The sequence below is a fragment of the Ochotona princeps genome, chromosome 9, assembly GCF_030435755.1.
Source record: "Ochotona princeps isolate mOchPri1 chromosome 9, mOchPri1.hap1, whole genome shotgun sequence".
NCBI lineage: Eukaryota > Metazoa > Chordata > Mammalia > Lagomorpha > Ochotonidae > Ochotona > Ochotona princeps.
The window spans coordinates 28,951,327-29,023,415 of NC_080840.1; positions in this window are offsets into that span (position 1 = coordinate 28,951,327).

A 72,089-nucleotide genomic window follows, 5' to 3' on the forward strand; every position below is an offset into this window, starting at 1 on the left:
AAAGTGTTCATTTTAATGCTTTCCCTGATTCAAGTCATTGAGAACCTAGCTGAAATCAAAAAGCTTTTGGAGAAGCAGCACAATACATTCATCATCGACAGAATCCTGAATGAAACAGGTTGGCTTAACCTCCTGCATTGGGTAAAAGAACTCAGCGAGAGCAACAGAAAACACAGAAAACTCCCAGGTCAACTGATTGAGCAAGTGTTGGTGCTTGAATCTGTCAATGTAACTCATAATCACTCTAACTCATTAAAATGAAGCAGAGCACGTAAAAACTGACTTCAATGACTTTTGCATCATTACAGTTGCTGAAACACCTAATCTTAGGTATTTTGGTGTAATGGCTTCAGAATTTTATCAATGCACATCTTTAACGTTTTAATATCAGATATGTCATTCTCAGTTGCTTTTTATTACTAAAATATGTTTTAAACAGCAGAATAAATACAAATCGGTATAATTACCACAATGTTTACATAATTTCTCTAGATTCATTTGCATATAGATTACAGCTAGCATATGAATCTCCATAATTTTGCCCTTTATTCCTTGTTAATATGTTTGTGGCTTTTGATTTTACACTACTCTAAATAAAACTGGGATCAACTTCCTTCCATAGACATATATTCATACTGTGTGATCACTCCTGTTGGATAAATTCGTGGAAGTTTTCATTCAACAGGAAATAATTTATAAATTGGGCGATTTGTAGTCCCACCAGCTTCCTACATCAGCTGGATGTCACCATTCTTATTTTTATCAATCATCATAAAATGGTAGCCGTTGTTTTCACTCGTCATTACGGATGATTTATAGATGTTCCAGTAGGATCTACTGTCACTTTTCCACCTGATTGGCTCTAGCAAACTGCGTCTCTAAGAGTGCTCCTACACACTTTCTCCCCAGGTTCTGGCTGCAATGCCTTCATGCAGATTTCCACTTGATGGCAATGCTAGTGATGTTACCTCCAGACAAGGTGGCCTCATCTGCCCCAGGCTTTGGCCACTCTCAAATACTTCTTGCAGTGCCCCTGCCCTATGCATGAAGGTGTTAAGACTTTGGAGCTGAAAAGCAAAAGGCTTCCCCTGTTGGGAGAAGTGATTTCCAGCCAACACAGGAAAGAAATGAGCTGGCCTATCAAGTTTCCGGAAGTACCCAACCTTCACCTCGGCACCCTGTGTTAACTGTCTGAATATTGCTTCACAAACTAAGCGATTTCTGTTTAATTTGAATGTCACTTTTTGTTTTTGTTTTTGGACTTTGTACCCCATTTAGAGGTAGAAGCTTATTCAGCCCAAACCACTCCAGATCTGCACTAAGAGAACGGCAGTAGACTCTTCCTCAGTGGTCAAGCCTGAGAAGAGGGTACATGAGTGTTGCCGCCCAGCAGAGACACTAAAAGCGACGAGGCATACTCTGGGGTCTGGGAAAAGCCGGAACCGCAACCAGACCCCTCACTGCCAAAAGCGGCTGCGTTTAAATCCTTCTCTCTGCTGCTCCTGTCCCTATTGGTCTAAGCTTTCCTTCCTGCTTCTCCAGCCCTCTTTCCGCCACCCTTCTTCCCATTCTTCTTCCCGTTCTTCTTCCCGTACTTTATTCTTCATTTCTCCGTTCATGTCCCTGTCTCTCCGTCCTGCTTTTACTGCTTCTGTCTGTATCCCTCTTTTCCAGCTCTCTCTCCACCACCCTTCTTCCCGCCTGTCCTTCTTCTCCCTTGTCCAGTCTTTCTCCGTCTGCCCGACCGTCTGTCCTCCCTTGTCTGTCGTCCGTGCCTAGCTTTTACCGGCTACTTTTATATCGTTCTCCACCAATCACTTCTCCCTGTGGGTCCACTTGGTGCTACGTGATAGGCCAGTAATCACAACGAGGGCATTAGCCTATCCCTGTGACTTCCTGTTTACCTGCTGGCGAGACCAACTCCGCCTCCTGGTCCTGGGCTAACTGCCATCTTGCGACAGCCCCTCCTATTCCGGCTTTCCTATTCTGGGGAGCGGCTTCAGCACCCTGCTCCCCACAAATGAGGTCTCACCCTCCTCCTCCACCTACACTGGTATTTGCTTCTCTAGTTACTGGGCCACGTAGTGTAAAGCTGTGTCCTCAAGGTTTCACACTGCAATTAGGATGTCTTGACTAGGTAGCTCTGTCCAGCAAACTCCTCCCCCATAGTTAGAAGTTCAGGGATGGCTTAGGACCACTTTTAGGCCTGGAGCATCAAGGCATTGCTCCCAAGATGAAGTGGAAACACAGAGAACTCTTGAGTTTTGCCTCTTATGTATGCCCAGCCTTGAGGACTGAGAACAGCAATTCTGCCTCACCAATTGTCCCAAATAGATGGGGATTTCATTCACACACTCAGCTCCTGGACTCAGCTTCTCAACAGCCGCCTCCTTAGTGAGCCACCCATGAAAACCTCTGGCCGCCTGGCTCTCCTCTGCTTTCTTCACCTCTCAGCCCTATGAGACATTTTGTGGGCAATTGCTCCTGAGTCTGCCTAGTGCCTGGTGGGTGTGGCTTTGAGCTCACCTCCCCATGATCTGAGACACAGCTTCGGTCAAGGAGAATACATGCGGATCATGACCCGAAGGTCAAGGGAAATGGATGTGTCATATAGCCAATCCCAGTGTCTTTGGCGGGTGGGGATGGTGTCTGCTGGAAGACGCCTTCCTGCCCTCCCCTTTCTTATCCTTCATAAGCAGTAACCTGTGCATTAAAAAGTGAACATTCCTCACCAACTTCTGGTACTTCTTATAGCCAAACAACACCGTTGCCTCACCCTCGGTGATCTCAGAAACTGCTGGCAGAATTAAACCCCAAGATTTTTTTTTTTTAATTTAAAACCATCTAATTGTCTAAATGTCTTGGTTTTTCCCAGGGCTCAACTTTTGAAATAAAACCCAAACTTTGGCCATCTAAACTAGCAATAAAAGATAATCAGCTTAGGGTCAGAACAACCCCTGGTACACATGGACTTGCAGGATCTATGACTGGTAACAGGCCTGGTTGGGGAGAAAAGAGGACACTGTGGCTGGGTTGGGGTTCCCACTGATGAGTGTGGGACCTGGAGTGGGAGCTGTGTTCTGGTCTGGATATAGCTGCAGTGTCCCTCTGCACAAGTGTGAACTGGGCTGGGTGCACCGAACTGGGTTAGACTCCAGCACCAACTGATGCTCATGAGGACCACAGCAGGTGTAGGATAGGCTAGGCTAGGTCTCTGATGCTGCTGAGCCATTTGTGAGATGTGTCTGGATGTGGACCAGCTTAGCTGGGCTGAAACATACAACAGTAAGAACAGGAATGGGCTGAAGGCCAGTCAGGAAAGACCACTGTTCCTGCCAGGACAGGAGGTGGACTAAGTAGGGCTGGCCCATGGATCCCCTGTGTGTGTAAGATCTGGCATTGGAAGAGGTTCTGATAGAGGAGCTTGGGAAACTCCTCTGTTGGGACACAGCCCCTGCAAGTGAGACCAAGAAAAACTACAGGGAGCAGCCCAGACCAGACCAGGGAATGGTACCCAGTGGCATTACATATGGCGCAAGTCGGGGGCAGAATTCTAGCTGGGCCAGTTAACATCACCCACTGGTGAATCTGAGCACCAGAATAGAGTGTGGATCGGGCTGGGTTCAGTCGCAATGCTTACTGGGCTGGGACTGGGTACAAGCTGGACTGGGCTAGGCTGCAGCTCCCACCAGCATCAGCTGGAATAGGGGATTGCCTGGTCTGGGCCAGGCTACAATACCTATTGGCAAATGCTAAGGCAAGGCAGGCCTTGCCAGACTGGACTGCAGCACCCAACCAGCACTCATGAGAACCAGGCAGGGAAGGGGCAAAGCTAGTAGGGGCAATGTGGAGGGCTCCCCTGCTGGACCACCACTTATGGAGAATATGAGTTGAGATGGGTGCAGACAAGACCAGTCAGGGCTGCAACACCTGTTGACCTCATGTGAGCTAGATCAGGGAAAAGCCAGGCTTGCTTAACTGTTCCTACTTATGCAAACATAAGTCAGAGTGGGTATGGATTGGTTGGGCTTTGCTTCAGCAACAGCTGGCAGAGGCTGGCACTGGGGGCTAATTCTGTCAAGTTAAACTACAGAAGTACCTGGAGAGTTGGAGTGAGCCCAATAGGGACATAGTGGGCACCTCCCTCTTGGATTACCACTTCCACTGGTGAGCATGAGAACCAGAACTGAGGCAGCAGTGGCTAGACAGAATGGCATCCACCAGCATGTGTGTGGGCTGGATAGTGGAGCTGGTTGGGTTGAAGTAGGCTTCAATGCCTATTGACATGTATGAGAGCTGAATAGGATGTTCAACAAACTGGACCAGTCTGCCATACATACTGGCAAGCACGGGAACCAGGGCTGGGAGTGGGACTGCTGGGGGTTATTGTCGGCCACTCCAACTAGGCTGCAGCTCCCACTGGTTTGTGTGAGGGACGAGTGTGTGGTGGGCAGAATCAGGCTGGACGGCAACAAACACTGGTTTGTGTAGAAGACAGGAATGGAAACAGAACCGACCCAGCAATTGCAACCACCAGCATGTGCATAAGCTGATTGTAGCGACGGACTGTACTGGACCCTGTACTGGCAAGCACACACAAGAATCAGATCTGGGATCACCTCAGAAGAAGTGTCTTTGGGGATCCCCTGAACATGAATTGCTGAACTCAGAACCCCAACCATGAAGAGAAGTGCAGGTTTCATGGTGTGACCATGGAATGCATGTGTCAAAACTGAGCCTCCTCAGAGGCTCAGACAGAGCAGTGGACAACATATCCAGGTGCACATGGAGGATATGGCAGTTCATAGGAACCTGTAGAGGACACTTGATACTACAACAAAGGATGGAGGACAGAACAAATTGATCAACTACCCCAGCCATGTGTTGGCAGTGAAAATCTTGGCAAGCAGAGACTCTAAGATATGTCAGCCAGTAGTTTCTGGAGAGATTTCTTGGAATGGTGAGATTGGCAGCAATTCAGAACTGTTGAACTATCAAAACCACTTGAGCAGTGCCCTCAGAGCATGACCCACATCAGGGACCCTGGGATAATTGGGAAGTTGGGTGGACTTTTCCCTTTATCTCCCCAATTGCCCCAGATACAGAAACAGAGAGAGACAGAGAGAGAATGTGAAAACAATGGTCTTATCCACTTTCCTGTAGCCCTTGATCTTTTGTGCCCTAATCAACTATGTAAAGATCATCAAAATAAAATAATAAAAAAGTCAGCTTAACTACTGAATATTGAGGCAGAGAAAAAATAAAGATGACAGGAAACATAGGAAATGATGCATCTGCTGTTTAACTGGAAGGAAGGGGCAGATGAAAGCAACCAGCACAGGTACGAAGACAAAACGTGCTGATGTCCACTACCTGGTCATGTTAAATGGGCAGCCTCAGAAGTCGTCTGGAGGAAGGAAAGTTACATTGCTTAAGTTGGGAGTAGAATTTGCATAACACTATTTAGTAAATATAGTTATACAGGACAAGCTCTGCGACCTTACCACAACTGACACAGTCGTTCCATTTAGACTGATCACAAGACGGTTTTTGTTTTACTATGTACAGCAAAGCAGAGCATGGCTGAGAGAGGACCCAGCCTTCGAGCTCTGACAATCCTAGGTTTGAGTCAGATGCTACTGTTTATTGTCTGTTGTATTAGGTTCAGTTTGCTTATCAGCACAATGGGCATAATCATACTTGTTCTGTCAGTCAGTTCATGCAAGTTACAGGAGAGTGTGTATAACACACTTAGCAGTTAGAAGATTTTCCCCTCCCTCTCCCTGATTTTAGCCCCAACCCTTAGACTAATTCACAATATGCCTCCTGCGTAAACAAATAAATGTACTGCTAACATTGTTTGGGTTACTAAAAGTTTTTGATTACTCCATGGATATGCATGAATCTTATGCATAAATTTGCATTCTGGTGAATCACATGTGTTTTATATCTTGTTTTAATGGTTTTTTTATTTTTTTTATTGGAAAATCAGATATATAGAGGAGGAGAGACAGAGAGGAAGAACTTCTGTCCATTGATTCACTCCCAAACTGATTCAACATCTGGAGTTGTGCCAATCCAAAGCCAGGAGCCCAGAGCCTCTTCCAGGTCTCCCACGCGGGTGCAGGGTCTCAAGGCTTTGGGCCATCCTCCACTGCTTTCCCAGGCTGCAGACAGGGAGCCGGTTGGGACACGGGGCTGCTGGGACATGAACCAGCATCCATATGGGATCTGGGCCATGCAAGGCAAGAACTTTGTGCAATAGGCTACCATGCAGGCCCGTGTTTCACATCATTTACAAGGAACACTGTTATGCTTTTTTTTCCCAGTGGGATTCATAGGAAATGTTCACACATTTTTTTTCTGCTTGGCTAAGGTTTTTTTATTTTGTTCTCTTCATTTTTTATTTGCAAAGTAGAAAGACAAAGTATAACATAGGCAGAGAGAGATCTATCATCATTGATTGGCTGTTTACTTATCCTATCGTACGATAAATCTAAGATCTTCCATCACTGATTGGCTACCAAAACTTTCACAACAACCAGGGCTTGGCCAAATGAATGCCAGGAACCAGGAACTCTGTTCAGGTCTCAGACATGCATAGTAGGGACCCAACTACTTGTGCCATCACCTGCAGCCTCCCAGGAGCTGAAATCAGAAATGAAATAGAACTTGAACTTAAACATTCCAATGTTTAACATCTTAACCATTGTGAAAAACACTTACCCCACAAACCCTTTATAAACTGGAAATTCCAACTTTGCTATGTGGGATCCTTGATTCTCAGAATGGCTCACCATTTTCAAATCCAATCCTCACCTCATCACAGTCTTGTGAAGTCAGTGCTATTGTGTGTTCCATATCGATAAGGAAACTAGTCAGCTCGTGTAACTCACCTGGGATCACAAAAGTAGGAAACTGTGAAGCTAGATTGTAACCTAAATAGTTTGACAATCACAGGACCAAGCAGCCAGACCCAACCCATCAGAACCAGACCCCAACCACAAAGACACTTACACACTCCCTTCTCCAAGCTCCCACAAGAATTCCTAAGTGTGCTGAAGAGTTATTTAAGGGTGCAGAACCCCATGCTCCTAGAAATCTCTTATCTTTTTCAGCAATGGAACATGTGACCATTGAATCTCACCATTCTCAGAGACCTTGGCTTGATTTAAAACATAGGGGCACCATGGGGCAGATGTTAAGAGCCTCTCCTGGGAGAAGAATATCAAAACTTCTCTTCTTCTGCTTTCTTGTCTCTATGAAGGGCAGATGTCCACATATACCATCACCATGATAGAAACAAACTGGAAGTCATCTTGCAGGGATTTCTGTTAGGCACATGTGGTTTCCCAAAAGGTTTGATGCTCATGGTTGACTCTCTCCTGGCCTATGAAGCAAATGACGATTGGTCCTATCCATCCCTTAGCACTTTATGAGGAACTTCAATAAACTATCCTTGACATATCTCTGGTGATACAACAAGACATGCAGGGGACACGGAGTTATCTTACCCCTTAGGAGTCCTTGGTGTTGCCTGGGTCTTAAAATCAATGAGGCTTTTTGATTTCTCTCTACTTCCACTCACACAACAGCAGCCATGGCTGAAGCCTTACAAATTTAGAAGATGTAAATTACTAGCAGCAGTTGAATCTATGATCTTTCTTATTCTGGTCCAACAAGAGGAGGAAAGTGTCTTTACCCAAGTCATCAAACAAATAGGTTTGGATCATTGTAGAAATGATGTCTATTTCCACACCAGAGCAAAATCATGCTCTAATAGTCTTGGGTCTTACACATTTTGCTATCAATGACCTAGAAATTCTTCCTAGGAAGTGGATTTTCTAAAAAGAATTCAGATCTCTTCCTGTAGGGGGATTAGGTAAGTCCTATCAAACAGTCTTTTCTGTTAGAACTCAAGACCACAAACAGGATTGCTCATGAACAGCAGAATGTATTGCTTATAGTTCTAGATGTTGAGAAGTCCAAGATAAAGCTGTCAGAAGATACGGTGCTGGTGAAGATTTATTTGGTGGCTCTTAGATAGCTACTTCTTGCTGCAAATCTGCATGATAGCCTCTTTGAGGCTTCTTTTTAAGAAAGCTCTTCTCATTCATGGGTGTATAGTCTTCATGGTCCAACCACCCCTCAAATATTCCATCTTTTAATTTAATCACACTGGGAATTATATTTCAATGCCCAAATCTCAAAAAGATACAAACATTCAGACTATAACACAAAACATGTTATAGCAGATGGGGTGTTCGTACTCCAGATGCTCTACTCATTCAGCAGGAGAAAGGAAAGGTGTCAGTAATTGATAGAAGATGGATAAACTTCAACTAAAATATATAATGATCTGAAAAAAAGACAGGAGCCAGGAGTTGTATAGTGGCAGGAATATAAAGTAATTTCTTGATTATGTAAGCATGTCATTCTTATGTAACTGGTTGAAACTACAAAGTCATTTTAAAAGCAATTTAAAATACATAGCTTTTTTTTCAGGCTTAGAACCAAGTGAATAAATACTGGGAAAAAAAGAAAATCATTTAAAATGGCATGCTATGGGGAGGCAGCAAATATCACATTCGAATACTGAAAAGAGAATGTATTTCTTAATGTTTTGCCAGTTGACCAGTTGGGATGAAGACATACTAACCAAGAGATAAAAATGGAATCATTCAAAGACCTCTAAAGAAAAACCTCAATATGATATTGTTACGGAATTCTGAATCCCTGCCCAGCATGTTGGGCAGACATTTAATTGACTAAAGGAAAGATAATGTGTGATCATTAGTTAACCAATATTTGTTAAACTGCGCATGTGATTGTATTTAATAATCACAACAGTGCTCTGAGGTTGTCTCCTTATTTCCATGGGAGGAATTGTCCTTGATGCCTTGCCTGCACTTCTTTTATATGGAGAGAAAAGATAGGAGGGAATAAAAAATGGGGACTAGAAAAAAGAGCCTAAAGAATAATCACCAGTGAGTTTCCTCATTTATTTAATCTATCACTCAAAAACATTGTTTCTTCTATATACCATGAATACAGAAGTAATATCTAAGTAATAGATCCCCATTTCATAGCACCCTTTACTACAGGTGCCATGAAGCACACTGCACACACACAAGTAGCTGTTAACAGTCTGCTCGAGGAAAAAAGGCACAACTGACCTTGATAGCATAACAAGTGCAAGATAGTGAGGAAAAGCTCTATTCTCTTAAAGTTGGTAATTGGGGGGCCTGAAATTAATGTAATAAAAGATACAGATGAGCAAGGGGAAGAAAACCAATGATCTCACACAAGAAAAATGTGACTCCAAGAGGTGGAGGAGCTAGAGCAAGAACTTGTATGTCATGGGAATGGAGCAGGGGAAGGGGCAGAGGGTGCTTCTGGGAGAACACATGACTTCTTAGAAGTCAGGGAAAGGGCACCCATGGAAGGCAAATGGCAGCCTGGAAAAACAGTGGTGTCCTTAGGCGACCAGATGAGAGATAGGACAGTTTGGGGACAATGTCTGTTGGGGTGTGGTGCCAACCTTTCTTCCAGAAGAGATTAAAGTTGCTCCCAGGGAGAGGATTGTTGACAACTGAGCTCTTTGAGGAGGCTCTGCTTTCAGGCAGATAAGGGATTTCAGAAACGCAAATGCTCCCAACTCAAAATAATATTTTATGCCGCAATGACTTCTGCCTACCTCAGTGCATGAGTTTTGAGGATGTAGCCCAAAGGAAAAGAATCGCCAATATGGACCGAGCTTTAGGGCATAGGTAAACATAAACTTATACTTCATTTACTTCATCTACTGCATGCTAGGCAAAAACACGTAGTATGCTGTAGATTTCATGCTTATAACTTTTTAAAAAAATATTAATTCCTATTTTTCTTTCCTGAAAAAATTTCAAGAGAGAGGAATGAGTTGGGGGTAAGAAGAAAGAAGTGTGTGTGTGTGTGTACACGTGTGTATGTGAGCACATGACACTGGGATGGTAGATTCCAGTCCAAAGAAAAGAGAGGAATTCTATTGGGAGTACTTAGGGATGACCGTAGGAAAAGGAGAGGCAGCCTGACCACACAGAGTATCTCACACAGGATATGTTTGGATATGGAAAATGAGATGACACATATTCTTAGGTCAATAGAAGGCTACAAAATACATTCATAAAATATGGCTCCATATCTGATGGATTCAGGACATTTACTCCAAGAAATTAAGATACACAGTCATGAAGAGCTCTACTGTTTGAATTGGAAAATTATAAAATCCTGGAGAAAAATGCAATCACCATTTTAATTTTTAGGTTTAGTCCAAGAATTTGGAAGAATGGTACACCTGAAGTGAAAGAGAATGAGGCTTCAGAAACAAAACATGACTCTAGAAGAATCTTCCAAGGTTTCTTCAGAAGATGTCAAGGTTTCTTCAGCTTCTACTGTGCCTTGCCTCACTCCTACCCTCAAACCAGGGTACAATAGCTTGCTGTCTGGCCCTGTGTGTGCTAAACAAGCAGCAGAGACCTTACAAAAGAATTGATAGATTTCTGATGGGCAGGAAACAGAATAAAGGTCAGCGTGTTTCCTGGAACATGTCTGGGTGTATCCCAACTTTAGGGCAGAACCCAATGAAAGAGGTAGGGGCTCAAAACTGGAGTCAGTGGATTTGATATCTAATCTTGACTTTTGTGCTTAGGTTTTTATTTTGGATAAGTTAATTATCTCTAAATTTATTTCCTTTTCTATGAGAAGAAAACATCTACTCTCTCATTTTAAAAGACTTATAAATCACATTTGTTAGTTGGGCATTGCCCAACAAGTACATTAATCATTTACACAGGAGTTCTCCCCCTCAATGGGTTTCTGTCAGTTTTATTTCATACTCTCCTTCACCTCACTTTCCCTCTGCCCTATCTTATCTCTCTGCCTCTCCCCCTCCTCTCTCCCCCTCCCTCTTCTCTCTCTCCCTCTCTTCTTCTTTTCCCTTTCCCTCACCCTCCTCTACTTCTGTTTCCCTCCTCCCCCTCTCCCTCGCCATCCCCCTTTTTTCCCTCTTCCTCTTTCTCTCCCTCTTCCTCCTACCCCGTTCCCACCTCCCCATCTCCCTCTGCCTCTCTCTTTTTCTCCTTCTCCTTTCCCCTCTCCCATCTCTCATCTTCTGAGTATCTCCAATAGTATGTATTTTTTAACTGGGACTATGGCCAAAATCTTCCCCTGAAAGGACAAAAATGCTCCTCTCTTCCACTTCCCTCTCCTCTAAAGCACTTGGTTAGTGTATTTAAAGAAATGCCTATTAGCATCCATTTACTCCTAATAGAACATTAACAAAATGATGAATAATGAGATAAGCAATGAAGACTTATTCACTTCTCACTTCATTACTCCAAATAAGCATGTTCAAGTAAAGTTAGAATCACAGAATGTAGTCAGGCACTTGTGAATTTGTACAAGTTGTTTTTTCCTTAACTGTTATATTCTGTTTTTGTTTTTACTTCCTTTATTTTTTAAATTTAAAAGGCAGAGTGACAGAGAGAGAGAGAGAGAGAGAACAAAGAATGAGAGAATTTTACCATCTACAAGTTTATGTCCTCAAATACCCATATTAGCTGGAACTGGACTAGACTGAAATTAGATTAGAACTGATCTCCCACTGGGTGGCAGGACCTCAAATACTTGGGTTAATACCTACTGCCTTCCCAAGCACATTTGCAAGAAAATGGATTTTAAAAAATGGCCAAGACTCGTACCAATACTTCAATGCCAAATGTTAGCACCTCAAACAGTGGCTCAACTCAGTTTGCCACCACATCCACCTGCTTAATCTCCTCCTCCCTCTCTATTAAACTATATATCTCAAGACACTCAACCCTACTGTGCAACCCAGGAGAATGTCTATAAAGCAAATGTCTACATCTTCATTCCATAAGAATCATTGATTAAATCCATGCAAATTCCAGAGTGAGTCAGCTCTAAGGAAACTTTACTCCCTAGTTACTACCAGGGAATTCAACCAGGCTTGGGATTGTAGGGCTCAGAGTTCTGTGTTGCAGAATGAGGACCAAGTCCTTAATACAGCTGGAGCCAGGAGGAGAGTTGCTATGGCTCAGAGGTGAGAGTGCCTGGAAATGATGCCCAGTCCCAGGGGATGAAGCCCTGGAGGGAGACTTGAGGCTACTGCAGCCAGTGCTGAGATGGTGGGCCTGCCTGCCTAGTGGGTCTACCATTTGAGGAGCACCTCCCAAGGATAACCTGCAAACTACTTATGTGCAAGAAGCTTCTTCCTTTGTCCTACCACTGGTCCCCACCACATGGCTGTTTGTGCCTAAAATTCTGCATGACAGAGCTCTGTATTTTTAGCCTTAAATTGTATTTAAATCAATGGACATTTATTAAGCATCTACAGTGTCCCACGAATTTTGCTAAGGATACAAAGCCAAATTAAAAAACTTACCACAAATACAAAAAACCAACCTAACAAAAACAACAACATCAAGACAATAATGCCCCCAAAAGAGTCTCATGTTATCACTAACACCTTGGCCAACTAGGACCCCAAACTTCCTCTGCAACAATTGACCTGCAGTTTAAGGTTTATAACACCAGATGGCATGATTGGATCTTACACCAAGGTATGAAGCTCTGTGGAATACTAAAGAGAGGAGCAGAGCAAAAAGGCCATCTTTTAAGATATAAAATATGATTTTGTTATACAATATTAATGTAAACTGAATGAACCCAAACATCTCAATATACAACAATTACATATAAAATAATAGAGTAAGCATTCAGCTACTATAATGTGTATGTGTTGAGCAGGCTTTTAGTCTCTTGACCTACATTCATCCTTTAACTTTGTTCATTGGAATATCTAAGACCTTTCTAATCAGACACTACCACCCCACCTCTGCCCCCTTACTTGGGAACTTTAACATCTGCCCCTAGTTGAGCGTTTCTGTCTATGTCCCTGGCCTCCAGTGTCATGTCATCCTGCTGTCCTAGAAGCCTAATAATTTTGATAATCTCTGCCTCAAAGTATGGTTCATAGTCTCTAATTATGAACCAAAGAGTGGAATTTTTTAGATTTTTTAATTTAAAAAAATTACAGAGAGAGAGAGAGCAAGAAAAGGAGATCTTCCATCATCTACCTCATTCTCCAGATGACTGTAACAGCCAGGGCTATGCCAGGCAGAAAAACCAGGAGCCTGGAGCGTTTTGGGGGTCTCCTGCATGGGCCCAAGCACTAGGGGGCCATCTTCTGCAGCTTATCCCAGGTGCATTAGGAGGAAGCTGAATGCCAAGTGGAGCAGCTGGGTCGCACATGGGAGCCCATGTGGGATGCCAGCATGGCAGGCAGCAGCTTTACCAGCTATACCATAATGCCAGCCCCACGCCCCAGCATTTTGTTTTGTTTGGGGTTTTGTCACGTATTGCTTTAACTAATAAAATTGTTTATAAAGGTCTGATTTTCTTTGACATAACTTATCTATAGTGAACTGCAAACACAATTTGAGCAGTCTTTCTTGTTCTTGTTTTTAAGGATACAATTCCGTAGACTCATAGATTTCCCCTCCCACTCTCCCTATTCCCCTAACCACTGATTTCCCCTATATTCCTGTATTACTATAGCCCTTCAGCAGCAGTCACAAGTCCATCATCTTGCTATTGAAGTGTATACTGGCATTGTAGGTATAGACAATGGTAGAAAGTCCAGCACCCTGCTGTCAAGGTATATTTCACAGTTTCATTGGGAGTCCGTCTTTCATTCAGCAGTAGAGACCCATACGAGCATACTGAGAAGTGAAGATACATTGCAGTAGGTATTTTTAAAATCTAAAACAGAAGCTCTAGAGTCAGTGATAGCCAGTTGGAGGTGTTAGATGAGAGATCCCTCAGTTTCCGCCTTTCTTCTTTCCAAATATAAATATAAATATACAAATAAGTAATTACTTAAATATTCAGTTATAAGTTAGGCATAGTAAGAGGTTAACATCAATACCTAATAGAACAGTGTAACAGCCATAACAATACACTGTGGTAAATCATATGAACATAATCTCACAAATTTTTCTCTTTGTTGGGCCTGGCACGGTAATCTAGTCCTCACCTTGCATGCGCTGGGATCCCATATGGATGCCCATTTGTGTCCAGGCAGCCCTACTTCCAATCCAGCTCCCTGCTAGTGGCCTGGGAAAGCAGTTGAGGATGGCCCAAGGCCTTGGACCCTGCACTGACATGAGACACCTGTAAGAAGCTCCTGGCTCCTGGCTTCAGATCAGGCTCAGCTCTGGCGATTGTGGCGACTTGGAGAGTGAATCAGTGGACAAAAGATCTTCTCTGTCTCTCCTCCTCTTTGTACATCTGACTTTTCAATAAAAATAAATAGATACAGCTTTGTAAAAATCAACAAATTTTCTTTTTGTGCTGCACTCACCTTTTGTGTTATGATGACTTGAGGTGAAGTAAGTTGAATGATATAAGTAACGTGTCAGGGTTAGGCTTACTTCAACACAACCATTGTGATACCCAGACAGTCTGTCTGATAAAGTACATAATCACCAAGTGACTTCTAGGCAAACAGCATACATGCGGATGATTCATGTCCCAGGAGGGATCCAGCTCGCAGATGCAACACTTCATCATGGTGCTCAGAACCGTGTGCCATTTGAAACTCAGGAACTGGTATTTCTAAAATCTTCCAATTACTACTTTCAGATCATGGGTAACTGAATCTCCAGATAAGGGGGAACTATTTTAGTTGAAAATGAGATCCCTTTGCCTAGAGATAAAGAGGAAGGCTGGGGGAGGAAGGGACAGTCAACTACATTCAGGTGGCAGGAATAAGAAGAAAACTCAAGCAAGGGAGACAGTGCAAATAAGACAAGCCTAGTGACACCAGTGCCAGCTCTAGGAGCATTGGTGTACATACAGCATTTTCTACTGATCCTGCTCCCTGCTAACACACCTGGGAAGGCAATGGAAGATGTCCCAAGGACTAGGGCCTCACCGCCCACCTGGGAAACCCATACAGAGTTCGGAGCTCCTGGCTTTGGCGTGGCCCAGCCCTGGCAAGCCCTGGCCAGGACGGGCCATTGTGGCCATTTGGAGAATGAACTTTGGTCCCTTGCTTCTTTGTCAATACAGGGAAATAGGCTTGAGCAGAGATTTACACTCAATAATAAAATTGTATTTACTGTAGCACAATATATGTGTAAGGTAATTAATCCATAATTGCCATAGAAAATCAACAAAATTAATGTAAAACTAGGAAAAGTAAGAATTTCCTTCCAAACTTTCAGTGAATTATCAAGTTCCAAATCTTCTAGGGTTGAGATAAAACAAGATAAGACGAAGTGGATGCATTGTTCACGCACAGGGCATGCATTCCCAGAAGAGAAGTAGACCCCGTGGAACAACATCTTCTGACAAAAAGAGCTGACTCCACATTTCTCCTCTTGGCATCCATAACTTCTTAACTGGGACACCTGCCCCACCACAGGAAGCCTGCCCAAGGTTACTCAAATATTTGGCAAGGCTTTTTGGAACATCTGTTTGATTCAGATTCTGAGTGGCAGGTAAACAGTTTTTGTTATAACATGGAGTAATAGAATGCATTATGATACAGAATGCAAAATATAATTGGCTTTGGAGATAAGGACCAGGGCTTCACAGTAATTTCAAAATCATTGCTAGCCATCTGGAGTCATGTAATATCAGATCAATGAATACATCTTGTTAACTGTCATCTTCCATCATGTGAAAGTCATTGGGAAAATCCAACTGCCACAATAATGGTGCCTATTCCTTTTCTGGACCGGTGAAAAAACCTTGCTGAAGTCCATGCTATCAGTGGCCAGCTCAAGACAGCTCTATCAGAAGGCTTCTGTCCTCATAATCAAGTCCTTATATCATAGCCATGATTAGGTAATTCTTAAAAGATGATTTATTTATTTATTTGAAAGGCAACATTATATGTACGGGGAGACAGAAGATAGAGATCTTCCACCTGCCGATTCACTCCCCAGAAAGCCACAATAGCCAGACCTGGACTAGGCAAAGCCAGGAGCTAGGAATGTCTTCCAAATCTCTCACATGGTCACATGGGTGCAAGGACCTAAGTACTTGGGTCATCCTCCGCTGCTTTCTGATGCTATTAGCAGGGAACTTGAAGTGGAACAACTGAGACACCAACCAGTTTCCACATGATATATCGACATTGCAAACAGCGGTTTAACCCACCACATGAGAGCATGGATGCCTGATTAAGAATTTTGACTAGGTCATCTGATATCTTTATTTACATAATTGTCTTATCCTCCCTTCTTAAAAAAAAAAAAATCTTATGGGCCTGAAGCAGTAGCCTAGCAGCTAGGATCGTTGCCTTGCATACGCCAAGATCCTGTGTGGGTGCCAGTTCATGTCCCAGCTGCGCTCCCTCCAGCTCCCTGCTTGAGACCTGAGAAAACAGCAGAGGATGGTCCAAGGCCTTGGAACCATGGGTTCACATGGGAGACCTGGAGGAGGCGCATGGCTCCTGGCTTCAGATTGGCTGAGCTCCAGTCATTGCAGTCACTTGGGGTGTGGACCAGTGGATGGAAGATCTTTCTCTCTGCCCCTCCTCTCTGTGGATCTGACTTTCCAATGGAAATAAATGGGTCTTTTTAAAAAAACTTATGTATTGTAATTGGAACTGTGCTTCACTCTATGGGACTCCTAAACAATATCTCCTCAAATCCCTTGCAGGCAGTAGTCACTCCAACAGTTACACTGAACCAAAAAAAGACTATAGATGCCAGGTTGTTACCATGGGTTTTAACCATCATATTATGGACATTTAGCAGTTCAAATTGCTATATTTTTTAAAAGATTTATTTTTATTACAAAGTCAGATATACAGAGAGGAGGAGAGACAGAGAAAAAGATCTTCCATCCGATGATTCACTCCCCAAGTGAGCCGCAACCGGCCGGTGCGTGCCGATCCGATGCCGGGAACCAGGAACCTCTTCCGGATCTCCCACGCGGGTGCAGGGTCCCAATGCATTGGGCCGTCCTCAACTGCTTTCCCAGGCCACAGGCGGGGAGCTGGATTGGAAGTGGAGCTGCTGGGATTAGAACCGGCGGATTGGGATATGGGATCCCGGGGCCTTCAAGGCGAGGACTTAAGCCGCTAGGCCACACCGCCAGGCCCCAAATTGCTATATTAAAGCACATCATTTCATCTGACTTTCATAGAAACTTAATGGAGGAGGCTAAAATGCAAGCTATGAGTCAAAGCTAGAAGTCACATCTTCAGGACAGTTCTGGAGAGAATCGATCCAAAACCACTTTGAAAAGTTGGATTTGGAGACGGAGAGGGAGAGAAACAGCTCCCATCAGCAGAGTCCTTCCTGAATCCCTGCAACAGCTGGGACAAGTATAGCTGACACACAGAGCCAAGAGCCCAGTCCAAATCTCCCACGTGAGTGGAAGGGACCCAACTACTTGAGCCACCACCACTGCTGCCGGCTAGGGTCTGCATGTGCTAGGAACCCGGGTTGGCAGCTGGAGCTGACAACTGATCTTGGTCCCCTCACTGGGGAGTCCCAAGGAGGATCTCAACCTTTAGGCCAAACACTTAGCCCCAAACTACTACTTACTGAATACCTTCTTTGGCTTGGGGAAGAGTGTGTGTGTGTGTGTGTGTATTTAAGCCCTACTAACAAGCTAATACACATTCCTCAGGAGAACACAGACATATTAATCACCAGTACACTCACCACTGAAAGGAATTTGGGGAGTCCCAGAGCACAGACTGAGGGGCTCTTGTTTGGATTAATAGCTATTAGCTTCCCACTTTCTCCCAACAAAATCTTTTTGAAAATGCCTCTCTTCTATGGCACTGAATCCATTGCATATCCAAAAAAGAAAATATGCCCAGCTAAGTGCAGGAACTGAAGTAGTGGGTACATGCAATAAGGGGAACCAATATTTGGCCAAAGATCTTCCAGACGTATTTCACTGGGGAAGAACAAGATCCAACACATCCATAATAACATAAGAACAGAACAGCTTCTTTATTATCTGGTTTACCTTAGACTTGGGTTTCGATGGGGTCATTTTCAAGGCTTAAACACTTGCCTGCTAATAACAAAGTAATAGCATAAGTAGGTTTAGACCTCATTTATGGGCATTTAACCTAACTTTGAGTATGGATCTCTCTGCAAGCACTTGTTTTTCACTGAGGCTAACCTATAAGGCCAGCAAATGCTGCTAGAGGAATCACAAGCAATGTAAATAGCCCCATATACCTGTCTCAACATTACAGAATTCTTGTAATAATATTATGACTCACAATTGCTAACATATTTTGACAGGATTTTCCCTCCAACAAACTTAGTAAAGATTCAGTAGGATGGGCAAGCTAAATTTCGTTTTTGAAAATTCCCCGTTTTTCTTAGTGATCTTGCCTTCCTTAAATCCAGTACAGGTCCGCAGTTAGTCTGACACATTTCTCCAACTGTCCACCGGGGGCCGCTGTTCTGCAAGCAGTGAAATCTCCAGAGGTTGATTGGCATTCCAACTTCAAAGGAGACCAAAAATCTGTAGACACAGCAAAAATACTTCTTTTTTTTTTTATTCGTTGATTACATTGTATTATGTGATACAGTTTCGTTGGAACTGGGAATCAAAATACTTCTTAAGGCGTGTAGTTTTCCAACCTTGAGAGCGCTATGCTGAGTGACAGCAGTAAGACACAGAGGCACATTATGCCTTACTCCACTTACATGAAATCTCACCTTTAGAGATCATTCGGCAGTCAACAAGACCTCAGACATGATTGTTGAAGGCAGGAGGTGGCACCTTCTGAGCTCAGCCTCCTGTAGGACAGAAGGTTCTTTTTTCCACCTGACACCCTTTCAGCCCACCTTTTGCCACAGCGATCATCACTGCTTCTTAGTGCACTATGAGCTTCTCTGACACCTTGGAAGGGATGCAAACAGAAATCCTGGCACCAGTCCATGCACAATTCAGAGGGAGGAGAATTAACACTCAGAGGCTGTGGCTGGTGCACAAAAACCCTCTCCCCCATCCTTAGCTGGACCATCCCAAGGTGCATTTCTCATCCCATGATGCCTCAGGTTGCTCCTGGGGAAGCTGAGACTCAGCGTTTCATAGTGGTGATCAACTCCAGCTCACCCATCTTCTTTATTCACTCTTCCCTGCCCCATCCTCCTCCCAAAATAAATGTCAGAATACAAGCTGTTGCTTTGAGAGCTGCTGTCCACAGGAAAAGCCAGCCGGTCAGCGAGTCCAGCAAATAAGACAAAAGAACCAGATTCCCAAAGCTGTCACCTTGCCATGCAGCACCTCACCATGGTATTCAAGGCCACTATCAAGGTCCCCAATTCCTGTACGGAGTCTGCCACTCTCCCCCTGCGGACACAGACACAGGTTCCCATTCACAGTTCTCGGTGCTCGGGGTCATGCAGATGAATGGTGAATGACCCCCGAATGACTCCTGACAGAAATAAAGCTGCATGGTTACCAAGCTACCATTATCTGAGGAACATGACGCAGATGCCACATGCACGCTGAGGGTAACCCCACAGACTCTGTGCTCGCTTGGGTGGTGAGATGAGACAGTTATCAAGTCACAGAGAGTGGTTTTCTTAACATACAAACCCCTTCCCAATCCAGTCACCTGCATGAAACATTTCATCGGAATCTTTCACAGTCAATGAATCTGACTTTGGAGCCCACAACTCCCAAACAGCAGTAGTAACTACTTCACTCCCCCAAATACCTGCATTGACAGGGGCCAAGTCCCACCAGAACTGAAAGCCAGGAAGTCAGCCTAAGCCTCCCATGCAGGTGCAAGAAGCCAACCACTTGGGATGCTGCCACTACCTACACATTAGCAAAAGCTCGAGCCAGCAATGGAACTGTAGATATGACCCTGACACTCACATATGAGATAAAGGTGTCCTACCTGCTAAGCTTTCTATACCAACTTCCCTTTCTATACCTTTCGTCCTGACTTGATATATTTCTATTTATCTTGCTCTGTTGCCTGGCATCTACCTCATACCTATCTTATTACATGCTATTGTAAGTGCCTTAAGGTGGGGACACTATGTTATTTATCCATGGGTCACCTGTAGTTTGGGCTGCCTGGCTGTACAACCCTGGGGGTAGCATTTGCATTGTGATGGATGTGGGAACTGCATCCCTGGATTTGTGTAGTGTGCAATCTCCCTGTATGAAATTTTGCAGATAGTGGAATCTTAGCGAGTATTTTTCAGATTCATCTCCGTGGCCCTCCTATGACTGATCTGTAAATCAGTTTTTATAGCCAGGAGCCAAGAGGTAAACAGTGGAGGGTTGCAGTGATGCCTCCACTGTGCTGCAGGGAATGCAAGCTCCTTAGCGCTTTCTTCCCAGCCACCCTGGACAGGTGGACTCATTTCTGCCATTTTATGCAAGTAGTCAATGATGACCCTACAGAAGTGGCAAGGGTACAAGAAACTGAATCAGCCTTGGTAACCTTCCCAGGCACAATAGCAGGGTACTGGGTCAGACACAAAATGTCCAGGACTTGAAATAGTATTCCCATACAGGATGCTGGCAACTCAGTCAGTGGTTTAACTCACTGTACCAACATGCCATCCATAATATTATTTTATTCTCAGGCTTTGCATAAAGGAACTTCAAAGATCACCAAGAAAATTGAATTCAAACATAAACTTGGTAAAAAAATTTTTGAAATCTGAGCCTACTTGTTCAGAATATGCATTTTCATGGACTATTTGAGGAAGTCACCATTACTGTTTACTAAAACACCCCAAGTGAAAATGTTATCTGACTGGACTTAACCAATTAACAAAGTGCTTTCAAATGCGTCATACCACCAAACTTCCTATCAACACTTGTGTTATGATTAGTATAATTATATACAGGATGAAATCAAGGCTCAGACGGATTGAGGGTCACCTTAGGCTCTGGCAGGCAACAATAAGATGAGCTGAGGGTTGTACTTAGATCTGGCAATCCATGTCTAGGGCTCTTTCCATCTGCTCCCCTCCAATGACAGAAGCCGGAAGCTCCAGGTATGTTCCACTTTCAAAAATCCTCTTCTGTCCCTATAAAACATTTACACCTGATTCATCATCAAATTTTAGTGCAGAGAAAGCAATCTTGGTCTCGACTGCACACCAGTCGGTGTCAACCACAGTGACCTGAGGCAGTTTTCTGCTACCAGGAGAGCAAATGACAGTGAGCTGCCAGACACAAGCCACCAGCCCTCATCAGATGTGGCATAGAGAGGAGGTGGCCTTCTCTCCAAGGCTACTAGCTTAGCTGGAAAAACCTGTCTGTTCATATCCCATTGACAGAGCCTTTGAGAGCTCTACTGAGCTACACATCCAGAGGAACGAAGGTCCTCCCTGCATCTCACTTCTCACCTGTTCTTTCTACTAGCTTCAGTCCAGCAACATTTCTGTTCTATAGCAGAATATCTCAGTATCAGCACTGTGGCTGGATAATTCTTTGTTATGGAGACTGCCTTGTACATTATAGGATGTTTCGTAGCATCCCTGGCCTCTACCCAGTAGGTATAGTAGTGTACTTCTAGCTATTGACAACCCAAACTATGTTCAGATATTGTCAAATAACTACTAGGGAAAGAGGAAGTATAAAAATTACTCCATGTTGGGAATGATCAGGGCAAGGCCACTGTTAAGACAGGAGGTGGACTAAGTCACCCTAGGCCAGTGTTCATGAGATCTACCACAGGAAGGAGAGTATAGAGGAGCTTCGGGAACTCCTTTGTCAGAGTGCAGTGAGCACAAGAACCAAGACAAGGAACAGCTCAGCCCAGGCTAGGTTACAATACCTGCTGGCATACATGTGGCTCAGGCCTGGGGGTAGGCCAGGCTCGGTCAGTTCAGAACACCTACTGGCAGATCTGAGAACCAGGTTGGGCTGCAAGATAGGCTGGATCGGGCTACAGCACCAACCAGTTCACATTAGGGCCGGGACTGGGGACTGACTGCCCCAAATTGGGTGGCAGCACCCGCCAGCACAAGCTAGAACAGGGGCAGACTGGGCTGGGCCAGACTATAGCACCTGCCAACAAATGCCAAGGTGAGATGGGCCATGCCAAACCAGGAAGCAGCCCCACCAGCACATGCAGCACCCACCAGCACATATGAGACAACTCCGTGGGGAGTTGTGTGAGTCCGGTAGGGGAGAAGTGAGGACTTCCCTGCTGGGCCACTGCTCCTGCTGGTGAACATGGGAGTTGAGACTACGGGAAGACCGGGCTGGGCAGGGTTCCCACACCTGTTGGTCTACATGTGAACTGGGTTAGGGGAGTGCCAGGTTGGGCTTACTGCTTGTATCCACTGGTGTAGCCATGAGCCAAAGTAAAGGCAGGCAGCTTGAGCTTTGTCACATCAGTTGGCAAGTGCTGGGACTGGGGCCAAGTCCTGCCAAGCTGGACTGCAGAGCTACCTGGAAAATACAAGATCCAGGGCAGGGAGTGGGTTCAGTGGGGTGACTATGGGTACCTCTTGGATGGGCTCTAATTTCCAATGGTGAGCATGAGAATAAGGACTGGGGGCGGACCTGGCTGGACAGACGGTGGCATCTACTGGCATGAGTGTGGGTTGGAGGGTGGAGTCAGTTGGGTTGAGGTAGGCTTCAACGCCTGATGATGTATAAGAGATCTGAATGGGAAATGGGACAGATCGGACCAGTCCACTGCACATGCTGGAAGGCACAGGAACCAGAGCTGGGGTTGGTCTTGTGGGTGTTATTGAGGGTCGCTCTAACTGTTTTGCAGCTCTTCCTAGTGTACATGAGGGCTGAACATATGGTGGGCAAGGCCAGGTTGGGCTGCAGCACCCATTGGTTTGCAGAGGAAGGAGGGCAGAACAAATTTATCAACTATCCCAGAGACTTGATAGCAAATTACTGGGCAAATGGAGACTCTGAGGTAGACTGTGTCAGCCAGTTGACCTTGGAAGTATTGCCTCATCCTTGGAGTGGTGACATCAATAGCATCTCAGAACTATAGAAACCACTTGAGCACAACCCTTAAAGCATGATCCACAACGGAGACCATGGGATGATGATATCGGGTGGCCATTCCCCATCTCCAGTTACTGAGGTGATTGGGAGGCTGGGCATTGTTTCTTCCCTTTTAAACCCCCTTCCATACTAGATATAGGAAGAAGGAAAAAAGTGCGTAAACAATGGTCTTGCCCACTTTCACCAATTTTCGACCCTTCCCACATCATCAAAAATAAAATCTTCAAAAAAAAAAGGTGTAAAACAAAACACACTAACTTATCTTATGAAAAAGAATAATTGTCCCCCATTCAAAGATAAGGCAGAAATGTAAGAATTAAGTTTTGAACACCTACTGTATGCCAGGTATATTTCTGATGATTTACTTAAAATAGCTCTCATTTTTACCATTCCCTTTGCCAGCAATCTCCAGCCCATATTAGAAAGTGAGGGGAGGGGGCCAGCACCATGGCAGAGTAGGCTAATTCTTCACCTGTGGCACTGGTATCCCATTTGAGCACATGTTCAAATCCCAACTGCTCTACCTCCCATCCAACACCCTGCTTATGGCCTAGGAAAGCAACAAAGGTTCATGGGGGTCTCTGCAGCCATGAAGGATCTGGGAAGGCGCTCCTGGCTCCTGACTTCAGCTCAGCTCTGTTCATTGCGGCCGTTTGGAGAATAAACCAGTAGATGGAAGTTCCTCTCTCTCTCTCTCTCTCTCTCTCTCTCATACTCTGCCTTTCTCCTCTCTGTATAAATCTGCCTTTCATTAAAAACAGCAAAATCTTTTAAAATTATTTTTATATTTTCCATGACACAGTTTTGCAGGTATCGGGATTTCTCCCTTTTCCTTCCCCCCTCTCCTTCCCTAACTTCTCCTCCCACCATTGCATTAATTATAGTTACAAATTCAACATGCAGCTAATATGCGCCATGGCATTGTTGGTACAGGCAAATACAGGGGAAAAAAAAGAACAAGAAAGTAAGGAAAGAATGTGTATAGAGTTTAAGTGATTTTCCCAAAATGCCTCACTAACTGGAATGTGGCAGATCCAGTTCAAACTTGGGTTCTCTATTTAAAATTTCATTACTTTCAACTATACCATGTAGCTAAATTCAGTTGGTTGATTCCTGTTGCTTATCAACTGATAAGTTCCCTCTTATTCCTATAAAATTCTGGTGCCATATCCATGGTCACCATATTGGGATGAAAACTTTTTGTAGGATTCAGCCCGGGAGACAGTTTACGAATACAATTTTGGGTTCTGTGCTTTCCATGTCCCCTGTGGGTGGATGCTCTACCTGGGTTTGTAGTGAAAACAAAAAGTAGCTAGGAGTTAGAAACAGATAGAAATCTTAAAAAGAACTGCTTGTTTGCAGACATGTGGCCAGCCACACCTCACTAGAGGCTGGAGCAGAAAGCGCCTGAGCAGATGCCAAGCACAGAGCATGGAGTGGAAGGGACACTCACGTACTGTGTGGAAGAACAGTGTTTCGTGGCATGGACGCTGAAGGATGATGGCTACACCATATGCTCCTGGCAGGAAGATGAAAAAATGAAAGCTGCTTCCAGCCACAAAAGATACCTTTACACAGCAGATGCTCAGCCTTGGCTCTTACATTATTGTCTAATCACTGATAGGTGAATGGGGCAGAGGCAATTGTCTTGTGTAGAGTGTTCTAAGGTTTTTAACTCTGAGGTCAGACTGAACCAAAACCAATCCTATCTCTGCCAGCTTGCCAAGGGCACCAACTTGAACATCACCATCTTTCTGATGTTTCTTCACCTGTAAAGGCAGATGCCCCTCTTCAGTTCATAAATTGATTGACTGAGGTAGTAAAAGGAAATACTTAGTTTTATACTCAACAGGAGTTCAATCACAACTCTTATGATTAAATTCAGTTAGTATCCTGTTTCTTCTAAGGGACTCAGGTTTAGCAGCTAACGTCCATAATGCTGCACACACTCACACACACACCCATAAGGCACACAGTCTCACACACGCTCTCTCACACTCACACACATACATATGCACACAGTCACATGCTTTCACATCATACACTCACACACTCTCACAGAAACAGTCTCACACACTCACACATGCTCTCACACTCAGATACACACTTGCACACACACACACTTGCCTCTAATCCGCAGGCTACAGTTGTTCACAGTCTCCATCAATAGTGGTTCAATATTTTCACCTTGTCTCCAACCTGGCTATATCCCACAGCATCCCTTCTCTGCCAGAGCTTCAGAGGATATTTATGATCCCTTAGAAAAAGTATATCAGAACCTACATATTTACACATTTTCTTTTTCTTTTTTAGAGGCAAAAAAAAAAAAATTCTTTTACAAGACCAAATACATTCTCTGTCACCTTCTAGAACCTTCCAGAACATGTATCATGATTTATTCCGTACTTTGGTTTTCCTATATCTCTAATTTAATCTTCTCTACCAGCAAATGGAGAAATCATGAATCTTATCTTCTGGCTGAATTTTCACAGCAATCACAATTATTTCACTTACGTTTCATGTTTATTTAGGGTGGCTTGAGAAGACTTTTAAATCCTAAGAGAGGGATAAATCACCTCTCCAGGCCACTCCACAGGTAAATAGACCTCAATCTTTTTGAAAGAGAAATTTTAATTCACTGTCTTAGCTTTCTCCCCTTCCTATTCTTCAGTCTATCTGTTGCACTCTGTTTTGTGTTTTTTATGTGTAGAAAAACAAATGGAATAAGTGTTACTTACAGTTTTTCCTGTAGTAGTCATGTTTGAGAAATCTTAAATGTCTCTCTGTTCTTTAACACTGTTACTCAACTGTTTTCCCCCGGGGCTGCTGTCTTCCACCTCATCATAGTGATGTGTCTAGGGTGAGTGAGCTTATCCAATGATCATGGACCTTGCCACAGGTGTTGGTTCAATGCGTGAATACACGACATAAATAAGAACAATCACAATTCTTTCCTGGAATATTTCCCTTCAAACTAGAACTAAAAGAGGGGAAACTTTTTTTTTCCTTTTTAATTATAAAGATAAAGGACTGGGACGCTATATTGGCTAATAGTCTATTCCTAATGCAGAATCTTTCTTAAGAAAATCTATCTGGTATACAGACAGAAGCTGTGCTAAAAGACCAAGAGATCTTTCAGCCACTCTGAAGGCCAGCTGCACCCCTGCCCAGTGCATATTTGGATTAAGTAAATCAAGAACTCCACTCTTCTTTTTTATATCCTAAATTAGATCGAGTGAGTTTATGGCAGTCTTGCTTCCTTTGGTTACTACATTTCCCCTCTTTTTCTTTGTCCTTAAACCTCCTGAGAGGTGGTGACCTCTCATTTTTTAACCTTCTATGCATTCATAATTCCTCTGACAACTGGCTCTCATCTCTACTATTCAATTGTGACTAGCAAGTTTCCTATCAGAAATCCAATGACCTTGGTGGTCACAGTCTGGGACACCCATGTCCCGTATCAGAATGCCCAAGCTACTCTGTTGAAGTCCTGGCTGCTCTGTTTCCGATCCAGTTCCAGGCTAATGCACCTGATAAACAGAGAGTGGTAGCTGAAGTACAAGCTTGGTTCAGCTCCAGCCAACTGGAGCTGGAGTGGACCAGCAAATGAAAGATCTCTCTGTCCCTCTTTTCTCTCTTATTTTCTCTCTCTCTCTCTCTCTCTCTCTCTCTCTCTCTCTCTCTCTCTCACACACACACACACACACACTGCCTTTCAAACAAATAAATCTTTTTAAAGGCCTGTTTCATGTCTTTATTTCATCTTATCTTGCCACGCAGTCAACATGTACCAAGCTTCTCCTTGCCCTCCTTTCCAACATGCCAGTCCTTGCTGACCACTGCATCTCAATCTTCTGCACAAACTGCTTCTTCCCTACTCACTTTTTAAGATTGGGAGGATTTCAGATGTCTGGCATTCATTCTCTTCTCACTTGGTATGCTCTCTTGAGTATCTTCTCTAGGCTTCAACTTTTTCCTCTGTGGTGACAATGTCTCAGTTTATACCTCCAGCCTACTTCTTTCCCCAAAGTTTCAGATTTACACAAGAAGCATTTCTAAGGAAACTCTGCAAACATCTAAAAATCACTCTCCAAGAAAATGGAGTTACTTCTTGGCCTCACCATTCACTTAACCAATACTGACCATCTCCTACGTGCTAGAAAACATTCTCAACACTGAGAACAAATCCATACACAAGTGGTGTCCTTGCTCCAGTAAAACCTAAAGTTTAGCCAGAAACCTCTATTTCTCCTTCTTCCTCTCCTTACAGTGTAATTGGCCTCCAATCCTACAATTTTTTTGACCTAAGACATTTGTTCTAAATTCCAGCCTTTTCTCCATCACTACCACTACTCTCATTGTCAGTTTTTAAACAACAGTTTACTATTTGCCTTTGAAGACCCTTCTCCAGCTAATATATTCTCTAAATGGTTGCCAGAGTTTTCTCAGGCACACACAGAGAAATGTTTATTTTTGTTTTATTGCTTCAAAATCCCTGCTGGCTCGCTATCACTGAATGATAAAATTCAAGTTCACTAATTAGGCACATATAGTTCTACACAATCTGGCCAGCAGCTGACTCTTCAGACTCATCTCCTCCCCATGGTACTCTCAATATGTGTGCTAGCCAGCCACACCAAGCTACTCACACTTTTCCAAACACGGGAGCGTTTTCACATCTCTACCTCTTTGCAAATGCTGAGTTCTTTATCTCAATCACCTTTCTCTTATCCCAGGCTTCATTGCTCTCCATCAGAGTCAGCATTCTTGAGTCTGTAAAATGTCCGCTCTCTTTTGCCTTTCCTTGCTCATAACGCTGTTGTTATTTACTTCATTCTTATTCTCAGAGAGCTTTTATAATAACATATGGTGCTTAGATAATTTGCATGCATATCCACTTACAAATGTGCTTCTTCCTTGAAACAAAATGCCATGGAAGACAAGAACTGTGCCCTATTCCTCATTGCATTCCTTAAAATCTGCTACAAGATCAACACTTGTAGAGATCTATGAAGAGGAAGATTGTCTTTCATCGTTTACAGTTTCAGATGAAAACCAAAGTATAAAGAGATCTGTGTGATGTGATGATCTGGCTCATAAAATTATGAGAAAAGTTGAAGAACAAGTGTTTGATGAAACTTCCAGAAGCAACTCTGCATCCCCCAGAATCACAATTCTTTGCCACAGCGAGGAAAGTGGGCATGATTGCAGGAAGCCACTCCTTCAGGAAACTGCTGACAGTTGAATGACAGTCTAAATCCACAAAAGGTGCACTTTCATGCCTACCAAGAATTGTCTTGCCCTAACTTTGCTCCAAACTCAGGTCTATTATGCATGCAATTGATAGAAGCCACATTTAAACCACATGTTTTAGCTGCAAGAGAGTCTGATAAATACCCTTTCTGGCTTTCTAGACTTCACAGTAAGAGAAGTTGAATAGGTTAATCATAGTACCCACACGTGTCTTGCAAGTAGCAGGCATTTTGCTATCTAAGTGAGTAGATATTGGTATCTCCACTCTTCTAATGGAAAAACAGGGACTTAAAGAGAGTTAAAAAATTTGTCCCAGATGGCATAAATAGAGTGGGTAGACTCTAATTCAAACATCACATTTGGCTTGGTCCAAAGATTGTGTTCTTGCGACCTTGCTAATTACTTTAGTTAAGGTATCTCACAAAAGTCTGAGTGAAACAAAAGAACAGAAATTTAATCAATTACATCCAAATATATCTTGTTACCATTATCATAAAATTTAGAGAATATGTGATTATTGTAGGAATTTTTAATTTAGGTTTCTTGTATTTTTTTAACTATGGCTAACAGACTATGAAAGACTACATTGGTTAAATACAAGATTGTATAAAGCCTTGCAAGAAATACCATTTTCTACTAAAAGCACCAAAAATTTCAAATGTAGACAGAGTGGAAACCCTTGAAATAGTGCCTCATTAGTGTTCTAAAGCACAAAATTTCCTCATCTGACTCAAGTCAATGTGAAAGTAACCCAAGTAATGATCATCCTTTTTGTTTATTTTCCTTTGGGGGGCGGTGTTATTCTGAGTCATTTAGCCACCAGTTTTAGGATTAGGAAAGTCAACTGAGCCAACTAATTACAAACAGCATCAGAAACAAGTACACTATGGGATGACCACAACTCATGCTTGTTACAGAAAAAAAAAATGCCAGGGAAGACAATAGACCACCACAAAGATGCCACCATGAAACCAGCATTGTGGCACAACAGGCGAAGCTAGTGTCTGTGACACCAGTATTCCATATTGGAGAGCCAATCTAAGTCCCCTGATAATTTTCCTGTAGATGTAGCAGGAGATGAACCAAGTACTTGGATCCTTTGCCACCCACGTGAACGATTTAGGTGGAATTCTAAGCTCTTGACTTCAAGCCCCACCTGTTTCAGTTTTTGGAAAGTAAACCAGCAAATGGAAGATTCATTCTATCTCTCTCTCTCTCTCTCACACACACACACACACATACACACACACTTCCAAGTAAATATAAATAAAATATAATGTACACTGTGCCTTTATAAAACAAAAGAGCCAAGACCAACATTGTGGTATACTAGTATAGTAGGTAAAATCACTGTGAGAGGTATTCCATATGAACACTGGGTTGTGTCACGGTTGCTCCACTTCTGATCAAGTTTCCTGCTAACGGCTTGAGAAAAGCAGCAGAAGATGGCCCAAGTGCTTGGACTTATGATACCCACGTGGGAAACCTGGAAGATGCTCTTGTCTTCTGGCTTCAGTATGCCCAGCCCTTGGTTGTTGCCACCATCTAGGGACTGAATCAGGTCTCTTTCTCCATCTCTTTTTATCTCTGACTTACAAATAAATTTTTATTTTAAAAAATGTCCCGTCATGTCACTATTCAGAGTGCCTTTCCGTGTGAAGGTCAAGGAAAACCTGTGGAATCCAAAGATAAATAGCAGCCCACAACCAGAAGGTTAAACAGTCTTTTGTTATAAATCCGAAAATCAAGCTCCTAGTTATGTAGGGCAACATGACAAATAGCGTTAGGAAAGGCACTGACAAAGAAGCAAGACATCTGATATCCTGCTTCTGCTTTCAAAAAAGCACCCCCCCTCGACCCCCCGCCGTTAACACAGCAGGGGGTCTATCCAGGAGCATCAGCATTGGTAGGCATCATAGAGGCAATTTATTTGGATGGCTCCCTGGAGTATCCAACAGTAGCAAATGTCAATAGAAGGGTCAAAACTGCTTCAAGATTCAACAAAGACCAAAGAAGCTAAGTTCTAGCAATAGTTCAAGGGATATACAGAAAACTGAAAACTGGAATCCAAAGTAGGAGAATAAAAAGTTAGAAAGACTCTATGGCATATCAAGAGGGAAGGTAAGGACTGAGTTACGACCTGGAATAACTCGCTTATTTTTCAGATCACCTGATACCTCATGCATATTGATCATTGAATACCTGAGCTACTGTCCTATCCAAATGTACTCTCCAAACTCCTAGCACACAAATATATCATACTCTGATCATATCCTTTCCCATTTTTTTTTTTTTTTTTTAGTGCAGCTGCACAACCAGCTTGACTACATCTATTCTGGGACTTCACTGGAAGCTTTAACGAAACATCTGTATTTGCTGCCCTGTTGGATTAAGTTCATATCACCTACTCTTATATTTTCAATCACTCATTTCTCCACACACTCTATTTTTGCTCATTTCCTTTGCTTCATCCTCTGTCAAAATCCCAAGTGAGGCTGATCATAACCCACTGCTTTCTTCATGTCGTGTGTAGAATTCGATGGCGACCCATTCAACTGGGAAGACTTTTAGATGACAATTTGTGGTTGACAAACTTAAATGGGCACCCAAAAGAAAATCTGATGAAGAAAACTTGGGATTGAAGCCAGACATACATGTCTTAAAAGTTTAAAAAATGCTTCTAGTGTGCCAGGATCTCTCTCATTCTTTCTCTCCCTCTCCTTTCCTCTTTCCTTCTCCCCTCCATAATAATCTGAGCTTCTAATTTATTCAATGTTTATATATCCTTATCTAGAGATAGGAAGGAAACTTTATGAAAGAGTGGGAACTGATCTCCCAAAATAATACTGACACCTACAAGCATTGGAAGTTCTTTGGCAGCCAACACACTCTTGTCTGTAGTAGGGCATCTCAGCAAGAAGCATTATCAGCTAAGAGTGGACAAATTAATCGATGATCTCTAGGAACCAGTCAACGCAGCTATATAATTATTGTGTTCCTTGTACAAACTACTCAGCTAAGACCACCCCACATAGAAACTGTAAGATGAAAACCCCAGAAAATATTGGTGGAAAATAGAGGCAATTCATGCATTTGGAACTGCATAAGGATTGGTAACAGTCAGCCTTGACTGGATCATTTGGGGACAGCATAGGAGGAGTTTCTTTAGAACTGAGTAGAGATACCTTGGAATTGATAAGCCTGGGCAAAGTCTCAAATACCAAGATGGAAATGGAAGGATGCAAGCAAAATAAGCTTCTTTATAGACCAAAAACCAGGAGATCTTTTCTAAGTCTTCTGGATCGTATAAATCCCGAAGTTAGGCCAATTCCTCGAGCAAAGGAAAAAATGTTTATTGCTCTCCAGTAGGAGCTGAAACTGTATTTCTCACCAAACCTTGTTGATATGGACCAACCTAGTTGCTGATTAAATTTTTGAAAAATATGATGTTTGTTGCACATAAAAGTTGTGGAACTAATTCATATAGACCATGGGTGCGCACAGCCCCTCATCTCCTGTCTGGCACTTAATAGAAACTTTAACAAGTCGTCACTTTCCTCTTGAGCCATTTTGTTCTTACTTACCAGGAAATTCTACATTGGTCAAGTTTGTTGATCTCAAAAATGATGGGAGAAAGCTTCTGCTCCAAACAGTAGCCTCACATATCAAAGACTAAAGAAATACATCTAGTTATTTGAAATTATTGTCTCACTACTTGTCCTTTTATTCCAAAAACCAAACTACTACTTTCTGCAAGACTGCTCCAGCCGCAATTTTTAGTCCTCAAAGACACTGTACACTCAGTCTGGGCCTTGTTCTTACATCTGCCGTTCTTCCAGTCTGGAACAGTCATCCTTTTTTCTGTTCTTCTGTGTCCTACTCTGTTTCTAAGCACCAGTTCCTACCTTTTTCCTCTACAAAGACTTCCTAAATCTAATCAATCAACAATGCAAAATACATTGCTTGTACTTGATAAAGGCCATCATTCAGACATACTTCCTGTTCAAATGTCCACTGATTTGTTTAAAAACAGTTTCTAAGTCTGCCCAGGACTCCGTGAAAGCCAAACTCTTTTGCCTAATTTGTTCATTATTATATCCCTAGCACCCACCTTGGTGGTTTATATTTCGTACATGAATGAATATTAGGGATAGAGTGGAAAACAGAAGATTTTTACCATTAATCAAGGTGTTTGGTTGGTGATAATAATACCCTTCTTCCTCATGGCTATTAGCTCGTAGTTTCCCCCAGGATTCTGTTCTAGATGGTCTTTTTGTGCTTTTACTCTGGTGGCAATGCCATTCTCTCCCCTGCAGCTTCAGCCCTCACCTCTGAGCAAATCTTTCTGATTAAGGATTGATTTTCTTCTTCTAAGGGGAAAAGATAAGTTCTTTCCTGTCTACAAGAGTGGACCTAAACAACAGATGTACCTCCTCAGGGTAAAAGTGCAATCCAGCCTTCAGATCTCTTCTTATTTCCCCAGACACAGAGGCGAGGAAAGATGAAGGTGCAGAGACACAGGGGAGTCAGGATTGCACTTTCTCGCCCTCCAGGGAGGCTCCAGGCTTGCTTTCAGAGGAAAAAATCCAGCATTTCTATTAGCAGGTCCCAGCAGGTAGAATAAGAGAAGCTCAGCCAGGTATTGTGTGTGTTTAATGTAGTTAACAAAACACTCCTGATATTATTCCAACTAAAGGATTAAGAAAGCTTGGCATAGAAACTTAATGACATCTACAATGCTTACAGAACCAGTCAATAGCTGGTTGGGTCCAGCTGGAGCCAAGGGGAAAGTTTTAGCCATGACACCCCATTGTATTTTTAAGGATGATGTGATATTCACCTGGAAGGCCAATTCTAGACACACCTTACAAAGACAGTCTTGGGAAGCAAATATGTATTTCTAATCTCAACCTCCTTCCTTCATTCCAGACCATGTTTCTAACTTAGATTAAATTTCACCAGGTCATCTCATCCAATACATTCAACTCAAATGCAATTATCACTTGATTTGTATATCAGTTTCTCTTCCCAAACTCTTTAGCTCTGCTATTACTATGGCTACATTTCAGTCACATTGTCTAGAGCTATTAATAACTGTGTTTATCGCTCCCACTCCTATTCATTGTACCTGAAAATTAATCATCACATCCTATAAATTTGAAATATGCAGTATCTTTAAAATATGACCCTCCCATTTGATTTTCACAGCTTCCACACTGATTTCTACCCTTCACTGACAATAGCTATTCGCCTTCCAGATGTTCATCTTGCATCACTCACCTTCTCTTCTTCAAATCTGTCTAGGAGACCTGTGCTGTACCAGTCTTCTTGAAGTACAGTTGTAATAACATTGATACCTTGCTCAATAATCAAACCTGCGGTCAGTATTTGGCATGTGCCTGGGATTGCACCACAGTTTCAATCCCAGTTTCAGATTCTTGGTAATGCACACCCTTGGGTCCCTATAACCCATTCAGGTCCCCTGCATTTAATTCACAGCTCCTGGTTTTAACTTGGTTTGGCCCTGGATGTTATAGGCATTCAAAGAGTCAACCAGTGGATAAGCACTTTCTGTCTCTGCAGGGTTTCAAACTGGTTAGTTAATTAAATTTTAAGAGGTTTAAGTAGTCAAATCTTCAGTGATACCCCTCAATTTTCACGATTTCTTACCAAATCACATAGAAAATGGTCTGCTCTCAGCCTCATAGGGGTCTCTTCAAAACCAGTTCCCTAAACAAGGTGTTGGTAATCCAAAGCAGTTCCAACTTACTCTTGGTCATGTACTGGAGCAGAGAACCTTGCAGGAAGCAGAGAAATAGTGAGAGTAACACTTCTCCCAAGTTTTATGCTAAGCAGTGCTCACTGTCCACCGTGATTGGTTCCAAAGCCTAGTATGCCCTGAGCCAGGAGAAGTTCTGGTACCAGCCATACCCTCTGTCTACTAAGGATGAGACTGACCCTGGCCTTATGGCAAGCTGCCCTTCTCTCTAAATGGATTTGCTCTGAAGGTCCTCATTTATGAACAGTGTTCAATCCATCAGACATACTACAGAAATGTGTCTCCCAAATGCAAAGGAACCGTTTTCTTCCTTCCAAGAGCTCACCAGAGTCTCTGTACAAATTTGCCTTATACACACATAACTAAAAAGCTCCATTTACTCTAAAACAAAGGCACATTCCAAAGTAAATTAATAGTCTCACCTCCAGTATTAGAAGCTGCTAATAACTTAATAAGCATAGATTTTTCTAGCTTTTTATTCAAAGATTTATTCATTTTTACTGGAAAGTCAGATTTACAGAGAAGGAGACAGAGAGAAATATCTTCCACCTGCTGGCTCACTACCTAAATGGCTGCAAGGACTGGAGTTTAGCTGACCTGAAGCCAGGACCCAGGATCTTTTTCTAAGCTTCCCATGTGGGTACAGGGTCCCAAGTCTTTGGGCCATCCTCTACTGCTTTCTCAGGTCACAAGCAGGGAGTTGGATGGGAAGTGGAGCAGCCAGGTTACAAACCAGCACCCAGGTGGGATCCTGGCACATGCAGGGCGATGAATTTAACCACTAGGCTACCATACCAGGCCAAATTTTCTAGTCACAAGGTAGTTTTGAACGCCTTTGACAGCTCACCTCCTTCAGTGACTTCTCAGGCAATAGATCTCAAATGAATCAATGAATTGATTAATCCGTTCCCTTTTGGCCAAAGTATCCTGTCTTTTCCTCTCATTCCAGACTACTGGAATTTTTCCTATACCTGAGCACTGTATTTGATGGTACTGGAGCCTAAGAAAACTAAGTGGCAATCTCATATTGCACTTGTACATGTTGGGTGGATGTGACTCCAATCCTTTTAAAAGATAGGCAAGGAAATTCATGCTTAATTTGGTGAGTGAGGGGAAGCCATTACATCAGAATGCTTAATTCCCAAGTAATAAAACACTAATTCCCTGCTTTATCAAGACTACAAATTTGGCATAGTACATACTGAGTATTTTCAGAGCAAGGGATGTATCTGTCATTGTTTTCTTCTTCCCATGATGCTGCTGGTAAGCCTTTTCTGACTGTGAGGCAGGATCAAGATTTCTATAAACTCTTGTAAAAAAAAAAAAGAGTTTGCCGGTTGGAGGATTTTCAAATACCTCTCATTCTTGCAAATCACACCTCCAGAGACAGAGTATTTCCGTATTCAAGGTGAGATCCCACAGAAAGATGTCCCCATGGCAGTGTGGTAGACTACATCTTCGAACTGGCACTGCCTTCAAAACAGAACAGCTCCAACTGTACCATACATATAGGCATTAATTAGCCAGGCTAATTATCCAGACTTGTTTAGACTAAGTGAGTGATGAAATGGCTTCCGCCTGTGGGATTTGTCTTGAACAACTAACAGTAAAGCACAAACTTGTTATGACTAGTAAATTGCACAAGCCACAATTTGCAACAAAGAAACAGACCTGCATTCCCTGGCTGCAGGCCCTAGTTTACCAAGCCAGATCCTCAGCCTCTCTGCCTGCAAAGGTACTTTGAGAAAAGGCCTTTCTGTCTCCTTAGAGCAGAAAATCAATACAGCATGCTGGAGGGGAGGCTGGAGAGTTAAAATGTCCCCTTCAAACGGGTGAGTAAACACCTCCTCCATGCTCAGGATGGCACAGCACAGAAACTGCAAGCTGCAAGACAGGCTCCAAATAAAACCCTGCTCCAGCAAGCAAGAAGGGTGCTTGGTCCTGGAGCTGGCACAGATGGCCCTTTGCCTTGTGTAATTTCATTTCTGTGCAAAATGCAGATCTGTGTGCACCTGCGAAATTGCCTAATTTGCCATTTACCCAGTTGTTATCCAGCAAACCTATTCTTTGTACACCAATTTGCCTGGCTGCCTAATAGATCCACAAGAAAGGAGGTGGGAGAGGAGGGAGAGTTTGTATCAGGATCCTGAGTTCTCAGCTTCTCCCACAGTTCAAGCTACCTGCCCCTTCCACATTTTGAGATCATCACAGGCCTCAAAGCTTCAATGAACAGCAACACCATGTGAGTCCTTCTTTTTCCAGGCTTCTTCACTTTCTGGGAAAGAAGTATGTTTTCCAAGCCCTTTGTGTCTTAACGTGATTATGTTGCCTCTTCCTCCTCCTCAGGTCTGAAGCAAAAGTTTCCCTCCTTCTTCACCCTTGCTGCTATCCTCTTGTTCCTGCAACACCTTCGTATTTCTGGCTTCTCTCCACATTGAGTCAGCTCTGAGTATGGGTTGCAGAGACTCTAACGTCATCCGCAATCAAGAAAGGTGGGTAGGCTCTGACAGCTTCTCGCAGCCCACTCCCGCAGGCTAGTATTTTTCCGCTAGAGTGATGATAAAAGAGAAGACATTGTTTGCATGTTCCTAAGCTGGGGATCATCTAAAAACAGAGCACTGAAAATACAAAACAGTGCAAGTTATCAGGGACAAAATGCACGAGTGTGTGTGTGTGTGTGTGTGTGTGTGTGTGTGTGTGTGTATCCGTCCTCACAAAGCTCTCCTACATCCCAGTGGAAGGGAGCCCTCATTGTTGGGGTGCTCCAGAGTTGCCTGTGAGAAGCACCAAAGGGAGTTGGAATTTGATGATGGAGGACTGGGGTGCTAGGGCCTGAGGAAGGAAGCCAAGAGAAGCTGTTTTTTCCCACCCCAGACCCCTGTCATGATCCGCTGTAATGAAGCCTCTCATTCTTTCTTCTACTGGTTTTCATCACAATTAATGCAATCAAGACATACAATAGCATCAGCACTTTTAATCTCCCCTAATGATATGTGCAAGTGCTACTTGAGTCACAGCATATAACAAACATATGTACTTTAGTTTATAACATAGATGTGTTTTGGGAAATGTACATATATTACATTTTATGAATCAAAACTTATGCCATTGGGGGCTTCATTTTTTAGACATTGTACTATGTGGCTGTTTATAAAGCACAAACCATTTCAGAGTAAATTTGTGGATTTTTGTGTGCAAGTTGGGGCATATTTTCTTATTTTTACAAATGAGCCCAAGAGACTATTTCTTCAAATAGCAAATTTTAACAACTTTCCTTAGATTTCTGGCCAAACTATGGCAGTGCTCATTAAGACTGGATTTTGAATAAGCAATCACCAACTTCTGGAATAATCAGAGGCATAACTTCTACATCCTACACTAGACCTTTTGTTTTATCTGTTCTCGAGGATGCTGCCACTCTGCTTTCAATTAGATCATTTCCTTTATCCGGCTGCCCTCACAAGACGGCTTGCCCCTTACTCAGAGTCCTGTCTTTACTTTAGGCAAAAATATCAGTGTACGGAATAGCAGGGACATCTGGCACCCTTTTATCCTGATCACTGGGGAACCCTTCTCTATCTCAACAGATGAGAGGCAGAGAGGTGGCAGATTTTCATTCACATGAACAATGAGCTTCTAATAATTAGGGTTTCCTGAAAGTGAAATCAGCTTATTCTGAGATAGCAATTTTTTTCCCTAGGGAAGGTATTCAGGTACAGTATGGTTAGCCACTCATTAACTATATTGAAGAAATTGTTTGTTCTGTGTGTGTGTGTGTGTGTGTGCATTGTGAAAAATGTTACTAACAGAAACATGACCATTAATGACATTTCTTAGATTCTCAAAGATTGCAACCATTATCTGGTTCCAGAAAGCTCAGCCACCAAGAACAGCAACTTTTGTCCCCTGTATTCAGCCCCCCATCTCCTGGTAACCATAAACCTGCCTTCTGTGTCTAGGAATCTGCCTTTTCTGGACATTTTATAGAAACCAAACCATATGATACGGGGCCTTTCCATCCGGGTGCATCCATTTTGCATTGGCAGTTTGCTAGGCACAAATCATCCCCACTCAATTGCTTTCAGCTCTTTCATTCCTGCTCCTTCTCCTTTCTCTTCCCAGTCCCACACTGGGTTGTTTGTTCAGTGAAAAATCACTGATTCTCAAATTCCCACCTCTATAGAAACCCCGCTGACAGTCCCTACTACCAAGTTCCAGGCTGACTAAGGTACCACCTGGGGAGGTGGAGGAGCAGTTAATCACCTCAACTTTTCCCAAGGTTTTCATATTTTAAAATAAAATGTGAGAGGTACTTTTTCCTTTCCTGACAAATTCAAGTGATAATTAACTGGTAACAGAACATCTCCCAAGTGTCAGGATGTGCTTGCATTGAACAAAACCGCCGCTCAGATCCGCACCAAAAATTCATTCCAAGGTGAACATTTGCCTGGGCCCAAATGAGCTGGCATTGCTCACCCTGTCACAGGTGTTCAGTTATCCACAGTATTCACGTTGCACCTGCATCTTCTTTGTATTGCCAGAGGCAACATAAGAAACAGCAAACTGTGGTATGGTTGGGGAAGAATCCTGGGGTCTGTACAAAGATGCAGTTGCCTTTCATTAGTGATGTGATCTACATACAGCAAGGTGTGAAATCACCTGGACAGTAGTTTCAAAGGAGGGTCACCTGTAACATGATTAACATCCAGAGGCCACTACCAAGATCAAAGCAAAGAAAATAATCCCATAGACAAAATCATTTTGTGAACTACTCGTACCCCACCTAGATGCATCATGGAGGATGTGCTATTCCAGGTCCACGTGTTATCATCTCCAGTGTGACAAATTCAGAGACAGAGCCTATAAGGAGGTAATACAGATCAAATGAGATCACAAGGGTAGCCCTTGTTCAGCTGTGACTGAAGAAGAGCTCTCTCCCTCCCTCTCACTCTCTTCCTCCCTCTCTCTTTGCCTTCCTCTCTTTAACTGTTCTCCAAATGCAGACAAAAAACGTAGCTAATCACAACCAGAGAGGCCTCCCTACAAACTCAGTTTGCCAGCATCTTGATCGTGGACATCTAGGCTCCAGGAGGAAAACATGTTCTGTCGTGTTCTTATTGTTGCACCTGTCACAAACAAAACCTGTAAACCAGGCAAGAGCACCGTTGTGTTTCTATTTCCATGTCTAATACAATACTCAAGACATAAGAGACACTTTGTAAGATTTTAATGAATTTGTAAAAGGAAAAATATGTGTTATCATGTGTGTAATAATAACCCTCAAGTGAGCATCCTGAGTGGATAACTACCCAGATGGTTTTCACACCTTGGAATTAACTTGGCACAAAGAAGTGTGCAACCCCATTTATCTTTCCTTTAGACATTATTGATTTAGAGTGGAAACAAGAAAGCTTGCTCTACTAACGTGAAAAAATAGAAAATATTACTTACGTTTGAGATGGAAGTAGTCCTTATAACCTTAAGAAAACTGACTTCAAATATCTCTTTTTTAGGGTCTATTTTTTTGGTTTGTAGCACTGTGGTTACACTATTACTTCATAAGGCAAAACTGCTTTCTAATAGGTATGTCATTGTAATTGTTCTCTTTTCAAGTCTAGAGGCTTTTCCCAGACTGGAAGTAGCTCACTTCCTTCTCAACCCCCTTATTGTTTTCTTTTTCTTTCCTTCCTTCCATTTTTCTTTCTATTCTCCTTTCTGTTTTCCTTTCTTTCTTAATGTGTTGGTTATAAGTTGAGTATTTGTTTTTAAGGATACTTTTTGAAGCATAAGTGACAATTTTTAACAGAAATCCGTAACTTCAGGTTGTTAACATCTAAATACTTCCAATTGCAGCATTTAAATGTGATTCTTATAAAATCACAGTGCCATTAATCTAACACAATAACCGATGGTTTCTTATTTCCTCTAATACTGTTACATCTGATACAGGTACTCTGTGTCTGTTTCAAATTTCTCTGAGAAAACCTCCTATTCTTTTATGGTTTCTTTAATTCAAGGTCCTCACACTGCCTGCAATGTGTGTAGGTACAGAAAATTTGTATGTTGCAACTCTACTTCCTGGCCTCAATGCAGCCCATGCTTTCTGCTCAGCCAGCACTCACTGAAGGGTTTTTCATAGAATAGGCATTTATTGAACTCTTCCATCTGCCAAGTACAAATAGGGCATGATTTGGCGCTCAAAACTCAAATTCCAATAATTTGGCTAAAGCAAAATGAATGTTAGACTGACTGAATGAATACAATGAACGTGAATCTATCAAGCCTGGCAGCTATGCTATTTTTCCTTCATGGAAGGTATATGGATTGGAGTTGGCTCATTTTTCCCAAAAGAAGAACCAATTTATCACTTAATACAGCTAAAAATACACATTTCAATTTCCATTGTTTGAGCACCATTTCAGAAATACTGCTGAATATATATTATTGATTTTTTTAAATTAAAGTTTGCTGTTTAATTTTTCAAATACACAGAGAACTCTCCAATTCACTGATTCACCTCCTTATTTTTGCAACAACCAGGCCTCAGCCAGACTACAGCCAGGTACCAGGAACTCAATATGGTTCTCTCAGATGGGTGGCAGCAATCCAACTACTTGCACCATCACCAGCCCCCAGTGCTTAATAGCAGGAATCTGGAATCAGGAGAGGAGCCTGGGCTCAAATCTATGCACTGCAACATGGAATGCAAATATCCTAAGCAGCTTCTTGACCACTGAGCCAAGCTCCTGCCCCTACTCATTTTGTTGTTGTTGTTATTGAATCAGAACTACTAGGTATAGTTTATTTTCAGTAAAGCCATATATTTTTTAAAAGATTTATTTATTTTATTACAAAGTCAGATATACAGAGAGGAGGAGAGACAGAGAGGAAGATCTTCCGTCCGATGATTCACTCCCCACGTGAGCCGCAACAGCCGGTGCGCACCAATCCGATGCGGGGAACCAGGAACCTCTTCCAGGTCTCCCACATGGGTGCAGGGTCCCAATGCATTGGGCCGTCCTCGACTGCTTTCCCAGGCCACAAGCGGGGAGCTGGATTGGAAGTGGAGCTGCCGGGATTAGAACCGGCGCCCATATCGGATCCCGGGGCGTTGAAGGCAAGGACTTTAGCCGCTAGGCCACGCCGCCGGGCCCAAATCATTTTTTAAGTTTAAAAAACTGGGAAATCCCAGACAAATGGGACAAGATGTTCATTCCAGATTTAGACACATCGTAGGGTGTCTGAGTTCTGGCTCTTATCTCCAACTCAAAAAAGAATTTAAGGATGAGATGGAGGTAAAGGTCAATAAAAAGGCAAGATCTACTTGCACGTAACTGTCTCTCCTCCTCTCTGTATATCTGACTTTGTAATAAACTGAATAAATCTTTTAAAAAATGATTTTATTTTGTTTCTTTGAAAGAAAGAGTTACAGGTACAAGGACAGATGGAGCTTCTCTATCCACTGGCTCACTCTGCAAATGGCCACAATAGGTGGGCCAAGCAAAGATGAGTCTCCTACCTAGATGTATGGCCCAAACACTTGGATTTTCTCTGTGTGCTTTCCCAGGTGCGATAACAGAGCTGGATTAGAAGCAGAGCCAGCCACAGCTCAAACTTGTGCTCCTATCGGATGGCAGCATCTCAGGCAGCAGCTTAACTCACTGCACCGCAACACTGTCCCCAGGTTCCAAGTTTTAAAACTCAAAATCTCATGTGGATCACTTGCCCAGGACTCAGTTAAGGGGAAGGAGGAAGGCAATGTGAATCCAAAATGGAAGACAGTTTCCTGGAAAGGAAGTGGTAAACCTCAATACAAGGCCATGACTTCATAGGGAGGGTATCAGGGGAACAGAAACCCAGATCTCACTTTCCTTCCTCCTTGTGAACTGCCAAGACTCTGCCACTGGCTCCCTCCCTATGTGCCTAAGCCAGCCAGAACCCTGAATCATAGAGGACCAAGAGGCGTAGAAGATGCACTTGGCCCTGTTGTCAAAGTTCCCAGCCTATCCTGTGGACACCCGAATGGTCCAGACACATTCAGCAAAATCCATGTCCAATGCGGACCTCACCAGTCCAATTGCAAGTGACAGAATGGGTCCTTCTCATCCTCTAGTACTTCCCAGGGATTCCAAACATTTCAACAAAAAGCTGCAGGTAGAGAAGGAGCTGAAAATTTCTACTCCTATGACTCCATTCCTTCTTCAGTCTGCACGTCACCTCACCACCCTACAGATACTGTGGTCAACACATCAAAGGGTAAAATACAGCCTCTTTCTGAAACTCCAAGAACTCCATTCACAAAGGGCAATGTTAAGGGCCAGTGCAGTGGCTCAACAGGTTAGTTCTCCACCTGTAAGCACTGGCATCCCATACGGGCACCAGTTCGTGTCCCAGCTGCCCCACTTCGCATCCAGCTCTCTGCTTGTGGCCTGGGAAAGCAGAGGAGGATGGCCCAAAGCCTTGGGACCCTGTATGACGTGTGAGACCCGGAAAAGCCTCCTGGCTCCTGGCTTCAGATCAGCTCATCTCTGACCATTGTGGCCATTTGAGGAGTAAATCAGTGGATGAAAGCTCTGTCTGTCCTTCTGTCTATAAATTTGCCTGAGAAATAAACAAATCTTTAAAAAAAGTCAATGTTGGTGTTACCATTGATCAGATTCTATTGCAGATTTGGAGACGACTGAGGAAGAACTTCCATAGCAAAGAACCTCAGAATGACCCAGACCCCCTCATGAGCTGCCTCATGTCCGTGGTCCCTCATCCCTACTTTGTGTCTCTGTGCCTCCCCTTGTGCTACCACTCCTTCTCCACCCTCCTCCAATAGCATAAAAATGCTTCATTTGGGCCCAGTGTTGTAGGCTGGTGGCTAAAGTCCTCATCTTGCATGGCTGGGATCCCATATGGGTGCCAGTTCTAATCCCGACAGTCCCGTTTCCCATCCAGCTCCCTGCTTGTGGCCTGGAAAAGCAGTCAATGATGGCTCAAAGCCTTGGGAACCTGCGCCCGTGTCAGAAACCCAGAAGAGGTTCTTGGTTCCTGGTTTCAGATCGGCACAGCTCCAGCCATTGCGGCCACTTGGGAGTGAATCTGTGGACAGAAGCTCTTCCTCTCTGTCTCTGCTCTTCTCTGTATACCTGACTTTCCAATAAAGAAATAAAATAAATCTTCTTTAAAAATGCTTCTTTTGTATTGACAACCTTCCAGTCCTCCCATCAGGGCCTCTGCATGATCAGTCCGCACTAGGCCTTCTCCAGAGATGTCTTCAAATGCTCTACCCACCAAAGCCTGCGCCACTTCTGCTGCCAGCTGTTGGTGGAGACATTTTTCACCCCTTGGTATGCATTATTCCAGAGAGAGCTCTGTATGTGGGTGTAATCCTTTGAAAAGTTTATTAATCAATCTACATAAAAGCCTGCATTGCTGGCTTTCTTGTCTCGTGGAATTCAATTCTTCCTGGGAACATGTCACAGCACATTACCCCGCTCAGCGTTAGCAGAGTTGAGCATCCAAAGTCATTCGATAGCACAGCCATGGTACACTGAGCTCATCTTTCTTTCAGAAGTTGATGGAGACAACTTAGCAGCACAGCTCCTTTAAATTATACCAAGAGGAATCTTTCTGCTTACAGGTTGTCAGCTCAAAAGTAATTTTGATTTCCAAATCCTATAAGGTTCTATATCTTAAAGTTATATTTAAACACCAACTTTATGGGGTCAGCACCATGGTGTGACAGGCCAAGTCTTCTCCTGTGGTGCCAGCACTCCACATGGGAGCCAGTTCATGTCCTGGCTGCTCCACTTCTGATCCTGCCCCCTGCTAATGGCCTGGGAAAACAGGGAAGGATGATGGCTCATGTCCTTGGTTCCTGCACCCATGTGGGAAAATCGGAAGAAATTCCTGGCTCCTGGCATTGGATTACCTCAGCTCATCTTGTTTGCAGTCATCTAGGGAACAAATAACAGAATGGAAAATCTATGTTTCTCTTCCTTTTTATGTTACTCTGACTTTCAAATAAAAAATAAACCTTGAAAGAATACCATATGCATGCCTAAGACCTTTATCAACTTTGCTTTTGCCCTTAATGTAAATACAGTTATGAACAAAATATCCTGTCATCTCAAGAATGCTAGAATGTGAGAAAAGCTTTACTTTAGATACTAATGGCCTTGATATACAAAGGCAAAAGGAAGTGGACAAAGTTGTCTCAGAGAGCTGGGACACTATGGCTGTGCTGTCAAATGATTGCAGGATGCTATTCCCTTTGCAAGCCATACCAAAATAAATAAATTAAATAAATAAATAAAGGATCTCAACAGCATCCACTTACAATGTGACTTCAAGGTGGAGAAAAATCTAAGAGAAATCCCACAGTTGAAGGGTGAGAACAACTCAAATTGCCATTAAATATTTAAGTCACAGAGTACAGGATTCCAAAGTTTTTCATTAACCCAGACTTCAATAGCATATAGATATTTTTGTACTAGGACCTTTTCTCAGTCCTGCTCCTGCTAGATTTGATCATTTTTAAAGATTCTTATGATTTAAACATGATTTGAAATTATGTCTTGCTATATCCTGTTATCCACACATATTATTGTTCACTTGTATATGTACTTTTCCAAACTTTTTAAAACTTTTTATCATGTTTCATAGTTTTATGAATGCAATGACATTTCCCACTTACTTGCTCTCTCTCCACACCTTACTCATCCTTCTTTTTCTTATTTTTGTTTTAATTTTTATAATGATGTGCTTTTAATTTGCTTTTTAATTGCAAGCTTACCCCTCTACCAAATATGGAATTCAGCAATAAGTGGAAAAACTACTGTTCCTTAAGAGTCTAGACAAGGGCTGTCAATGACAATAAAATTTCAAAATGTGTATGCACCCAATGCTAAGGTGCCTAACTATTTAAAGCAAATGTTAATGGATCTAAAGGGAGAAAGAGACTTTAATACAGTAATAATGGGGAACTTTAAAACCCTAGTTTCATTGATGGACAGATCAACTAGACAAAATTTAACAAAGAAGTAACAGAGCTAATTTACACTACTGACCAAATGAACATAACTGGTAAGTATTTTTTTCAACTTCATAGACCATACACAGAGAATACATGTACAGTTAAAAGAAAAGGATCCACCTGGGATCAAAAGCCTGGAGTTTTAACATTAACCTTGTTAATGAGTGTGTGAAGTAGCATTACCAACCTACAAAGTCTAATATGTTACTTCCAGTTGCAGGTGGAAAAACTACCACTGGAAGGCACCACCAAGGAAGCAATAAAGTCCTTAGGGTTCAAATCCTCTCTTAGTAGGGTGTTTGGTTTGATTCGGTTTGGTTTGGTTTGGTTAAGACTTATTTAATTTTATTGGAAAGGCATACTTACAGAGAGAAGACACAGAAAGATCTTTCATCCTCTGGTTCACTCCCCAGGAGTGGCTGCAACACCAGAGCTCAGTCAAACCGAAATCAGGAGCCAGGGGCTTTTTTCGACTTTCCCACAACTGCTTTCCCAGGCCACAGCGGGGAGCTAGAAGGGAAGAACAGCAGCCAGGATAAGAACCAATGCCCATATGGGATACCAGTGCATTCAAGGGAGGGATTTAGCCACTGAGCCATTGAGGCAGGCCCTCTTAGTAGGGTTCCTGATGACGCCAAGAAGTTAGTTCTGATCCCTGCAGTTATCTCAAGGACAAGCTTTGCTTTCATACTTCACTCTCCGAATGTTCATATAATCAGGGCTGGGTCAGACCAAACTCAGGAGCCCAGAATTCTACCTGGGCCTCCCACAAGGGTGACAAGGACCTGACTATTTGAACTACCCCCTACTGCCACTCTAACGTGCATTACCAGGAAGCTGTAATTGAGCACAGCACTGGAACTATAACCTAGAGAAGCACTTTAACCGCTAGGTCAGATGCCTGCCCCAAAGTGGATGACTGTACCAACATTAAATGGCCAGTGGGTGAGAGAGAAGGTTGTCAGGCAGAGCTGGGGTCATGGCTGTTCCTGAAAAACCTCCCAAGATCTGTGAGGCCACTCGTGAGAGCTGCTATATTTAAACTTTTTCACAGGCTCACAACTCTCTACTAATATAGGCATAAATGTCAAACCAAACTGTTCCCTGCATCATTCAAATGGTGACTATAAGAAAAATCTTCCTAGAAAGAAATAATTCAAAAAGAAAACCAGAAACTGGAATATGGGAGAGGATTCAGAGGAGGTGAAAGTTATTAGTCACGTGACGTATTAGGCCTTTCACCACCCAAATCATGTACTAATAAATCAAACCTGGAAGAGCGAGCTGCAATTCTTTCACTAAGTCCCAACACACCCTGAATTAAGAAGAGATTGTCCTGATAAATTAAAATTAAAAAACAAATCTCCTTTCCATAAATCTCATTGTATATCCAGTAGCTGTGTCTGAGCACAGCTGCGGTAGGCTGTGGGTCACAAAGTAGAATTAGTCAGTGCAGAAATTAAACCACGGCTTACCAGTAAGCATTAGTGACTCACGGCAACACACATCATGAGAGAAATGTCACAGACACAAATGTCTGAAAGAAAACATTCTAATAGAATGTACGAAAACACGCAAAATGCAAGAAGCAAGCCAGCCTCTCTGAAGCAGTCCAGGCACATTCAGGGTTGGTAAGGAAATCAGAGAAATGAAAGACTATAGGATATTTAAAATCAAATTCCAAATGCTTCTTCATTTATATATGGAAATGATACATCTGGAGTTCAAGCTACTGTGCTAAGCAAATTCAGTTTAGGGATTTGTTAAATGATTTTTTGATGGACTGGTGATGAGATTTTTTCCCTAGGAATAAATATAGGTCAGTTTCTTTAATTTCCCATCCTAGCTGGACATAAGTCCAGTAAGTACGTAATATTTTTTCCTGTGGTTTAAGAGCTGTATACACTTGTTTACTTGGCTAGTACATATTGAGTCAGAGAGGGATAGACCTATCCTTTATTTTCTTTCCTGGACATTTGAGACAAGAAACAGATGTTAAAAAGTGAGTCTTGCCTCCTTAGAGGCAAGAGTGACCACAACAGAGGTGTTTGTGAAACAGCGTGGGAGTCCCAACGACAGGAAAAATCCCAGGAGGTTAGTGTGGCTACCTGAGGAGCCTCCAAGCACAGTGTTAGCCATCTAGAGGCTCAGGGTAACAGCTCTGAGCACAGTCCACACATAGCTAAGACCCTAGTTCATGTTCCCAACCAGGGACATTGCCATGCCTTCCTGCAAGGGTCATCTGGGACTACCTGGAGGCGTTTGGTGTCACAACTGGGGAGACTGGAGACTGATGTTGGCTTCTAGGGAGAAGCCAGGGATGTCGGGGTTCATTTAAGAGCGCACAGGATCTAGGACTGTCTAGGTCCTAAAGTCAACAGTGTCCAGATGGAGAAGTCCTGCCCTGAACTAGGAGGCAAGAACGGAAAGGTTGGGAAAGAGGAAGAGCTGCATCTCACTCATCTTGTCACCTGCTTTCACCAAGTTATCCTGGAAGTGATATGAAAGTTCCAAACCCAGCTGTATGGTTAACATACTCGAAAACCTTGAACTTGGTAAAATCATTTCACCTCACTCTTCCTCAGCTTCCTCATTTGTAAATTGCAGATGGTAATGAAATCTACCTAACATATTAGATGTGTAGATTAAATTTAAAAACATATTATATCTTGAGTCTCATTAAGGCCACCTGCTAGAACTACTTACTCTTGAGATTTTTCCAGGATAAATGAAATAATGCAAGTGAATTTATTATAAACTTCCAAACACTATGCAAAATAAGGGGCAAATCATTAGAAATTTGCTACAGTATTTCATATAAAACTTAATCCTAGTGATTTTAAAGGAATACAGCAGAGTGACAATTTCCTTACAGTCCTTAGGTAAGGACAGCTGAATTATATAAGTAGATACTTCCCACTCTATTGCACATGAAACACAGTAGAGATAATTTTCACTTATAATTCTTCAAAAAGTAGTTTTCAAACATTAAAAACAGAATATTTATTTATTAGCTTATTTGGACAAGAATGAAACAAATCAGTTTTAAGTGGAGTTTATAACACTGAGATGAAGGGTTGTTAACAAACACAGTAATAAATGGACGTCTGATTGGTATGAGGCACTGTCCTGTACACATTATTGGCTTTGTTGTTTGTGGATCCTCAGTGCATCGAGTTTACACACAGAGCCACTGCTGCACAGCACAGAGTATCTGAAGAGGCTGACAGAGTAAGGCTATTGAACAGATTTTTTTTAGGATATATGTATTTTAATATGGAAAATGATTGAAGTTTTGGACTGGCAGAGGAAGGCAACTCTGCCAAAGAATACAGTTAAAGTCCCCACTAATATGCAGTTCCATCCCTTCCATTTGCATGCATGACACATTGACAGTATTTAAATGCAAATGAGGCACTCTGTGGCAGCCACAACCACCGTTATGAACATATTGCACAAATTTTCTAGAACTAAACATGTAACTTGTATCCCACCTTTGTTTTGTAAAGCTGAAAACATTTGATGCTGCTGGTAAACTCCACTTAAGGTTTATAACCTGTGCCACAGCAAAGAATGTGATATTTATTCAACTACCCATTTATAATTATGGCAGAAAAAGATGTCCAGGAGGAACTACAGAGGACTTTTGATGGTACAGGATCCAACTTATAGACTTTCTTAAAAGTTATGTCTTCAAGTAACTTTGGATATTTTTAAGCTGTTGCACATCCAAAAGGTCTAAGAAAACATTCTAGAAATTCAGGAGATATTATCTACAGAACTCATTTTATGAATATTGTCATAAATAAAGTTTTAATTAGGACTTGAACACTTTTAATTCAAAGCAATTTTTGTCAAATTCAATGGGGATGGTAACTGACATAAAATAAGGAGAGTATGTATTTATACACACACATATATATAATATGTAATATATAATGCTATTTTTATCTGGAGGGCAAAGTAACAGAAAGTCTTCCATCTGCTGATTCACTCTCCAAGTGGCTCAACAGTGGAGAACTCAAGAGTCTGAAACTCCATCCAGATTTCCCACGTGGGTGTCAGAGTTCCAGTCATTTGGGTCATTTTCTCCTGCTTTCCCTGCACATTAACAGGGAGATGAATCAGAAGCAGAGCAATTGGGACACAAATCATCACTTTGATGTGGGATATCAGTATTACCACCACATCAGCACCACAATATTTTTAGATCTGTATGCAATTGTAGCAAAGAATACAAATACAGTGACATCCTTAGGGCAGGCGTTTGACAGTGTTTAAGATGCCACTTGGGATGCCTAGGTTCAAGGCCCAATTCCAACTTCTGCTAACATTTACCATAGTAAGTTGTAGGTGATGTTCAAGTAGTTGGTTTCCTGCACTCAGATGGAGTTCTTGCCTTCTGACTTCATCATAGCCCCATTGAACCTCCCTGACTGTTGCAATGTAGGCATTGGGGGAATGAACAAGGAGATAGGGTAGGAAATTTCTACTCTCCCACGTATTTCTACCCCCATATCTGCTTTTCAAATAAATAAATCAAATTTTAAACTAATACATACAAATATATATCCTTCCTCTAGTTTCCCCTAAGATTTTCTGTGAGTATAGTGCAATATCACAATGACACTGATGCAGTCTATCAACCTTGCAGGAACCTCACTAGTTTTAGCTGCACTCCAGTGTTTGTATGTCTGTTTGCATTTAGTCCTATATAATTCACCATCTGTATGACTCATGCAATCACTGCCATGGTCAGAATACAAAATAATTCCATCAAAAGTATATTTTATGTTATTTATATATTATTTTTATATTATATTATATTTTTATATATATTATATATTTTTATATTATATTATATTTTATGTTATATTTATATTATGTTATTGCCGTCTTCCCAACTCCTCAAGCTCGCAGATCTCTGATGCATTCCTACAGTTTTGGTATTTCAAGAATGCCCTATAACTACATTTGGCTTGATTCACTTATGATAATTCCCTTGAGATCTACCCCAGTAATTGTGCATATCAATAGTCAATTCCTTTATATTTCACGTTATTGATGTATCATAATCTATCATCTGTTGATTGAATGGCATTTGGTTTTTTCCTATTACGGGGATATTACGCGTAAAGGTGCTAACAACTTTCATGCGAAGGTGTTTGAATGAACAAGAATTGCAATTCCTCTAATATTTATGGATGCTCAAACATTTTTTTCATGCAAAAAATATGGCTCATTCCTAGTCCAGGGAATACCAGGCCACGATATGATTCATGGAAATCCTTTTTTTCCTTTCCATCCAGATATGTGGACACTTTAAGAAGCATGGACTCAGCTTTGCTAGTCAAACCTTTCTGAAGGACAAGTCTGGGATAAACCGAAAGTATCTGTATTTGTGTCTAAGAAGGCCTCGTAAGAGAATCTGACCCATGAAGCTCAAGTTAAATTCAAAGGGTAATCATGTGTAACTTTGAAGAAATCCTTTCTTCTTATCCAGCCAAGGATTTGCTTGTAAGTCTTCAAAAAGAAAGGATAATTATCAGAAAATAAAAATGTTAAGAATTTGATATTTGTAAGCTTTAAGAACACTTTAGTGCTCTTTAAAATGAAACTCACAACTTGTCAAAAATAAGAGTGGACACCCTAGTTTAATGTGTGATCCAGATCAGCTCCAGTTTGAAAATCATCAAATCACAGGCTCAGGAGAACTAGAGTTTAATTCAAGAGAGAGGAGAGTGAAAGGGCAGAATGTCCCACAGCACCACCGGGAGAATTTTCAGAAGTTGATTGCAAAGGGGTGCTGAAACATTCTCGATTCTGCTTTGGATAGAATTAGAAGAACACTTTCTCTCACTCTCATTGAGATTCTATTTCATATTCACATTCTTTGGGGGAATTGCATTCATTACAAGAAGTTGGGCTGCAAAAACCTACCTGGGTCAGTGACAGCAGTTGCTGTTCCAATTAGTTGCTCTTCTTGTCAACAGCTGATTCTCAGGCTGCTCTCTGACCACCGTCCCTGAATGCAACACCCGACCAGCACTCCTCCCACTGGTTTAGGTGAGGGACAAGAGTGTGATGGGCAGAGCCGGGGAGAGATGCGATACTCATTGGTTCCAATAGAGGTCGGGGCTCAGAAGAGAACCAACCCAGGGGTTAAAACCATCAGCTGATCGGAGTGATGGACGGTGGCGGGCACTGTGCTTACTAGTAGTACATGTAGGAGCCTGGACTGGGAATGCCTCAAAGTTTTTTTTAGGGGGATTCCCCTGAACAAAATGGAGGAATCAAAGCATTAATCAAAAAAAGATGGAAAATGGAGTAGATGAATCAACCACCTCAGCTTTATGCTTGCAGCGGAAAACTGGACAAGGGGAAACCCTAAGACGGACTATGTCAATCAGTGGACTCTGCACCAGCCTCATCATACCTGGACTGTTGCTGATGATATGTTGGTGCTTCTAATTGATCGAGGTGACGCTCTGCTGGCTCTGCCTACAAACCTGAGAGGGCCTCCCTAAGAGGCGGTTGAACTTGAACTGGACAAGTGGGATGCTGGACTCTGTATGGTGTAAACTTTTAATTAGGGAATCTCAACGGAACTTGAGCTGTGGTTATGCATCAAGGTGAAGGAATTCATGATGGGGGAAGGGTTTGGGGTGAAGGGGGGGGAATCCCAGTACCTATGAAATTGTGTCATGTAATGCAATGTAATTAATGAATAAATGAATATTTAAAAAAAAAATTAAAAAAAAAAGATTCAATAAAGAAAAAAAAAAAAAAAAAAAGAAGTGTGATTAGACTTGGAGACTTCCCAGCATGTATTATTTAATGACTCAAAGTAGAACAAGCATCCTAACACAGGTCAATTAGAACTAGTCCTGAAATTCAACACCAAAATAGGGGGAAACATAGTTTCTTTCAGGGTACCTGCCTCACCTCATTGCTTTGCCCCTAACATATGTATCCAACTGCCTACATATATCCATTCACATTGTTACTGTCCCCCAGTGTATTCAAGAGAAGGTGGATTTGTTTTGTGTCCCTACATCTACTAAAGAGTTGTTTTTGTGTGTGTGTGTGTGTGTGTGTGCTTTTCTATTCCACTTCCCCCCTCAGTGGGTTGCTGCCTAGAACCCATCTACACAGTCTATCCTCAATATGCCCTATTACTGGCACACAAAACACAGCCAGATGTCTTCTATCCAAGCGCCACACCTCCCTATATTCCCAACCTTCCCATGAATACAAGATGTATGTGTGTGTACAAAAGGCACTTATTTATTATGGAGCTGGAAAAAATAGTGAGAACTCCAATAAAACAAACTGTATATAAAGCATGATGCAAAATACTTCATTGTAGCACTTTGCCTCATAGGAGTACGTCATTCCTGAATTGCTCTGTTATTCAAGACCCTCTTTTCTTTTCTTTTCTTTTTCTCTTCATAGAGAGCCATTGCTGATATGAAATAAATTCATGTATCTCATATGGTGAAACCATAAATCCCAATATGATGGCATTTAAGGTTGTGTCTCAGGGAGTGATTAAGTCATGAGGGTGAATCTCTTATAGGAAGGGACATGATCTTTCTCTACTACCTGGATCTACTAGACCTATGTGAGGATCCAGTAAGAGGTCACAATTTATAAACAGGACATACACTGAGATCCCAATGAAACATGTTTATGATAATGATACTTTTTATGTTTGTTCATTGCATTGTCCCCATCAACCACATAGTATGCACTCAATAAGCATTTACCAAATAACCAGATGAATGAGTGAACTATCAGAGCAGACACACACATACCATTGAAAAGCAACTGTTCATCTGAGCCTGCTGCAGTGACTCAAAAGGATAATTCTCCACCTGCTGGCATCCCATATGGGTGCTGGTTCTAGTTCCAGCTGTTCCACTTCTGATCCAGCTCTCTGCTTTTGGCCTGAGAAAACAATGGAAGGATGGCACAAATCCTTGGGACCCTGCACTTATGTGGGAGAACCAGAAGAAAATCCTGGCTCCTGGCTTGGGATCAGCTCAGCTCTGGCCATTGTGGCCATTTGGAGAGTGCACTAGCAGGTGGAAGATTTCTCTCTCTGTATCCCTTCTTCTCTGTGTATATCTACCTTTCAAATGAAAATAAATAATTTGTTTTAGAAAATTATTCATCAGTGTAACCTAATTTGTGTAGCTTTCCTCTGTGGGCATGGGTACATTGTGAAACACTGTTTTGCAAAGAAGCATTAATTCTCTTTGCCTTATTCCATACAACCCAGCAACTTGTAGTTATGTGGAAAACATGGACCTTAGTAAGACTTCCCAGCAAAAACTGTATCTTCTACTCTCATCATTTGCAGAAAATTTAGTGAAAGCCTGAAGCTAAAAATTTCCTTTCCTTTGAACAAATCAAATTCTTCAATGGCGTTCTCCTCAATGGCCTCCAAGGGCTGAAAAATAAGAATTTATTTTTAGGTTTTCCAGAGCAAGCATTTAAAGTTCTGGGAATGGAAGAGGAATTCTTTCAGATGTGTATAATTTAGTCATACCTCTGTTTAGAATAATGTATTTTAAGTGTTAAGAAAGAAATCACCTATTTCAATCTAGGCTGGGAAAGCATGTGTCCTGAAGCCTGATAATTCAAAAGCTAGGCATCAAGTTCTTTAATCTCCCCAAACCTCAGCTTGTTCACCTGCAAAATTGAAATAGTAATATTGTCCTAGTGCCTGTCAGCAATGAGATGTCTTCCTCTTGGAATGAAGTTTTCCTTTACTTTCTTGAATTGCAAAAAGAAGAAAATTGCAGCATTCCAGAATCCTGGGACTAGTCCAGGAAGATTTCTATCTTCAATCCTCCAGCCAAAAAGATGTTTTATAAAAGTCAGATACTATCATCTTTGCTCCCCCATCTCTACCAAATTTCAAATATTTGCTTGTCCAGTAGACCCAGATCTCTGAACTGGAACAGCTTACTTGGTCAGAGATGGACCCAGGGGATTCAGCCTGCAGCCTTCAAATTCCTCAGATAGGAACTGGCTACTCCTCCAAGAATTCCCGAGTGGGAACAATGGAACAGTGCAGTCAGCCAGTTGTAACTCTGCCATCTTTTGAGATCTCTCTACTCCTCCCTCCTCACCCCTCCTCTATCTATCTATATAGTTTGTTGTTTGTCCCTTAACAGAAACATTGAAAAGTAAATTATCATTTAGACAGAGTTTCCCCTAGGAAGCCTGGAAACCTTCTGTTTTAAATATGTATGGTTCTATCTTCTGGGAAAGGTCACATGGATTTTTACAGGATCTTCACTGAGAAAAGCAGCAATTGTCACAGTCTGTTAACTCTGTTTTCTACCAAACAGAAAAGAAAAAAATTGCATGATTAGTGTAAGTGGTGGGAGAGGAGGCAGGGAGATGCTAAAAGCCCATGAAGGAGATCTTACCCCGGGAGTCAGATAATACTCACATATTTCTTAGGGGTTCTATGAGTCTTTAGTGAATTCAGAATGTAACTTCACAGCATAATGCCTAAGATCTCTGTACTTAATAAATGCTAGCTCCCATTTGTGCTTTGTATTGGGATCAGAAATGATGGCTAGTAAAGCACATAAAATGTGTGTGATTCATGTAATTCATTAGGTCAAATTAGGCAAGACATACATTATACATTTTGCATATCTGTGCACTTATATGATAGAGTATTGTCTTAGAGAGCACTGTTTAAAGAGGAAACAAGTATATTTTCACTTTTCATACCATACATGTGGCAGAAACTTCTATTCCTCCAGTTCTCCCCTTTTTCCATACAGTGAGATGAGGTATTGTGAATCATCTCAGGCCATGATGAGCACAGGTGGCATGCAGTACTTTCCTAAAGTTATGAGCTTTCAGGCAATCTCCTTACAAAAGAAAGACAGCTTGGATAATGAGGTTATCCAGGCAAGATATTCTTCCAAGGAAAATCCTGATATGAGCTGAAGATATAGTGTAGGAAGCGGATTCTGATGTAAAGCAACCAAGATGTGAGTTAAATGCACTGTATTTGTTTTCTATTGGAGCATGACAAATTATTTCCCAAGCTTAGTAGCTATAATCAACAAACATTTACTATTTCACGATCAAGAACTCAGAAATGATTCCAACCCAGACACCTTATAAAGCCATAATCCCGATGTCAGCCAGGCTGGTAGACGTTTCTGGACTCTACTGGGGTTGAGAATCTGCTTCCAAGTCCACTCATGGGGCTGCAGGCAAATCTCAGTCTTCCCTGGCTGGTTGGCTGGAGCTAATGGTGCCCTCTCCCTTAGGTTGTTCATGACAGAATAGTTTGCCTCCCCACAGTTAATTAAAAATAAAACAAAACTTAAAAAGAATTTTTTGAAAGGCAGAGAGAGAGAATGAGAGAGAGAGAGAGAGAGAGAGAGAGAGAGAGAGAGAGAGGTATCCACTTGCTCACTCCTTAAATGCCCCAATGGCTTGGGCTGGACTGCGTTGGGCCAGGCCTAACCCAGGAGCCCAGAAATCCACCTGTAACTTCCCGTGTCAGTAGCAGAGACCCCAGACCTGCTGTCTCCCAGTTTGCACATTATCAGGAAGTTGGATCAGAAGCACAGTAACCAGAACTAAAACCAGCCATTCTCACAGGGGTTATGGACATTCCAAAAAGCAACTTGTGCTATAGTGTCAAACATCCATTCCCAGAGTGAGAGAATGGACAGAGGGGGAGAAGAGAACAAGAGAACCATGTAGACTCTATGATCAGGGTTCTTTATAACCTAATCTCAGAAGCAACATTCTATCATGTTTGCAAGTCACATAATCCAGCCCATGCTCTAGCAGAAGTGGAAGGTAGAAAAGCATTAATCATTGAGCCATCACTGAACCTCAGAGGACCATCTTAGAGCTGACCAGTACAAGCCCAGTTAGCCCTGTCTACCCCAAATAATGCAAAATCTCTCTTTATTGTTTAAAAGTTTCTCTAATAAGTGCAAAGTTACTTTTACAATCAGAAGCCAAGCAGTGAAACTTTGCATATTTTTAAAAAAGCTAGCCACCTACGATGTTAGAAGCTCTTTCACCCACCCCAAATAGCTATGTACTATGACAGCCAAATAGTAAAATGATCCAATTTTTCTGTCTATTCAAAATAGCCCATTACCATTTGTGTTTTTGTCACACTAAAGAACTTTCCTCTGCTACCACTTAAACTATCAGAAGGTCTCTTGAGCATTTTCTGTAGGAAAAAAAAACACTTTCCTTTTTCATTTTCTAAGTGTTAATTGCACCGAGCAGCAGCCTCTAAAGTGAAAATGCAAAGTGAACCAGACAACACCTCCTTCCAGAGACAGGTCCTGGAAGCTGACATCAAGTTTAGGACATGCTGCCTGCTAGCAATTAGCTCTAGATCTGCTCCTGACTGCTACTGCACAGCTGTCTCCTTATTTACACTTCTGCTATAGCTCTTCAGTGTCCTACAATGAAAAGGCCACTGGGACATGAGGCTACAATCTGGACCCACCAGCACACCAAGCCAACAGGATCTGGGCCTACCTTGCAGGATTTTACTCATCTTACATGTCTGTTTTTTTGAAAACGAAGTAAGGAAACCAAAGAAGATGTGGTTAAATCATGGGTACCTTTAAGTAAGGGTTAGGGATAAAACAAAATCAAGGCATTTCCTCTGTGGTTCAGAGAAAATAATCAAATACACAAAATCCTGGAGACATTTTTAGCGGAAAAATGTTTTCAAGGGAAAAATAGACCTGATTTAAGACAGTTGATCTAGGAGATATGAAATTGTGCCAAATAAAACTGGACACAGTATGGAGATGAGTTTCATCTGGATGGTGTACTGGTATTACCTTTCCAAACATTAGTCATCAAATTTGGAGAGTGGCCTTGACCACCCATGTCCTTTTTAAGAGCCAGGTAAAATTCAAGGCACTCAAACAGCATGGTAAAGTTGGCAAGTGAGTATAAATCATTTTTAATAGTTCCAGTTTGCAAAATAATGGCTCCTGCGGGAAGAGAGTGAGGAATTTTCACCACAGCTGGGTAGTCCCTATAATTTCCCTCAATTTTCCTCTAAAAATCCCACATCAGCAATGTAATTGTCCGCTTCACTGTTTCCGTTCCACCCCAGATGGAAGACAGAGAGCACTGAAGAGAATAATAATGTGACATTCAATAAAGAGTTTCCAGCAAAGCCCTGAGCGCGACTGCAGAGTGGGGGCAGCTCAGCACCACTTCTGAGCATCCTACCAGGCTTCCCACAGCCACAGCCATTCTGCGGGACCACCCACCCAGGGCCAGGAGAGGCAAGTTCAGAATGTTGTCCTTTATCTACATCCTCTTTCAGAGTAGTTTGGCTCATGTTTATTTTAATATTGATTTCCACTGAGTTTCCACTTGAACAAACTCAGTGGCAAGAAAGCAAAATCATTTTTTAAAGAAATTGTCTAGCAGCCTAACCCAAACACTGGCATTAAGCCCCTCTTTTTTTTTCTTGTTCTTTCCAGGATGGAAGGGAAGGTGAGCCAGGACCAAGGAAGAGGGAGAGGATGTGTCCCCTCACTGGTAACCAGTGCTGAAAATGACCCCGGAATCTCTTAAGAGATGACACCAGTGATTCACCTAAGCTTTCTGATCTTGACCTGTCCCTTCCAAGGGTTCTAGTCTGACAGTCTGTGAAAGGAAAAGGATTTGTGGATTGTTTTAGGATTAAGTCTAGCAGCATGGACCAGGAAATCTAGCCTAACAGTGTCTAAAGACAGAAGTGGGATCGCACCACATGTCATTAGGGTCCATGTGCATGCATTCTAGCACTGTACTCCACCGTCCCAGGGATTTGCCTTTTTCCTCGATCCTAACAAAAACTGGCTAGAACTTTAGGGTCAATTCTGAATTTTCCAGAGAGCAAAGGAAATCAAGGGAGAGAAGAGACATACCAATGGTCCTATAAGGAGTAGTAACCATTCTATAGTAATACATTCCTCTTGTTCCAACAGCTCTCTGATCCAGATTGGGCTGGCAGGATGGCTCTGTTTCATGCTCCAGCCTGGATAGGTTTGGTGTCATACTGCAGTTCGGTCTCAAGTCTACATGTATTTCTTCTATGGCCCAGAATATTAAGGGTCAACACCTTCATGAAACATGTTCCTTCTATGGAGGAATTCAAACACTCTTGAGAACAGCAAACAAACATGCCTCTTGGGTATAAGTTGCAAGCTAGTACAAAGTCTACATGCCAATGGCAAAAGCAGAAGGCCAGGTTCAATATCAATCAGATGGAAAGACTACTATTGCTGTGAAAGTAGAGGAATGTTGTCTGAATCTTACCCAGTTCCAACTTGGCAATTCACCAGGACTCACAAGTCTCAGAAGTCATAATATTTGCAGTTATAGCTTATTACAGTAAAAGGATGCAAGCAAACTCAACCAGAAGAAAAAATAAATGCACTTCAGAGGAAACCAACTGCAACATTCTGAGAGTTTCTCCCAGCTTCATCATCCAGGAAGCACTTAATGCTCCCAGCAAAGCATTGTGAGAACCTGTGCCAAGTGTCATCAGTAACAAAAGAGTGCCTAGTCCGAGGTTTCTATTAAGAGTAGGAGTTCTACTGATTATGTGGAATGTAATTATGTATAATCATCATACGTAATAATAATTAATGATAATGAAATATTTAATAATAACATATAATTGCATAGGTCACATCCCTTTGTCAGATACATATATTGCTAATGCTTCCACCTTATGGCTTGCTTTTCTACTCTTTCAGCGGCATGTTTTGGTGAATAAAAATTTATTTTAATATACTCAGTTCATTCATTATTTTTTTATAATTAATGACTTTGGGTCCTGCTTAGTACATATGTGCCCATTAAATCTTATAAAGATAGTTTTATCAGTTTATTCTTCACATTTAGATTTGGAAATCCATCTGAGGTTGATGTGGCTTAATATGCCAATCGGAGGAATGGAGATTCTCTTTCAGTGAGAACATCCAATTGACTCAGAGCATTCATTCTCATAATCATCACTTAGAATTTTTCCTGAGCTTCAAAAGAGCAATTGTAGAATCATTTGGATAAAACATGCAGCACTATCTTGCATGTATTATTAGGAAACTAAGTTGGCTAAAATATTCCTAACCTTTTGCTTTGTTCAGTCTGACTCTTACACCTTCAACTGTTCAGTGTCATTGATGAATATTTATCCACAAAGGATGATCCTCTGGGCCCCCAAGAATCCCCATAGTGCAGCAAATGAATGCTCCACTTTGGTCCCAGAATTTTCTTCAGAGTTTCATTCTGCACATTTTCCTTTGAAAGTACAGAAGATGACAGCCACTTTATCCCCAACAACTGCAATTTTCAGATGGATTTTGACTTCAGCATTGTGAAATGTGTGAAAATACATGTGATTTAAAATTTTTAAAAGTATGGTTCTTCTCTTAGGACCGTGTGTGTGTGTGTGTGTGTGTGTGTGTGTGTGTGTGTGTGTTTTATATTGAGGAAACAGTTTATAGAGGAAAAATAAAAATCCTGGAGGGAAAAATTCAGGACAAGAAACTAAGAAAAAATGGAACCTCAGAAAATCCAAGCTCTGGCCTACTGCATACTAGAATTGAGCCAGAGTGGGTGACAAACTCTCAGCTCACCTCCTTCCCCTGGATAAGAACAAGTCTACCAAAGGGAACCTGAGCTCTTAGGTGCAAGATTGGTGCCCAGTAAATGCAATGCTATTTACCCTCGTCACAATACCTGCTATAAATTCAACATTTACTGCATACCAGCCATCCTCTCCTTTTTCTCATAACTGAGGAAACCAAGGTTTGGAGGAGGTGATGAACTTAACCGGGGTTGCATAGATGGTCAATGGTAGAGTCTGGAATTCAGGTTGCCTGATCCCAGAATTCTTTATTTTAAATGAAAATCCTTTACTACTTCTAAAAAAAAGTCAAACGGGGGAATCAAGCACATTATTTTTAAGTTTTTTTAATATATATTTGAGAAGCAGAGAAAGAGAGAGAGAAAGAGAGATGGACACAGATTTTCCATGCACTTGTTCACTCCCCAAATGTCCACAACAGCCAGATCAAATCAGGATGGTCAGTAATCTGAAACTCACTCTACATCTCTCATGTGGGTGCCAGGGACTCAAGTACTTAAGCCATCACTTGCTTCCAATCACAGTATACAACATCAGGAAGCTGGAAATGGAAGCAGAGCTGGGACTCAAACTAAGTATTCTATACAGGATGTACATATCCCAAGCAGCTTCTGAAGCAATGTACCAGACACCTGCCCAAAGTAGATAACTTATGTTGGGGAGATAATTCATGTTGGGGAGGTAATTTATGCTGGAAGAAGCCCCCTGTACATTTAAAGTTGTACACGTAAATAAGACAGAAAGATTGTACTCAGTTTTGAAATGGTGATAATTTTTCTAAACTCCCAAATTTAGTTTGACTTTAATCTTATTTTCTTTATTTTTCTAGAAAGATCCTTACTTTGGAGTCAAGAGACAAAAGAAATAGAAATAATTATTGCCAGTTCACCACACACCTTTTTTCATCATTAACAGTGGTTTTTGTATTATTTACATAGTGAAATGCTATCTTTTTTTACTTCTTTTTCAATTATAATTATCATTTTATGATGCAGTACTATAGGTCCTGGGATTTTCCCCCTCGCCCACCACTGGGTTCCCCTATATTATTATTATACTATAGTTCTTCATAAACAGTCTTAGTCCATCATTGAGGGCATGCATAATGTATCCTATTGTCAATATATAGTTAACAGTATCATTGGGAGTCCATCTTTGATCTGAAAATAGACGCAGCAGACATCTATCAACATCACGGGTTGCAGAAGTAATCATCTAGTTTTTGTCCAGGGATAATGAAAAAATGTTGCAAAACATGTGACTGAGTTTTGAATAATGGCAGTGGTTACTTTGATTCTTGTAGTCTTGGTTTTCATTAAGTCTTACCTTTAACACTCAAAACTATTTTTATCCTATATTTATTTAATAGCTTTTCAAATCACACACATACACGTATATATACATATTCTATTTTTAGAGAGACATAGTAAAACAAAGACAGATAAATTTTATCCACTGATTCACTAGCAACATGCTCATAATGGTCACAGCAGAGTTCTGGCCAAAGTCAATCCAGGTGCCCATAAGCCAATCCAGTTCTCCCACATGAGTGGCAAGGACTCAAGTACTTGAGACATTATCTGCTGACCCCTAAGAGGCACATGAGCAGGAAGCTGGATCAGAAGTAGGGATGGAGTAGCCCAACTGGCAACTCAACCATTGCACCAATGCCCACTCCATTCAATAAATTTAAGTCATCATTTAATAGCCCCAAACAACAAAATGTTGTCAATCACTTGTATGTCTTTTTGAGTGACTTTGGTTTTTGAAAAAATATTTAGTCTCGTGACTAAAATTCTCATCTAATTCTTTAGTCACAACTGTCACTGATTCATCTATATGACTTTACTTACCTCTTCAGCCTCCATATCAATGTTCTCCACCAAAATGCTATCAGTGTGACAAGCCAACAGAACATGTAAATCAGTGTTCTAAAATAAAAACAAGTGACCAGAGTCTTATGATACAGTCTTTAAAATCATTACTAGGACAATCCTAGGTTCTCCTATAAACTTGACAAGCCTAAGATTATAGGGATTACCCGGGGACTGTATCATGTCCCAGATCGTATTTGGCTTTGATCTAGATTCACATAATGAGTTTTAGGCTTCATAACCAGGCCAAGTGATAGGCAATCTTAACCTCGCACTGGTTCCTTGGCATCCGTATAGAAGGAGAAAATTGACCCTAAGATGTTGAATGGCATGTACATTGGCAATTAGCTGAGAGCATGGTTTCATAGATATCAAGATATTCTAAAAGCAAAACAGATCTCCAATTTGCAACTGTGCTTACTCCTTATTTTGCAAGGAAGACACCTAGAGAAAAAGTAACACCAAGAACAAGTCAAGTAGAGGTAGATAGAATTATTGCTCTGCAAGACAGTCCAAGGTCAAATTCAAAGGCATTAAAGTTGATCTCCAATGTCTTTTCCTCTTTAAGCCATTCTCTCCTTTATGTAACTAATGCCTCTTCTTCTCCTTCTTCCCCTTTCTTCTGTGTGACAAATCAAAGGGGTCAGAGAGAAGTTAATACTGGAATGACAAGAAATGGGACATTTGCTGTTAAACACTAAGGCACCAACAATGATGGACCAATCATACTTCATAAACAATGCCAATGGCAATACTGCTGCCTTGGAATGGGATGGAAATGAGTTCATTTAAGAAATATGGAGTCTTTGTCTTTCAACCAGTCTCATGTCTTTGCAGCTGCCACTATCTTGTTTCCAAAATTTGAGAGATGGAAGACAGCTGAGGACTGGATTTCCCAAGTGATAAATGTAGACACAGAAGGCTAAAAAGATTTTCTTCCCTGGTGTGAGGAAATGGAACAAGGTTGGGTTTTTTTCTTTCTGGGGATTTAAGCAACTCTTGGTGCTTTTGTCTTGTAGACTAATAAACAAATCCCCTTAATCCTGGAATAAATTATTCCAATATTTATAGAGAACTAACAAAAGTGGTTTCCCAAATATTTCCTCATTTACGTTTCCACAACTCTGAAATAGGATTGCCTATGTATTATTACCTCCACCTTAGGTTAATGCATGGGCCCAAGTACATTTACAGAAGTTAATAGGCAGGTCAGAGTGTACCCTAGTGCTCTGGCTTCAACTCCTACATCCTTCCATCATATTCACTTGATTTATGCAGGAGTAGAAGAAATAAATATTTGTGCTTATTACCTAGGATTCTGATATTTGAGCTCATACTGAAATCTGTGAAAATTGTTACCTCTTCCTGTGTTTCTATGAGCCTGGTTCATAAAATTGACTTTGTCAGTAACTCTATTGAAGCTAATTTCATTTGTGTTATTTCTTCCCCCTGAGTTCCATTGGTTTTGGTCTGAATTGGTGTACTCAATGCCTGTGTTTCCTACTGTTAAGATAAAAGACACAGATAAACTGCCTCTTCCATCTAAGAAAGAGCTGAAGTGAAACACAGAGAAGAAAAACAAAATGAAACAATCAAAAAAAGAGGAAAACAGAAAATCAGGTTTGTTTGTTTTTTTTTTACTATCTACATTTGAAGTGACTGCTTTGATGACAACATTACTCTAAATATAAAAAATCCTGGTAAATAATAATCAAATTCATCTTAGTGAAACAGCCACTTCCAAGAATTCAAGCACTGCCATCAGTAGGAGTCAAATCCACACAGTTTTATGGTTGTCACAGAAGTGAGTGTGTCGAGCCATGCTGTGTTTCCTGGAAATCCTGACTTCGCTAATGGCTGTTGCAGGAAGGAAGCACATTCTCTATTGAACAGTAGCATGGACGCTTTAGATAAATCGATGAAAGGAAGGAAGAATTGGGAGTACTGAATTTATAGCATTAGTTTTTCGTTTATTGTTTTATTTTTTTTATTAGAAAAGCAGAGAGAAGGAAGACAGAGGAAAGATCCCCCTTCCACTGGCTCACTCCTGCAAATGATTGCAACAACCAGAGCTGAGCCTATTCAAAGCCAGGAACCTCCTCTTCTCCCACACTAGAGCAGGGTCACAAGGCACTGGGCCATCCTTCACTTCTTTCCCAGGCCACTAGCATGGAGCTGGATGGTATGGGATCCAGCACTTGGAGGTGGAGGATTCGCCAATTGAGCCAGTGTGCTGGCCCAGCCCCTAGATTTAATTTTAAACAGAATGATGAAGCAGGCACCAGAAACAAAGTGATGATTTAACAAAGTGAGAAAGTTAACTAGGGAAGGTCAGTGCAAAGGTCCTGGGGGACATAGGCACACTTGTGTAAGTGAAGAATAGCAAAGAGGTTGGTATGCTTGCCACAGAGAGGGCAGGAAAGCACAGCAGAAGGCGAGGTTCAAGAGGGAAATAGGAGATGCTCTCCTCCAGCCTCAGCAGCCATTACAAGGATTTAGGTTTCCATTCGAAGTGAGTTCCGTGGCTCTTGAGGACAGAAACGATGGAAATCAGGTCATCCTGTGGCTTATGTTAAGAATCCTAGGAAGAGAAAAAAGCATAAAATTGGGTAGATCAATTCAGTTATTGAACTCTCAGTCTTTTGAGAATCCAGGCATTGTTGAAGAAATTGGTTTTCATTGTTCGCTTTACAAATTCAGAGATGGTCTAACTTCTATCTTGAAATGTCTTGAATTCATGCCTTCCAACAAAACTCCAAGAACATTCCTGTTTTAACCTCTGATCCTCCTGGAGAGGCCTCTTCCCCTGTCCTGACTATCCCAGGAGGCATGGTACTTGTGGATGCAAACCACGGGGGGTAACTGGAAGTGGCAGGGTTAACATTTTAATTTAGATCAGCCCTAGTCATCAAAGACCAGAGAGCATCTCATTTGTTATCTACTGAGAATTCAGATCGGTGCTAAAGATACTTCAATAACATCATAAGGAGCTCAGAGATGAGTTAGAGAAAAATAGGTCTGTAAATAATAGCTGTGATACTGGAGAAAAAATGAAGAGTGCACCAAACCATGTAAGAGCCAAGTGCTCTGGGAACCTAAAGGCACTTCATTCTGCTTGGCGAGTGGAAGAGGGCTCTTCAGACAAGGTGGCATTTGAGCTCTGCCTTGTAAGTAGAGTGGGCTTAGCTAAGTGGAGATGGGAAAATAAATTTCCACAGAAGCAAACAATTTCACCTAAAGCATAAATGCTGGCAATTACACTGCAGATTCAAGTGCTTAGAGAGGTGGTCTCTTGGGGCTGACCTGTCATCAACACAGAAGCTGGCATGTGAAAAAGGTGGCAGAGCGTATGATGGGGGCTGGCGGCCTGGGCACATTGAAGGTCCAAGTCACAAGGGGCTTCCAGCTTCTGCCCACTGATGGGGAACCAGCAGAAATATTTTCACCAAGTTTAAGAAATTGGCTGGAATGTGGAAAGGGAAAGGGGAAAGAATTATTAAACAGCATTGTTCAGTGTAACTAACAGGTGCCTGAGCCAGAGCAGTGACGCAAGAAACTGAAAGGAAGGGACAAAGTCAAGGACACTTTGCAGGTAGAATATAAAAAGGACTGGAGTACGATTAGCACGTAAATGTCAGAGGAAAGAAGAGATAAAATATACAAAGGGAGTATAACGCAGCAATACTGTTATTAAGCTAATAACCACAAGGTGAATACCGGACTAAGGAGAGAATTCAAAACCAGTGAGTACAGTATCTGTGTATGAAAATTATTTTCTTTTCCTGCCAATGTTTATTACCCTGCCAATGTTTCTGTGCTGCAAATCTAGTGCTTGAACGCAAGGAAGCAGATGAGTAGATAAATAGTTCCCAACGTAAACCTGGGAAGGAGTTGCTAAAAGAAAAATATTGTGCAAATTAAATGGAATCATTTGTTTCAATAAAGAAGAACTAACTCAGGACTTAAGGAGCACTCGGTATCACCAGTGAACTCTACCCAGCAGTGTGAGCAACAAATTCTATGGGCCAAATATTAAAGTAGGAAAAAGAAAGAAAGAAAACAACGGGCTAGAGCTTCCACTTGCCTTGTTCTGGGAATTTTTCTGGTCAGTTAACTGTGATTGATTGGAACTTACTTATCTATGACTACCTGAAATTCAGCTATTGGGTACAAAGCCTCCTAACTTCGATTTTTGTTTGTTTCTGTTGGATTTCAAAGTACAGGAAAGCTTAATATCTGTGATGGTCTGCTGACATAATTTATTTATTTTATTTTTTTAAAGATTTTATGTTTATTACAAAGTCAGATATACAGAGAGGAGGAGAGACAGAGAAAAAGATCTTCCATCCGATGATTCACTCCCCAAGTGAGCTGCAACGGGCCGGTGCGCGCCGATCTGATGCCAGGAGCCAGGAACCTCCTCCACGTTTCCCCTGTAGGTGCAGGGTCCCATCGCATTTGGCCGTCCTCAACTGCTTTCCCAGGTCACAAGCAGGGAGCTGGATGGGAAGTGGAGCTGCCGGGATTAGAACCAGCGCCCATATGGGATCCCAGGGCGTTCAAGGCTAGGACTTTAGCCACTAGGCCACACCGCCGGGCCCTGCTTATATAATTTAAACAGACTGGCAGACAAGAGGCCACACCTACAGGCACTGGTTGAGATCTCATTTGCCACTAGAAATGTCCTGGACAAGTGAGGCAGAAATCCCCGAATTCACAAAACTAGACGGAGCCTGTAGAACTGCTGCTCTGGCATCCCAAGAATATGAGACTGCATGGCCACAGAGGATGGAGAACCCCAGTCAGAAACTGCTCTGGGCAGTTGAAGGGCAGCTGAGAACCTGAAGATAGCTCTTGTCCTTGACAGAGGCCATCATGGTCCGTGATTCTTTCTGCCAGGCACACTTTTTGCAGAGATCTTAGTTTGGCAAACAGTAGAAGCATATTTTTCCTTGTTAATATTTTAAAACATAGCAGGAGCACATGCAGGAAATACAAAACGATTCAGAAAGCACAGCTCGACTTTTCCCCTGCCGATGGTGCTAAGACAACACACAAATTCAGGTATTCAGGCCAGGGAATTCCCTGACTGCCTTTGTTTTTCACTCTCCTCTTTGGAGACACAACTGAAGGAGGCAGAGATGAAACGATGCTTCAGAGGGAATAAGATGTGGGTGGACTAAAAGAGAGGTGGCAAGGCAAGTCAGAGAGGCAGAAAGTAGAAAGGAAAAAGGGGAAGCCAAGTCACCCGAGCCAATTCAAACATCACCCACCCAATTGTGCATGGAAATGGAAGGGAAAGAAAGGGGAGGAGAGGAGTGAATGTTCTCATCATCAGATAGGAGCAAGGGGTATGGGCCAGCCTCAAAGGCAAACTTCAATTGTTTGTTCCTGTTCTGCAAGAGTATGTCTAGGTTGGGTGACAGAGGTGGAACCTGCATCTCCATTTGAACGATGCCCGGAATCAGCCCAGAGAGGTGTTATTTATTTTCTGATGCTCATTTCAAGCCAACATGACACACCTGCTTCTCTTTTCAATTAGTTTAAAAGCATCCATTTGCTCGTCTGCCACATCATACTGTCCCAATTGTTTCACCAAGCCTTTCTCTCAGATGTCTGGCTGACTTTTGTGTTCCAGAACCTGGGAACAGTCTGTTTCTGGATCGTTGGAAGCACTGTCAGAAACACAAACCTCCCCTCCCCTTAGAGTGCCCATTTGCTTTCTGTTCTTGCACTGTCAAAATTAGGTCAAGGTTCTAGGTTTGCGTTTCTGGACTGAAACAGCTCTCCAATAGTTGCCCACATGGCTTAAGTACACTGAGCTTTTGTCAGGTAGACGTGGTGGGTTCTTCCAGGCAGCTGCTAGGAGGCCACACTTACCATGGGGAGTGGATGAATTCTTCGTGACCAGAAGAATGCCTGCTAGTGCCCTCACTCATCTGAATACGAGCAAGTTACTGCCTTCAGCTCTCCAGGCCTGATCTCAGCTACAACATGCTCATGACATCAAGCCTCTTGTTAGGATCAGATCACGTAGAGCACACAAAAAATGCTCTGTAAATTAAAAACACTCTACCAGGATGTCGAGATGCGTGTTTCTGAAAAGCCTGGAATTCACCCAAGAATGCCTCAGCAAAACTGGGAAAATTGACTTAACAAGTTCAATCCAGGAGGTTTAGTTTTTATTTGAGTTAGGTAAACAATTTAATTCAAAGAAAATTGGTCCAGTAACACTTTAAAATCAGAAAAGTATTGTATTCCACAAATATTTCTTTTTGGTAGTCCCTAGTTAGGCAAACCTCCATACTCCTTCCTGTGCTATTTATGAAAAAATGGATAATAACCATTCTTTAAACCCAGCTGTGATTCTGCACCTTACAGCTACTTCTCCTCCTTCTCTTGACCCTCAGAGAGGAAGATTAGTGGTTCCTACCCCATGCATATATGACCCTGCAGAGCCCTTCAGCTACGACCCAACTTCCTTCTTGTCTCAACATTGGAGTTACTTACAAACCCTGATTGTGTGCCTTGCACCCATAATCCCCCTTCCCCAAGTGAGGCTTTAAACTAAAATGACAGAACCAGCATGATAACCTAGTGGCTAAATCTTCAACTTGGGATTTGGCCTTGGGGTTGGGGCAAAAGCAGATTCCTGCAGTGCAGCGGCTGTGGGGAGTGACCCAGCCAGGCCGGACCCAATGCAGGGAACTCAGGTCAACGTCACTGCCAAAAGGCAGTGACCAAGTCCTAGGCTTTCTCCAGGTCTGAGAGATCTCTTCCCTCAGGGTAAATACATCATGAGGGAAACTTGGGAACTGAATTAAGACCCTGGCTCCACCCTGCTGCTAACATCTTGCCTCAGAAAGAGTTTGAGCGGGGTTCGGCCATGGAGTTGAGGCAAAAGCAACTCCCTGCAGTGTGGCGGCTATGGCAGGTGTCCCAGCCAGGCCCACCCCAATGCTGGGGACACAGGCCAAAGTCACTGCCTCTCGGCAGTGACCAAATCCTAGGCTTTCGGTAACCAGCACACCAAGTGGTGCCAGGCTCTACATGCTGGCTGCCTGGTAGCGAACTCTGAGGTTTTTAGGGTATGTAATTTCTACCTAGGGACATCCATAGATAAGGCCAGGGTGAGTGTAGGTGAGGGATGAATTCTGGGTGATTTCCAGGGACGGGGTCACAGAACTTGCTTGCAAACACAGAGACTGGCACCTGGTGGTTTGGAGGGGAGAATCCATAAGATCTATTTCGGCCAGACTGATTCACCACCACACATGGGAATCCTGAGATGGGCTGTTACCATAGAGCATCACTGACTGCCACACACCAGTCCAAACAAAAGCTATGGCTGGGGGCCTGTCTGGAAAGAATAGATACCAGTACCTGACTGAGTCATAGAACAGGGGATGGGTCACACTTGACAGGGTCAAGACACTAACCAGCATGCAAGAAAACCAGGTCTGGAGATAGAATCTGTGTGGAGAGTGTGGGCCCAACCCTGGGGAAATACAAGTCCCACTGGTTAGCTCTCAAGCTGGGGTCGTGATGGGCTGAGCTGGATGTGACCATGGAACCTGCCATCACTTATGGGTAAAGGAACCGACAACAGTCTGGGCAGGTCAAGGCAGCAGCACCCAAAGGTGCATCCTAAAACAGGATGGGGGGTGGGCAGAGCTGCAACTGGAAGGGGGCGGACCACGCAGGGACAAGCAAACCTCAACTCACAAGGAAGAACAGAATTCAGGATGCAGCACAGGTCATGCCGAACTAGACTCTTACATTGGCTGGTCTGCATGAGTCAAGGATACTAGGCCATAGTATCAAAGGCAAAGGCTAAGACAGGTGAGGCAAGGGCTAAGCCAACTGGATCAGAGCAACCACTGGCATGCATGTAATCTGGGGCTGGGAATAGGCCCAGTTGGGGAGCTGTGATAGTATACCTTTGCTGGGTTGGAATCCCCATGGAAGAGTGTGGAGGCCCAAGTGGGGACTGTGTTCTGGTCTGGATATGGCTGCAATCTCCCTTAGTACAAGTGTGAACTGGGACTGGGCATACCTACCCGGGCTAGACTCCAGCACCATCTGGTGCTCTGGAGAAGCTGGGTAGATGTAGGACGGACTATGCTAAGTTTCTGCCCCTACTGAGCCATGTGTGAGCAGTGTCTGAGTATGGACGAGCTTTGGCTGGGCTGAAACATCCAACAGTAAGAACTGGAATGGACTGAAGGTCAGCAAGGAAAGGCCATTGTTCCTACCAGACAGGAGGTGGATTAAGAAGGGTAGGAGAGTTCAAGAATCATGATAGGGAGCAACCCAGACCAAGCCAGAGAAAGATACCCACCATCATACATTTGGCATAGATCAGGGGCAGACCAGGCTGAACCAGTTCACATCACCAGCTGGCAAATCCGAGCAATTACAACAACCAGCATGTGCATAAGCTGATTGGGCGACAGACAGTGCCCGACCCTGTAATGACAAGCACACAGAAGAATCATGTCTGGGATCACCTCAGACAAAGTCTTTGGCAATCTTCTGTGTGCTTGTCATTACAGGATCGGGCACTGTCCGTCGCCAAAGTCTTTGGCAATCCCTCCAACTGAACTGCTGATCTCAGAACCCGCACCATGAAGAAACTATGTCAGCCAGTAGATTCTGAATAGATTTCATCGTGCATGGAATGGGGTGATTGGCAGCAATTCAGAACTGTTGAACTATCAAAACTGCTTGAGCAGGACCCTCAGAGCATGCCCCATTCAGGGATTTGGGATGGGTGGGAGGCTGGGTGGGGCTTCTTGCTTTGTTTCTCCCCTGACCGCAGATAGAGGGGGAAAATGATGATATTAGTGTGGAAACAATGGTCTTACCCACTTTCCTGTAGCCCTTGACCCTTTGTACCCTAATCAACTATGTAAGATTATTTTTTAAAAAAGTCTTCACCTTGAACACCCAGGATCCATTTTGGGTGCTGGTTCAAGTCCACGCTGCTCCACCTCATTCCAGTTCCTTTCTTATGGCCTGGGAAAGCAGCTGGGGACAACCCAAAACCTTGGGACCCTGCACCCATGTGGATGACCAGAAAGAAGTTCCCGGCTCCTGGCTTTAAATACGCTCAGTTGCAGCCATTGATGCCACTTGGAAGATCTTTCTGTGCCTCCTTCTCTCTGTAAACATGCCTTCCCAATAAAAATTTAAAATTTAAAATTAAAAAATGGCCGCTGGGTGAATGTCAAAAGGTTTCCATAATGCAGTGTAGGACAAGTGATGAAGCCAGGAAAAGCATGAGCACAGAAAGCAAGACTTAAGAGGGCTGGAGGATGCCATTCCTTAAGCAGGAACTCACACAGGACTGAAGACCTGTCCTGGGCACTAACATGGAACTGTGTAAGCCAAGAGCCCCAACTTCAAAAGATTCTGAATAAATCTCTAGTTTGTTCCTTCGCAGTCCCCACATACCTTTTTTACTTCCTTTCTTAGTCTTACATCTCATGTTAATTGGCTTAATATGTTGCTTCTCTCAAGAAAATGCATTTTAAAGAGGCAGTTCAGCCATGTCCATGTTTGACACAAGGGACAGGGCATGACCATTAGACAGTGTCAAGCCAGCTAGGAGTTAATTGCTTGCCTTCCCAAATCCTGACACAAGAATCTCCACCTTCTCCGTTTGGAGTGCAGCTAAAACTTGCAGCTCACACCAACTTCTTTGCCAACAGCTATTGTTGGGTCTGCAGTCACATCCTCCAAAACCTAGTCCTAAGAAGTGCCCCCAGATCCTGGTGCTGTGACACAGTGGGTTAACCCTTGCAATGCCAGAACCCATACTGTAGCAGCAATTGAGATCCTGGCTGCTCTGCTTCCAATCTAGCTCCCTGGTTATGCACCTGGGAAAACAGAAAAAGACAGCCCAAGTACTAGGGCCTCTGCACCAACATGGAAGTCCTGAATGGAATCCCAGGCTCCTGCTTCAGCCTGGCCTGGCCTAGCTCCCAGCCATTGCAACCATTTAAAGAGTGAGCCAGAAGATGAAAGCTCTTTTTTCTTTCAGTGTCTCCCCTTGCTCTCTCATTCTGCCTTTCAAATAAAAAAAAATAATTTTTTAAGTGCTAGAAATGCCCTAGACCCCTTTTGTAAGGAGTGGATATGTTGACTGCAAAGTCATCCATGTCGCCAGCCTCCCTCCCATCTATTCCCCTTCTCTGTCACTTTGAATTTCACCCGGCTATGACCAGCAAGCTGCAGCTTCTGAAAGCATGTGATGAACTGGCACTGTAAAAGGGACGACTTGATTGCTGCTTTGATGAGAGTGCCATTCTTATAATACACGGAACAGCAACAAGCATGTGAAAGCACTGTGTGACCTTCCGCTGGGCCCCTAGGACAGCAGTGTAATTAACTGCTTCCCCAGAAAAGATTCAGAACTCTGGTCTT